The sequence below is a fragment of the Pelophylax lessonae genome, assembly GCF_965119305.1.
Source record: "Pelophylax lessonae genome assembly, chromosome: 10".
NCBI classification, from domain to species: Eukaryota; Metazoa; Chordata; class Amphibia; order Anura; family Ranidae; genus Pelophylax; species Pelophylax lessonae.
This window is the reverse complement of record NC_138777.1, coordinates 236,867,963-236,928,910: the sequence shown is the minus strand read 5'-3', so window position 1 is coordinate 236,928,910 and position 60,948 is coordinate 236,867,963. Positions and strand designations below refer to the sequence as shown.

The following is a 60,948-nucleotide window of genomic DNA, read 5'->3' as shown; positions in this document are numbered from 1 at the left end:
TCACAGACCACCGGCAGCCTATACACTACGGTACATGACCAGTTGCCTGTTTTCACAGACCACCGGCAGCCTATACACTATGGTACACGACCAGTTGCCTGTTTTCACAGACCACCATCCGCCTATACACTATGGTACGCGACCAGTTCAGTTGCCTGTTTTCCCAGACCCCCGGCAGCCTATACACTACAGTACATGACCAGTTGCCTGTTTTCACAGACCACCATCAGCCTATACACTACAGTACATGACCAGTTGCCTGTTTTCACAGACCACCATCAGCCTATACACTACGGTACATGACCAGTTGCCTGTTTTCACAGAGCATAGGCAGCCTATACACTACGGTACACAACCAGTTGCCTGTGTTTACAGACCACCGGCAGGCCATACACTACGGTACACAACCAGTTGCCTGTTTTCACAGACCACCAGCAGCCTATACACTACAGTACACAACCAGTTGCCTGTGTTTACAGACCACCGGCAGGCCATACACTACGGTACAAGACCAGTTGCCTGTTTTCACAGACCACCGGCAGCCTATACACCCCAGTACATGACCAATTGCCTGTGTTTACAGACCACCGGCAGCCTATACACTACGAAACAATACCAGTTGCCTGTTTTCACAGAACACCGGGAAGGAGGAAAAAAAGTTGTCGCCGCCTTGGAGGCGGCCATGTTGTTGGCTATTAGAGGGCGGACTAACATTGTCCACTCATTATAGGGTGAACTGTAGTGTACAGGCTGCCGGTGGCCTGTAAAAACAGCAACTCGTCAAAATCTCCAATTATTGCTGCTGTAGAGTCACCTGAAGTGGGAGATTTGGGCAAGTTGGAGTTTTCGGCAGAACACCGGCGGCACCTGCAGATCATTTCTCAGGCGAACTGGCAGGAACGGTAAGCCTGAGAATCAAGGGGGGGGAGGAGTGGGGGAGCCCTTCCTGCCACTTTTGAAAGCATTCCAGCGGCCATAAGAAAGCCAGCCGCCGGCTGTAAAAAACAATACCGGGGTTATAGTTGATAGCTTCAGCCATAATCCCGGTAAACCACTTGCAAACCACAACGTATTGCGGTCGGCACATGGGTAATGGTTTCAAAATTCAGTTACATTCCTGGCATGCCAGGATGATAACCATCACATTTGATTTTGCTGTCAACCAAACTGTCAACCCATCCAATGATTGGCGCCATAACTGAGCACATGTGCAGTGCCATGGTGGCTGAAGATCAAAGAGAGGCTAAGATGGCGGTTTCCTTGGCTAAAAAAGGATTGGAGGGTTTCGTTACGCTTTAAGATCAACGTACTTTCTCCATACTGAGACAGATTTAGTGAAAGTTTTAGGCAGGCACATGAATGTGACAGGTGCTGCGCCACATTTAGGACGCGTGCACGGCACTTTTATATAATCCCTCTGCGCCGCTCTCTATGAATTCCAGGGACTGAGTGTGACCAGCAGCAGCTGTCAGGTTTCTACTCAAATCAACGGCAGGTGCTGCTGCTGTGTGCATGAAACCGCTCATCCGAGAGATCACATGTGAATACCGACCCTGAACACAGCACCCGATTTATAAGGGGGCAAAAAGGGCAACTGCCCTGGGAAAAACTAATATAAAACAACGTATATAAAATAATAAAAGATAAATAATAATAACTAGGGGTTGCACTGATACCCTTGCGGTGATATCTGCGTCCATACAAAATGAATAGGTGCAAATCGCACTGCAAAGAATTGCATGCAATTTGAACAGGAATCTGGTGCAATTCCTGTCCGAATCGCATGCAGTTTCCCACACCACTCCTTTGTGAACCCAGGCTTGTCATAGTGATTTTGAGCCTGATTTCACACAGGAGCGGTGCGGGAAACCTCCCTGCATGACAGGTACAGGTTCCACCATCTCCGGCTCCCGATCCCACTGTGGACATCTGCAGCTGCGGCCTGGGCTCCTCCTGCTTCTCCAATGGCTTTGTTACCCGCATCTCCACCGGTTCTCTCTCCCCAGCCTCCAGTAGCTCTCTCTCCACAGCCTCCGGTGGCTCGCACCCCCTAGCCTCCAGCAGCTCCCCCTCCCCACAGCCTCCAGTGGCTCCCTCTCCCCAGCCTCCATCAGCTCTCCCCCCCACAGCCTCCAGCAGCTCTCTCCCCAGCCCCAAGTGTCTCTCTCTCCTTAGCCTCCAGCGGCTTTCTCCCCTCAGTCTCCATCGGCTCTTTCCCCATAGCCTCCAGCGGCTCTTTTCCCACAGCCTCCAACAGCTCTGTCTCCCAAACCTCCAGCAGCTCTTTCCCCAGCCTCCAGGTGCTCTCTCTCCCCACAGCCTCAAGCAGCTCTCTCCCCAGTCTCCAGCGGCTCTCTCTCCCTAGCCTCCAGTGGCTCTCCCCCCACACCCTCTAGCAGCTCTCTCTCCAGCCTCCAGCGGCTCTCCCTAGCTTCCAGCTGCTCTCTCCCCACAGCCTCCAGCAGCTCTCTCTCCCTAGCCTCCAGTGACTCTCTCTTCCCATCCCCCAGCGGCTCTCTTTCCACAGCCTCCAGTGGCTCCCTCTCCCCAGCCTCCAGCGGCTCTCTCCCCAGCCTCCAGCGGCTCTCTCCCCACAGCCTCAAGCAGCTCTCTCCCCAGCCTCCAGCAGCTCTCTCTCCCCAGCCTCAAGCAGCTCTTTCCCCAGCCTCCAGCAGCTCTCTCACCAGCCTTCAGCGGCTCCCTCTCCCCAGCCTCAAGTGGCTCTCTCCCCACAGCCTCCAGCCACTCTCCTCCCCACAGTCTCCAGCGGCTCTCTCTCCCCAGCTTCTAGCGGCTCTCTTTCTCCCCAGCCTCCAGTGGCTCTCTCTCCCCACATCTCCGGCTCCCGATCCCACTGTGGACATCTGCAGCTGTGGCCTGGGCTCCTCCGGCTTCTCCAATGGCTTTGTTACCCACATCTCCACTGGCTCTCTCTCCCCAGCCCCCAGTGTCTCTTTTCCCACAGCCTCCAGCGGCTCCCTCTCCCCAGCCTCCAGTGGCTCGCTCTCCCTGGCCTCCAGCGGCTCCCTCTCCCCAGCCTTTAGTGGCTCGCTCTCCCTGGCCTCCAGCAGCTCCCTCTCCCCAGCCTCCAGTGGCTCTCTCTCCCCACAGCCTCCAGCGGCTCCCTCTCCCCAGCCTCCAGCGGCTCCCTCTCCCCGGCCTCCAGCGGCTCCCTCTCCCCAGCCTCCAGCGGCTCCCTCTCCCCGGCCTCCAGCGGCTCCCTCTCCCCAGCCTCCAGTGGCTCTCTCTCCTCACAGTCTCCAGCGGCTCCCTCTCCCCGGCCTCCAGCGGCTCCCTCTCCCCAGCCTCCAGCGGCTCCCTCTCCCCGGCCTCCAGCAGCTCCCTCTCCCCAGCCTCCAGTGGCTCCCTCTCCTCACAGTCTCCAGCGGCTCCCTCTCCCCGGCCTCCAGCGGCTCCCTCTCCCCGGCCTCCAGTGGCTCCCTCTCCCCAGCCTTCAGTGGCTCTCTCCCCCTCCAGCCACCAGTGGCTCTCTTCCCACAGCCTCCATTGGCTCCCTCTCCCCAGCCTCCCTTACCCCAGTTGAAGTCTATGAGGACAAAATGCGTCGGGTTTCATTGAGTACAGAATATATACTATTTTATTATTTTCTATTCAATTCAAATTCTAACTGATTCTATTTTACTTTTGGGAAATGGTTTTATTTCCATTCTATTCAATTGTTTTTTGAATTCTATTCTTTTTCATTTTGTCTATTCTATTCTTTTCTATTCCATTCTAATCTAGTCTTTTCTATTGTATTCAAATTTGAATTGATTCTATTTGAGTTTGGGAAATGGTTATAATATTCTATTCTATTATTTTCTATTCAATTGTTTTTTTTTTAATTCTATTATTTTTCTATTTGTTATAGAAATGTATATATATGTATTCTATTCTATTATTTTCAATTCTATTCTTATGTATTCTTTTCTATTCTATTCTACTCATACTCAAATTTATTCTACTTAAAATTTGAATTTCAGAGGATGGTTATATTCGCTCTATTCTATTCCATTCTAGTCTGTTGTGTTTTTTTTTCTATACTATTCTGTTATTTTCTATTCTATTTGAATCTATTCTATTCAAATTTGAATTGGTTCTATTTGAGTTTTGGGAAATGGTTATATTCTTTCTATTCTATTTTCTATTTGATTATGTTCTATTCTACTGTTTTTTAATCTATTCTTTTTGATCCTATTATAGTCTATTCTATTCTTTTTTTACCTATTCTATTCTTTTCTATACTATTCTTTTCTTATGTATTCAAATTTAACCGCTTGCCGACCGCCGCAAGTAGATTTACTGCGGCGGTCAGCCCCTGCCAGGCAGAGTGACGTTAATTAACGTCACTAGCCTGGGAGGGTCTGGGGAGCGAGCGAGCGCGCACCCGCGGAGGCGCGCTCCCGCTCCCGCGCGGTCACGGACCCCCCCGCGCGTGTGACCAGCGGACCCGATGTCCGCCGGCCACTCGGCGATCGTCGGGGGAGAGGGAGAATGTCAGGCAGCTTGTGTAAACAAGCCACCTGTCATTCTCCTCGCTGTAAAGACACTGATCACACGGATCTACTATGTAGATCCGTTGATCAGTGTCCTTACAGCTCAAGCCACAGCCAATCACAGTAGAAAGCACGCCCCTAGGGATACACACAGCCCCTCCCTCCCAAATAAAGTTAACCCCTTCACTGCCAGTGTATTTTTACAGTAACAGTGCATATGTATAGCACTGATTACTGTAGAAATGTCACTGGTAACCCCAAAAGTATCAAAAATATCAGTCAAGGGTCCGATCTGTCCGCCGCAATGTCGCAGTACTGCAAAAAAAATCGCAGATCGCCGCCATTACGCGTTAAAAAAAAAAACAACAAAAATGACAAAAATCTTTCCCTTTGTTAGTAAACACGATAACTTTTGCGCAAACCAATCAAAATACGCTTTTTGCGATTTTTTTTACCAAACATAGGTAGGATAAAACAAATTGGCCAAAAATTTTAAAAAATTTTGATTTTTACATTTTTTTTGGGGGGAATTTCATATAAAAAAATGTGAAAAATATTGCTATTTTTGCAAAATTGTCGCTCTTTTTTTGTTTATAGCGCGTGATCAAAAAATCGCACAGGTGATCAAATACCACCAAAAGAAAGCTCTGTTTGTGGGAAAAAAAGGACGTCAAATTCGTTTAGGTACAGCGTCGCACGACCGCGCAATTGTCCGTTAAAGTCACGCAGTGCCTAATCGCAAAATACCCCCTGGTCTTTTAGCAGGAAAATCCTCCGGGGCTTAAGTGGTTAAATGTATTCTATTTAAAATTAGAATTCCAGAAGATGGTTATATTCTTTCTATTTTATTCTATTTCTTTTATTATATTCTATTCTATGCTATTCTATTCTATTCCTTTACCTCCTATTCTATTTTATTCTCTTTGGAAATTGGAAAACAAATCGAAAACTATTCTAATTCAATTTGAAAACTATTTGAATCGATTTTTTTTACTTGTTTTGAATCTTATAAAACAAAAAAAAAAACACTTGTGGGTTTACCTAATATTTATTTATTTTTTTTGTATTATTCCTCTTTAACCACTTGTCGACCGCTTACTGTATATGTACGATGGCAAGGTGGCTCGTACAGGCAAAATAATGTATGGGTACGTTGCTCGCCTGGTGGCAGCTAGGGGGCGAGCACGCGCCGCCGCCGGCGCGCTCCCATCCCCGATCGTTAGCGGGGAAGCCGAGGCTCTGATTGCCGCCTGACACCCGCGATCGTTCCCCGCTGAGAGAGAAGAATGGTCGGATGTTGTAAACACAGCTGACCGTTCTTCTCCCTGGAATGATCACAGAGCGCCTGTGATCCTTCTATATAGGATCACAGGTCTCTATGATCATTTCACAAGCCACGCCCCCCACAGATAGAATCACTCCCCTAGGCTCACATTTACCCCTTGATCACCTATACTGTTAACCCCTTCCCTGCCAATGTCATTAGTACAGTGACAGTGCATATTTTGATTACTGTAGTAATGTCACTGGTCCCCCCCCCCCAAAAGTGTAAAAAATGTCAGTTAGGGGTCCAATCTGTCCACCGCAATGTCGCAGTCCCGCAAAATATCGCAGATCGCCACCATTACTAGTAAAAAAAAAAAAACAATAAAAATGACATAAATCTTTCCCGTAGTTTGTAGACGCGTTTGTTTTTGCGCAAACCAATCAAAATACGCTTTTTGCGATTTTTTTTTTACCAAAAATATGTAGCAGAAAACAAATTGGCCTAAAATGTTAGAAAATTTTGATTTTTACATTTTTTTTTGAGAATTTCATATAAAAAAACATGAAAAATATTGTTATTTTTTCAAATTTTTTTTTGTTTATAATGCAAAATAATAAAAATCGCACAGGTGATCGAATACCACCAAAAGAAAGCTCTGTTTGTGGGAAAAAAAGGACATGAATTTCATTTGGGTACAGCGTCGCACGACTGCGCAATTGTCCTTTAAAGTCACGCAGTGCCGAATCGCAAAATAGGCCCTGGTCTTTGAGCAGCAAAATCCTTCAGGGCTTAAGTGGTTAAAATGTTAAAAAATTAAGATTTTTTTTTTTTTTTTTATTTGGGAATGTTATATAGCAGAATGTGAAAAATATTGTTTTTTATTTTTTCAAAATTGTCGCTCTTTTTTTGTTTATAGCGCAAAAAAAAAAAAAATCGCACAGGTGATCAAATACCACCAAAAGAAAGCTCTGTTTGTGGGAAAAAAAGACGTCAACTTTGTTTGGGTACAGCGTCGCACGACCGCGCAATTGTCCATTAAATTTAAGCTGGATACACACTATACAATTTTCTTTAGATTTTTTCCTTTAGATTTACCAAAACCGTATAATATGAGGTCAGACCTGAACACTTTTCATTTGCATGCAATCAGGCCGGCCCTTGCACTACATAGTTGTTGGTAAATCCAAAGGAAATCTACCAACAAAAGTTGTATAGTGTGTATCCAGCTTAACGCAGTGCCAAATCGCAAAAAATGGCCTGGTCATTAAGGGGGGGGGGCAAATCCTTCTGGTCCAGAAGTGGTTAAGGGGGTTGTGGCAGAGGGGGTGTGTCCTATGCCTGCATACTTTTGCTAATAGGCGTCACCTAATTCCCATCTCAAAAATTTAGGAGGTGCGTTTATCAGCTTCTGAATGCAGCAAACTAGTCGCAGATATTCGGCCGTCTAAACGTAGCCTTCAGCTGGATACACACTATACAATCGTCTTTAGATTTTTTCCTTTAGACTTACCAAAACCATATAATATGAGGTCAGACCTAAACACTTTCAATTTGTATGAAATCAGGCCGGCCCTTGCACCACATAGCTGAAGGTAAAGCGCCGTACATACGTACCGATCGTCGGCCGACCGATCAGCCGTCTTTTGTCCCCGGGCTGTCGTGTCCACTGAAAAGTGCAAAAGACTGCACATGAATTTTGTCCGCCGACTGCAGAAGTGATGTCATGTAATGGTTAACTTTCCCTGTGTTTTTTCTTTTCTGAGCATGCCCAGTCTTGCAAATCTGCTGTCTGTCGGCCGAATTCTGTATTGACTGACGAACAATCGGTCGTTCTGGTGTCGGCATTCAAAAATTTTAATGCTTGCACGACAGATTCTGTTCGGCCGAAAGTGCGCTGTCGGCTGTCGGAAGCATCATACTAAGGCTGGCCATACACTATACAATTTTCTTATTCAATTTCCTTTAGATTTACCTTAAACTATTTAGTGCAAGGGCCTGCCTGACTGCATACAAATTGAAAGTGTTTAGGTTTGACCCTATATTACATGGTTTTGGTAAATCTAAAGGAAAGTTGAACAAGAAAATTGTATAGTGTATGGCCAGCCTAACAAGCCGAAAATCAGCCGATCTGTCGTCGGCCAAATCTTTTCGGCTGACAATCTGCACGTGTGTACGGGCCTTACATCTAAGGGAAATCAAACAACAAAAGTTGCATAGTGTGTGTCCAGCCTTACATCTAAAAATAGATTGCAAATCCCATCTATTCCTTTTAAATGGTTGGTTGGTGTGTGTGTTGGTTGGTGTGTTCTGGCTATTGGGAGCAGACGGTGATAAATAGGACCACGCATGACCTTCTCTCCAGGCTGCACCTGGCCTATTAGAAGCTGCTATCTGACAGGTGTGAGCTTCCCATTAACCCCTGTGCTGCTGGATTGTGGCAGGCAGGGGATCCTGTGCTGGGGGTTGGGTACCGGGCCAGGAATGAAGGGGTAAATACAAAAAAGCTGTGCAATAAGAGAGGAGATGAATGAGTATGTCTCCCCTCCAGCATGCAGTCAGAGGATCCTGGGCAGATTTCCTGGTGTGAGTGGCATGATTCAAGCAGGTAACGGTCCAGACCAATGCCCTCGGGGCTTATTATAGCGGGCTCATCAGATATACCGCCATTGGTAGAAAACAAAAGGTAGATCAGCCCTGCTTCTTAGTTAAATGGTTTCTTGTATATGTATATATATATATATATATATGTGTACCGTATTTTCCGGTGTATAAGACGACTGGGCATATTAGACGACCCCCATAATTTTCATCTACCGGTAAAACTTATACATGGGTTACCTTGGAGATATTATACTCGGCGTATAAGACGACCCCCCATTTTTGGGGGATTTTTTTGAGGTTCAAAAGTAGTCTTATACGCCAGAAAATACAGTATATGTAATGTTCGATCATGCTGAGTGCACCTGCAGGTCTTCCCGGGTCCGGTTCCTGTATTTGTGTTGCATAGAAAGTTTGGCGTCGGCGCCAATATTGTACGATATTTGTCAGGATGTCTTGCTGATGAAGTGGGATAGGTGAGCTGCTCTGCCATTGGAGGACCGTGGTGTACCCTAAACTACAGTGCTAGCACTTTGCGACAGGTGACTAGGGGGATGGCGGTAAAAAACAAGGGGCCGAGCTATGGTTTTACCCCCCACCTGGATTGTAGAGCAATACAGCCAGGCAGGGTTGCAGATGTGCCGTGGCTGCGATTCTTAGCGGCTGCTGCATTTGTAACTCAGGGTGCCGCCTGTCAAACTTGCCTATTCAAATCAATAAGGCTGCACCACGAGCCGAATGGTTGGCTGACGGTTGCAGCTCAGTACTACAATGTAAAATTGCTGTTCAGCATTTTAACCAAAAAAAGAAAAAGATTTTTTTTTTTTACATTAGAAAAATACTTAGAACCCCCAAATAAATATATATATATATATATATCTTAGCAGAGACCCTAGAGAATAAAATGGTGGGTGTCGCAATTTTTTTATGTTGCATGATGCGCATATATATATTATTTTTTTTTTTTTTTTTTTTTTTTTTTTCCTCAGAGACCATAGAGAATAAAATGGTGGGTGTTTGCAGTATTTTTTGTGTATGTGTGTGTATGTGTGTGTATGTATGTATGTATGTATGTATGTATGTATATATATATATATATATATATATATATATAATATATAAATTTATTATTAATTTTTTTTTTCTTTTTTTAGCAGAGACCCTATAGAATAAAATGGTGTGTGTTGCAATTTTTTTTTTTTTGTCACACAGTATTTGCGCAGCAGTTTTTCAAATGCAATTTTTTTGTTAAAACACTTTCATGAATTGCATTAAAAAAAAAAACAAAGTTAGCCCAATTTTTTTGTATAATGTTAAAGATGATGTTACATCGAGTAAATAGATACTTAACATGTTACTCTTTGAAATTGCATCTGCCCATGGAATGGCGGCAAATTACAGTGGTTAAAATTCTCCATAGGCGACGCTTTAAATACCTTTTACAGGTTACCAGTTTAGAGTGGCACAGGAGGACTGGTGATAGAATTATTGCTCTTGCTCTGATGTTCGTGAAAATACCTCACATGTGCGGTGCGATCACCCTTTACATACACGTGCGGGAGAAACGTATGCATTCGCATTTGTGCGTAAGCACGGTGGCGCTTTGAATTTTTATTTTATTAAAAATTATTTTTTTTTTCTTGTCATAACTTTATTGCTATCCCAAGGGATGAACGACATCCCTTGTGACAGTATGGGATGTGACAGGTCCTCTTTATGGAGAGATTTGGGGTCTATTAGACTCCAAATCTCTCCTCTGGCCCCCCATGCAGCCAATCGGACTGCAATCGGTCGCATCGGCTGCTTCTCTGTTGGCCAGGTAAACAAAGGGGCGGAACCGGAAGTGATGAATACTCGTCGCTCCCGTTTTCTGGGGTTACGGAGAGAGAGGGGAACAACGTCAGTTCCTCTCTCTGTACCAGGCAGCCATCACCGTTGGCCGCACTGCGTTGGGATCGGAGGGCCGGGAGAGGCGGGAGGGGGATGGGGACCCCCTTCTGCCACCTACAGAAGTGATTGAATGGATAATTAGCCACTCGGGTCACTTCTGCCAAAAAGAGAATCGTCCGCTGAACAAAATGATACCGGAATGATACCTGTAGGTGCCCCCACCGTCCCGGTAAAACCACTGACACCCCAGGGACGTACCGGTGCATCAATTTGGGGAAGTGGTTAAAAATATAAAAGTTTTTAAAGAATCAGTAGGCTGCGGTAATGCCTTCTGAACACCTACTGACCTCTGATATATATTTTGTATTCATGCAAAACGAAAAAAGGAACACAATTGTTACTGTAACTGATTATAAAGTGTGAGCTGGAGTTTGGCTTCCATTTGTTAGCGTATCTAAATCTGCTAGTACATCTAAAGTTCCCCTCCCCCCCCAAGACCAACAATCCTGCTGTCCAGAGGTGCACCCTGTGCTCCCTCATCCAGAGTGGGGGACGCTGTGATACAGGAGATGTGTTACTGGCAAGATCGTCGAGGGAAAATAAAAGCCTAAAAAAAAAAAACAAATGTAGCCACCACTACTGATGATTGGTAAGCTGCAATATGTTACATTTTTGGTTTTGGGTTTATTACGGCTTTAAAGAAGATTTAAAGGGAAGACTAACTTTTTTTTTTTTTTTTTTGGCACCTGTGTCCCATTGGGGAAATTTCTCTTCACTTCCTGTCCCATAGCCCCAACAGGAAGTGTGAGAAGTCACCAAAGCTCAAAATTTGGGGATTTCCTTTCACTTTTGATAACTGTCAACAGGAAAAATAGTGAGGGTGAATCTTCCCAACTGGGTCACAGACATCAAACAAAGAAAAATACTGACGAGGCTTCTAATCCCTTTTTACCCAAAACTTAAAGTAAAAAAAAAAAAAAAATATTTATATATATTTTTTTAACATATAATGTTATATATATGTTGCACTTTATATTTTAACCACTTAAGCCCCAGAAGATTTTACCCCCATTCCGACCAGGGGGTATTTTGCGATTCGGCACTGCGTGACTTTAACGGACAATTGCGCGGTCGTGCGACGCTGTACCTAAACTAATTTGACGTCCTTTTTTTCCCACAAACAGAGCTTTCTTTTGGTGGTATTTGATCACCTGTGCGATTTTTGATCACGCGCTATAAACAAAAAAAGAGCGTCAATTTTGCAAAAATAACAATATTTTTCACATTTTTTTTATATGAAATTCCCCCCCAAAAAAAATGTAAAAATCAAAATTTTTTAACATTTTCGGCCAATTTGTTTTATGCTACCTATGTTTGGTAAAAAAAAAATCACAAAAAGCGTATTTTGATTGGTTTGCGCAAAAGTTATCGCGTTTACTAACAAAGGGAAAGATTTTTGTCATTTTTGGTGTTTTTTTTTTTTAACGCGTAATGGCGGCGATCTGCGATTTTTTTTTTTGCGGTACTGCGACATTGCGGCAGACAGATCGGACCCTTGACTGACATTTTTGACACTTTTGGGGTTACCAGTGACATTTCTACAGTAATCAGTGCTATACATATGCACTGTTACTGTAAAAATACACTGGTAGTGAAGGGGTTAACTTTATTTGGGAGGGAGGGGCTGTGTGTGTCCCTAGGGGCGTGCTTTCTACTGTGATTGGCTGTGGCTTGAGCTGTAAGGACACTGATCAACGGATCTACATAGTAGATCCATGTGATCAGTGTCTTTACAGCGAGGAGAATGACAGGTCGCTTGTTTACACAATCTGCCTGACATTCTCCCTCTCCCCCGCCGATCGCCTAGTGGCCGGCGGACATCGGGTCCGCTGGTCACACGCGCGGGGGGGGGGTCCGTGACTAGACCCTCACAAGCAAGCAACGTATCCCTACGTTAGTTTGCCTGTGAGGGGCTGACCGCCGACGTAGATAGTCGTGTGGCGGTCGGCAAGTGGTTAAAAAATGTTTCCCGGTGCCAAACCTTTCATCGAATTTCTAAATTGCTGCATTTGTACATTTCAAAAGCCAATATAAAGAAACAGTGGTGGTCAAAAAAAAAAAAAAAAATTTGTGGGTTTAACTAATCATATACTGTATATTATTTTTTTATTTTTATATAATTCTCCCTTTACTACTTCGAACCACTGTATAGTAAAATGACGGCAGGCGGGATGCACTCTTTCTGGGACGATGGCACCCCAGAACCGCCACTCTTGCGCGCCCCTTGTTGCTGGGCCGTGTCCTAGGAACAGCACAGATGTTCAGTGCACTGATTACAGTACAGCTCCAGTCAGTGCCCATCAGTGATGCCAGTCAGTCGCGCCTGTCAGTGCCCATCAGTGATGCCAGTCAGTCACGCCTATCAGTGCGGCATATTAGTGCCGCTTCATCAGCGCACATCAGTGAAGGAAAAAATTACTTAGTTACAAAATGTACTGACAGAAACTAATAAGTAAAAAAAAAAAAAAAAAAAAATGTCAGTGTTTCTGAGCAAAAAATAAAAAAACAAGTGGGTATTAATTACCACCAAAAGAAAGTTCTATTTGTGTGAAAAAAATGATATAAAAGGCATATGGGTACAGTGTTGCATGACTGCGCAATTGTCATTCAAAGTTTTTCAGCGTTGAAGGCTGAAATGTTGGACTGGACAGGAAGGGGAGTGCCCAGTAGGCAAGTGGTTAAGGGGCGTGGCAGGGGTTGTGTATGTGTATGTGTGTGTATATATATATATATATATATATATATATATATATATATAATATGTATTATATAATTTTTTTTTTATGGGATATATTTTATAGCAGTAAAATAATATTTTTCCAAATATTATATACTGTACTCTTCCCAAAATAAGTGTTGCATTATATATATATATATATATAATTAGTGGATATAAAAAGTCTACACACACAGGTTTCTGTGATGTAGTAAAAAAAAAATTAGACAAAGATAAATAATTTCAGAACTTTTTCCACCTTTAATGTGACCTATAAACCGTACAGCTCAGTTGAACAACAAACTGAAATCTTTTAGGGGGGGGGGGTAAAAAAAAAAAAATATGGTTGCATAAGTGTGCACACCCTTAAACTAATACTTTGTTGAAGCATCTTTGATGTTATTCCAGCACTCAGTATTTTTGGCGTTGGGATACGACACAAAACGAAAGGCACTGCAGCATGCCCACCCAGCATTCCCGCCACAGACTGACAGGAAAGATAAACGCTCGCTGAAAAGGCGCTATACTCTTTTAAAAACAATTCTTTGAGGGATATTGTGTGAGATTGTTGTGTGTCTTTCAGAGCCGAGCGGTAGTGGAGTGTGGGCTGACCGCGGCCGGTTCTCCCCTCAGTGGCATGTGAGGTTGGAGATGTCTGAAAAGATCCTCAAACAGGAGCTGAGGCCTAGTGAAGGTGACCATGACAACGAGGGGGACCCGGACGATCCTGTAAGTGTTCTTGTTAATGTGTATTATCAATAGGGAGACGTTGGTTGTACCCGTGTGTGAGGCCTTAGCCTGTAGCGGTGTGTGTGTGAGGCCTTAGCCTGTAGCGGTGTGTGTGTGAGGCCTTAGCCTGTAGCGGTGTGTGTGTGAGGCCTTAGCCTGTAGCGGTGTGTGTGAGGCCTTAGCCTGTAGCGGTGTGTGTGAGGCCTTAGCCTGTAGCGGTGTGTGTGAGGCCTTAGCCTGTAGCGGTGTGTGTGAGGCCTTAGCCTGTAGCGGTGTGTGTGAGGCCTTAGCCTGTAGCGGTGTGTGTGAGGCCTTAGCCTGTAGCGGTGTGTGTGAGGCCTTAGCCTGTAGCGGTGTGTGTGAGGCCTTAGCCTGTAGCGGTGTGTGTGAGGCCTTAGCCTGTAGCGGTGTGTGTGAGGCCTTAGTCTGTAGCGGTGTGTGTGTGTGAGGCCTTAGCCTGTAGCGGTGTGTGTGTGTGAGGCCTTAGCCTGTAGCGGTGTGTGTGAGGCCTTAGCCTGTAGCGGTGTGTGTGAGGCCTTAGCCTGTAGCAGTGTGTGTGTGAGGCCTTAGCCTGTAGCGGTGTGTGTGTGAGGCCTTAGCCTGTAGCGGTGTGTGTGTGAGGCCTTTTGCCTGTAGCGGTGTGTGTGTGTGAGGCCTTTTGCCTGTAGCGGTGTGTGTGTGTGAGGCCTTTTGCCTGTAGCGGTGTGTGTGTGAGGCCTTTTGCCTGTAGCGGTGTGTGTGAGGCCTTTTGCCTGTAGCGGTGTGTGTGTGTAAGGCCTTTTGCCTGTAGCGGTGTGTGTGTGTGAGGCCTTTTGCCTGTAGCGGTGTGTGTGAGGCCTTTTGCCTGTAGCGGTGTGTGTGTGTGTGAGGCCTTTTGCCTGTAGCGGTGTGTGTGTGTGTGAGGCCTTTTGCCTGTAGCGGTGTGTGTGTGAGGCCTTTTGCCTGTAGCGGTGTGTGTGAGGCCTTTTGCCTGTAGCGGTGTGTGTGTGAGGCCTTTTGCCTGTAGCGGTGTGTGTGTGTGAGGCCTTTTGCCTGTAGCGGTGTGTGTGTGTGAGGCCTTTTGCCTGTAGCGGTGTGTGTGAGGCCTTTTGCCTGTAGCGGTGTGTGTGAGGCCTTTTGCCTGTAGCGGTGTGTGTGAGGCCTTTTGCCTGTAGCGGTGTGTGTGAGGCCTTTTGCCTGTAGCGGTGTGTGTGAGGCCTTTTGCCTGTAGCGGTGTGTGTGAGGCCTTTTGCCTGTAGCGGTGTGTGTGTGTGTGAGGCCTTTTGCCTGTAGCGGTGTGTGTGTGTGTGTGTGAGGCCTTTTGCCTGTAGCGGTGTGTGTGTGTGTGTGAGGCCTTCAGCCTGTAGCGGTGTGTGTGTGTGTGAGGCCTTTTGCCTGTAGCGGTGTGTGTGTGTGAGGCCTTCAGCCTGTAGCGGTGTGTGTGTGAGGCCTTTTGCCTGTAGCGGTGTGTGTGTGTGTGTGTGAGGCCTTGTCTACACTGAACAAAATTATAAATGCAACATTTTTGTTTTTGCCCCCATTTTTCATGAGCTGACCTCAGATCTAAGACTTTCTCTATGTACACAAAAGACCTTTTTCTCTCAAATATTGTACATAAATCTGTCTAAATCTGTGTAAGGCCCCTTTCACACGGGCTTTCCGATCCGGTCCCTGTCAGTTTTTTCAGGTGAACCTGATCGGATGCTCCATGCACCCCTATGGAGCAGCGGGTGTCAGTGGTGACATGTCCGCTGCTATCCGATCTGATCCTGTCTTGTAATGAAAACTGATGCGGCTGAGAAGCCACTCAGCTGTCATTACAAGGAGCATTCGGCTCTGATTGGGTCTCCATGCAAAATCCCGGAAGTGATATCATGACATCACTTCCAGGTACTCGGCGCCAGATTCCAAAAAAATGACAGCATTCAAAACAGCCAAACTTGGCGTTTTTGAATGCTTTTAAGTGCAGAGGAGGGGTTTGGGGTCTTTTAGCCCCCCAGATCTCTCCACAAGAGTACCTGTCAAGAGAAAAAAACTTTTTTTCAATGTACGAAAATATCGGCCTATACCAATGTGCATTGGCCAAAATATCGGTATCGGCACTGAAAAACCGATATCCCCCCCCCCCCCCTTTTCCACGCAGGAACAGAGCTGAGGCCATCAATCAGCTGGAGGTCCCTCCCCTGTCTTCTCCCTTCTTCCAAAACATGTCAGAAGTGACTCATGCAGATAGCAGAGGAAGGAGGCAGCAGACAGAAATGACACTTAGTGCTCTGGACTGAGACAAGTACACACTATAGAGGGATATGCTTTATTCAGATTTCATGTCTAAGGTTTAAACCCACTTTTTTGGGAGTAAGCCTTCCCTTGTCAGAACAGTAGGTCCATAATGTAACGGACTGAAGAGATGACCTATTGAGGTTACATTGGGCCTCATTCATCGTCTGTGTTTCCTGTACTTTCTCCTTCATTATCATCCCTCTTCCAGGCTATTTGAAGTTGCAGGAATCCAGAGGATCAGATTGACCATTTTTGTGTGTTCCAGGAGCTGACAGCTATCAGGATGCGTGTGCGGGAGATGGAAGAGGAGACGGAGCGTTTAAAGGATCTGGTGACAGACGAGACTCCTACAAACAGTCTCATGACCGGTAAACATTCCTGACCTCCTATAGTCCTCCTAATATCGCATTCCTGTGTTATGGTGACAATGTTGGCATGTAACGTTGTGTGACATCATACTGCTCCGGCTGTGCTGCCTGCAGGACAAAAGAAAACTGAAATTTTATATTGAATGCTTTACATCAGTGGTCCCCAACTCCGGTCCTCGGGCCCACGAACAGGCCAGATTTTAAGTATTACCTTGGGGAGATGCAGACTAGAATACTGCAATCACTGAGCAGCAAATGACATCACCTGTGATGTAATTTAGTTATCTTGCAAACCTGGCCTGTTAGTGGGCCCCGAGGACCGGAGTTGAGGACCAATGCTTTACATGACGTAAAGTGTGCACAGCAACATTGTAGGGCAGGGGTGTCAAACTCAATTTCATCAAGGGCCATATCGGCAATATGGTTGCTCTCAAAGGGCCAGTTGAATTTGGGAAGCACGAAGTATAGATTGTAGAGCTCAGGAGTGCGTTATGTACAAAGTGCAGAATTCAGTAGTGCACTATGTACAGAGTGCAGGGTTCAGGAAAGCACTACATACAACGTGCAGAGTTAAGGAGAGCACTACATACAGAGAACAGTTCCAGGGGTGCCTTATGGACAAAGTGCAGAGTTAAGGGGTGCACTATGTACAGAGTGCAGGGTTTAGGGGTATGCTACATACAGAATGCAGCGTTCCGGGGTGCGCTATGTTCAGAGTGCATGGTTCAGGGTTGTGCTGTGTACAAAGTGCAGGGTTTAGGGGTGCGCTATGCACAGTGTAAAAACTCCAACCCCCTCCAAAGCTTCCAGGCATCTCTCTCTCCTACCTGGACCAGCTTTAGTACCTCTCTGTGTAGGCGGCTCATGCCTCACCTTGCAGGGAGAATGTTCCTTCCCACAGATTCTTGAGATCTGTTCCTTCTGTTTGCTCGTGCAGGGATGTGTTAGTTTCAGGACTCGCAGAGAGCAAAGCTATCCCTTGTAAAAACAGAAGGCTTTTGTTTTTACACACGTTCTGGATGCGAGGGCCACATGACAAGGCCTAGTGGGCCGGATTCGGCCCGCGGGCCTTGTGGTTGACATGTGTGTTGTAGGGGAATGTGCCGGCCTCAGGCTTTAAAGAAACGTTAATATTGGTACAATAAAAACATGCAATAGAAAAAAATTCTACACAGGCCGTGAACTTGTAGTTATATACAGTCATGACCAAAAATCTTGCGCCCCCCCCGGCATTACTGTCAGATAACCACTTCCATAACGGGTCCGTTTCTACAATTAAAAATCACAATTTATTTGCTAGAAAATTACTCAGAACCCCCAAACATTATTTATATATATATATATATATATATATATATATATATATATATATATATATATATATATATATATATATATATAGCATTGACATCGCATTCTGATTTAGTTTTAGTTAGTCTTTTGACTAAAGTGTCGTTTTAGTCGTATTTTAGTTTTAGTCGTGTATTTTAGTCTATTAAAATCTCCAGTACATTTTTAGTCTACTAAAATCGAATAGGTTTAGTTACATTTTAATGTATTATTTTATGCTGCCAAACATTTATATACTCCTAGGATAAAAATCTTAACAACCTGTTTATTATGTATGATATTAAGGTTTGAACATGCACTACAGACACAGACTTACCCGTTGTGATATAAATTCAATTTAGTTTTAGTCATGGTCTTTTGACTAAAATGTAATTTTAGTTTGTCATATTTTAGTCCTCTGAATTGTTTTTAGGCATATTTTAGCTGACTAAAATTAGTATTAATTTGGTAGGCGAAAATATTTTAGTCGACAAAATGAACACTGTTTAGGCGGGGCTACTATTACATGTATGCCGCCATGGAGGCCCCAGGAAAAAGTTTTTTGCCTTTTTAGTTTTACTTTACCTTTCAAGCATCCTATGTGCTTTATTGGCATTTTTACAGAAAAAGACTGTGGGTGGTAATTCTCTGTTTTCCAGAAAGTAGAGAACAGTCTCTTCCTTACACCCGCCGCCGAGCTGGAGGAGGAACTTTGCGGCAAGTCCCTAGGGCGCACAATGCTGGACACAGCTGGCCGATCCCACTTCGCCTGCCATTCTTGGAGAGAAATTTGCCCTTCTATGGGCAGCCTAAAGGTATTCATAGATGTTATAATGTACCATTTATTATCTTTTGTTGCTTTGTACTGGTCTATTCATCACACCTTGCCCTGGTTTTAGTGGCACACCTCATCTAAAGTCCCAACCCTTCTTATGTCTCAAATAGGGATGGAGACACATGTTTTTTCCCCCCATGTGCCTCATCTAAAGACCCAAATCTCCCCTCCTATCCGTTATAATGATCAATGTCATCCTATTCGGAAAGTGATTAAAGGGCTCATTTTACACAGACCTCCCTACCTGCACACCCGTACGGAGGGTCACAGTCACACATGGGATACAAAGGTGTTCTGTGCTGGCAGTCCCATTCATGTCTACTGGGACACAGCTGCTGCTCCCAATTTGACAGTTGTATGGGTGCAAGGCAGTGGTCATCTTGGAGGTGTTTGGGGTCGTTATCATGTTGGAATACTGCCCTGTGGCCCAGTCTCTGAAGGGAGGGGATCATGCTCTGCTTCAGTATGTCACAGTACATGTTGGCATTCATGGTTCCCTCAATGAACTGTAACTCCCCAGTGCCGGCAGCACTCGTGCAGCCCCAGACCATGACACTCCCACCACCATGCTTTACTGTAGGAAGACACACTTGTCTTTGTACTCCTCACCTGGTTGTCACCACACACGCCTGACATCATCTGAACTAAATAAGTTTATCTCATCAGAGCACAGGAGATGGTTCCAGTAATCCATTTCCTTAGTCTGCTTGTCTTCAGCAAACTGTTTGCGGACTTTCCTGTGCATCATCTTTAGAAGAGGCTTCCTTCTGGGATGACAGCCATGCAGACCAATTTGATGCAGTGTGCGGTGTATGGTCTGAGCACTGACAGGCTGAGCCCCCCCCCTTCAAGATATAATAAAATATTTACAAAACATTGAGGGGTGTACTCACTTTTGTGAGATACTGTGTGTGTGTGTGTGTGTGTGTGTGTGTGTATGTATATATATATATATATATATATATATATATATATATATATATATATATATATATATATGTATATGTGTGTGTGTGTGTGTGTGTGTGTGTGTGTATATATATATATATATATATATATATATATATATATATAAATTAGTGTAAATCTGCTATAAGACAGTTGGCAACTGGTTTAAACTGACATGTTGAGATTTTATAAATAGTTATGTACAATTATTAAACAAATAAAAGCACTTTCATGATTCCTATGTCTAGTGCATGCTGGGCTGTCTAATTGGAAAGCCCAACATTGGCTCTGCACTAGTTTGTGGGCGTTGGCTTCCCTTCCATCCCATTGTAATCCAAGTGATAAAGTAACTTCAGACCAGGCATCTTGTTGAAACTCCTAGAACGTTTAGTTGAGAATATTTTGCAATTACAAGTTTAAAACGGCCTTTTACAATTTTCCTCCATTTTCGGTACCCACTGAGGGGGGAGTCCCACGCGCAAGAGTAGAGTTGCGTGCGGCAACAGTCCTTCTTCCAGTTCCCCATCCAAGGACCCATCACAGTTGAATCCCCTTGTATTTATAACCTAACACTGAAGCCTATGGGTGATGTCACCACTCCCAGGCATTCCCAGCCAATGTCAATTCAGCTCCCCTGTGTTAGTTAGCAGTGGCTGCAGGGGAGAGGAAGGAGCGCTGACAACAGCCAGGACACTGAAGCGGATGGGTGATGTAACCACACTCAGGCATTCCCAGCCATTGTCAATTCTGCCCCCCTGTGTCCACCAGCAGTGGCTGCAGGGGAGAGGAAGGAGCGCTGACAGCGGCTGGGACACTGAAGACGATGAGTGATGTCACCACTCCCAGCCGTTGTCAATTCAGCTCCCCTGTGTCCACCAGCAGTGGCTGCAGGGGAGAGGGAGTGCCAACAATGGCTGGGACATTTAAGCTGATGGGTGATGTCACCACTCCCAGCCGCTGTCAATTGCTCTCTGCTCTCCCCTGCAGCCACCCCTGGCTGACACACGGGATCGTGTGACCAGAGCGGAGCGGGCTGGAAATCGGTAAGTATACAGAGATTTTTTATTTTTACACCAGTTAGTCCGATAAGGCGTCGTGGAGGGGGGAAGGGGACATTTTAAGGTTAGTTAGGTATATTCCGGAATTCTACTTGATACAGATGGCTCCTATTCACTTTTCATATGGTATGGGAGTACCAGGCATTCAGGGCGTGGCCTATCCTTTAGTGCACTAAGCACTTTATTGAATGTACTTTAATTTATTTATTTTTTAAATTTAGGAGGTAATGCTGTAAATTTTTGTATAAAGTCCTATATCCTGGGCTGCAATCAGTAAACCAGTTATCTGAAGTTCCAGAGTACCAGACTCTCTTGGTCGCCACCTGCTGGAGGCAAAAAGTAAATCTGAAATATTTGTATGCAATATATCACATAAACATCAACAAAAACCCCACCAAGCCACTCATTCCTGATAAAGGATTAGCCTTGGTGTCTTCTCTGATCTGAATGATTCCATTTCCAAAGATGAGTTACATAGAAGATGTGAGCATGTAAAACAAAGTTACCTGGGGCCAGGCTATGAGTATTTAAGCATTTACAAATTTACCAAGCAGTAAACGAGCGTAGGCCTCTCTCACCTCTGTGGCTGCAGGCACTGTAGAGCAATTCAACTTTACATTTCACAGAAGCACTGAATTTGGCACCCTCTGCTCTGAGTTACATGAGAGCTTGGAAGACTGCTGAGTCACTGCTGGGAGGGGAAGTAGGGGGAGCTGATGAGTCACTGCTGGGAGGGTGGAGCAGAGCTGCTTGGAGAACAAGTTGAAGGAGTTCAGTGCTTCTCTGCTGTGATTATTGAAGATGAGTTATGCCATCAGTAACATAGGTAAGTGAGGACTTGTTTTAAAACTCCTTTCAATGCATGCTGGTATTGGCTTAAAGTGTAGGTCAGGGGGCCTACATTTTTTTTATTTATTTTTTTTGCTTTGAATAAAGTGGGGAGAATTAGAATCCCTGTCAGGTTTTTACAACTTTTCCCAGGCTCTGTTAGAAGGGTTTCTCTACACTTTGCATTTTAACCAGACAAGAAGTGAGGGGAACCTTCCAACAGCAACACATAGATAAAAATGTAGAGAAGGGGAAGGCTAAAATGTAATTTCCTGTTTAGTTAAACCATTAATGGCAGGACAGGAAGTCAGGTCAAATCTCTCTAATGGCGCCCAAGATAGCGGTAAAAACCAAACAGCCGTTCAAATTTTTTCTCTTTCTCTCTCTCTCTCTGGAGGGTTTTGGGGTGGATGTGGGCCCCTACTTGGGATGGTCGGACCCCGGGTTCCCCTCCTTCCCGTCAGGCATCCCCCTTTTATCTGTCCTCCATCTAACCCTCCCCCTTCCATGAATGCTGGGGCTGTTTGGATGGTCTGGACCACCTGCTGGGGTGGGGGCTGGGCGCTATAGTGGCAATCGGGGCTTGGGGGATGCGCTGCCGGCGACCGGACGATCGGCTGTGCGGGGGGGGGTTGTACCTGGTGGGGGCTCCTGCCAGGGGCCCCCTGTCCTGCTTGGGTCTGTCCTTGAGGCTTAGGGATCCCTCCTGGTTCCCTGGAAGCTGCATGGTGCCGCCATTTTGTTGTAGCCTGTGTTTCTATGCACGGCGGCCATGTTTGTGTAGTCCTGAGGCCATTTTGCGGTAGTTTGCCATTAACAGTGGAGCCCTGTGGGTGGTGATTTGGGTGGTGGGAGCCCCTACTCATCCCCTGGTGCTGACTACTGGATTCTTTCACTTCCTGATCACTGCACATGGAGTGCAGATTATCCTGGTGGCTGCAGGTGCCTGTATCTGCTGGGTGGTGAGTCTGATGGGGTTCTCTCCCTCTCTGCTGAGGAGCGCTTGGTGCTTTGTGCCTGGCGACCGGGTGGTGCTGCCAGTACGATGGGGGGGTTGTCCCTTGCAGTGTTTTACACACTTTTTTGGGTTCCCTGGTGACTCATGGAGTCTTTGGAGCACCTCTCCCCACCCGATCCCCCTCTCTGAGGCTGCCGACCCCTCCGGGTCCCAATCATCCATCAATGCACCAACAGCAGTACTGGCGGGCTCGCAAAAAGCGTTACACTTTTGGTCTCGCCTTTGCTCCTCGGGTCTTCACAAAAGTGTTAGCACCAGTGCTAGCTTTGTTACGCCAACGGGGGATCACGGTACTGGGCTACTTGGACGACCTCCTTCTGCGAGCGGAGTCTCCTACTGCTCTGGTGGAAATCCTGGAGATCACCACACAAACTCTACAGGAGTTTGGCTGGATTCTGAATTTTCAGAAGTCTGCTCTGGTTCCGTCCACAAAATTGGTCTCACTCTGGACTCGGCCTTAGCCAGAGTGCTCCTTCCTCTCTACAAACTCCAGAAATTGTAGACTGCAATTTGTCTCCTGCTGGCCAGCAGATGGTCATCCCTCCAGTCTTGCGTGCCGGTGCTGGGCCTGATGGTGTCTACCTTTTGAGGCGGTTCCGTTTGCACAATTTCATACAAGTTCCCTACAAATGGAGATTCTGGCCAAATACTCCGCAGTCTCTGGGCAATCCGATCCGGCTGAGTTGGGAAACGAAGGAGTCCCTGATATGGTGGCTTCTTTCTCAGGTGCTTTGTCTGGGCATATCCTTCCTCCCCTTGTATTGGACAGTGGCACGGCCGGTGCTTCCACTAGGCAAACTAGGCAGCCGCCTAGGGTGCATTGCCACCTAGGGGCGCAGCCAGGTGTTGGCACTCTCTCTCCATCATGAATTCTCCATCATGAATGATTATTGTGAGCTGAGGCGAGGGCCGAGGTGGGGGGGTGGGGGCAAGGGACAGTGGAAGATGCCAAGTGTCTTGGGCATTGGTGGAACTACCAGGCCCTGGCTTTCCACCACTGTTGGAGGGGCCCCAAAAGGCAAGAAGGGAGCCCCCCAGAGTGCTGCCTGCATGATGATCCTCTATAGGTGGAGCTGAGTGGCCTAAACCCTTGGGCAGGAAGTGACTCTCTGCACTGAGCTGGTGGGCAGCCGTTTATTTCCCTGGGTCGGTATTAAGCAGGGAGCTGAGAAAGGCTGATCCTGAGCCGGAGCTCGGCACTGGAGGGTGGAACCTTTACTGGGGCAGAAGCGACGAGGCACCGGAATGATCTGAGGAGGTTGGTGATGGACGTGCGGAGCTCTGACTGCTGCTTTTCCCTCCACCAGGAGCCACCGCGTTTAACAGGGGTTTGGGTCCCTGGGTGTGCCATGGGGGATCAGGGTCCCCAGGTGTGACACGGAGCAACATCAGGGTCCCCAGGTGTGACACGGAGCAACATCAGGGTCCCCAGGTGTGACACAGGAGCAACATCAGGGTCCCCAGGTGTGACACAGGAGCAACATCAGGGTCCCCAGGTGTGACACAGGAGCAACATCAGGGTCCCCAGGTGTGACACAGGAGCAACATCAGGGTCCCCAGGTGTGACACAGGAGCAACATCAGGGTCCCCAGGTGTGACACAGGAGCAACATCAGGGTCCCCAGGTGTGACACAGGAGCAACATCAGGGTCCCCAGGTGTGACACAGGAGCAACATCAGGGTCCCCAGGTGTGACACGGAGGAACATCAGGGTCCCCAAATGTGACATGGAGGAACATCAGGATCTGACATAGAAGTACATCGGGGTCAGTGGGTATGACAGCATGACATGGAGTGATATTGGGGTCCCAGAGTGTGACATGGAAAAACATCAAAGTCCCTGGGTGTGACACGGAGGGACATTAGGGTCCCCGGGTGTGAAATGGAGGAATATGGGGGGTCACTGGGTATGACAGCATAACATGGAGGAACCATCAGATCAAGGTTACATAGAGGAGTTTTTAACACCTTCCCTTTTTTTGGGGGGGAGGGGGCGCAAGTAGCTGGCAGGGCCGGATTAAGAGCATCATGGGCTTGGTGCTGAGGATTTTGAAGGGCCTTAAGGGCCGTGCCTTGGCATGCACCCAGAGGAGGAAGGGTGCAGCCATTCATGCCTAATTCAACATGGGATGCTGTCTCTGAAGCCCATAAACACATCCATGCATCGGCAACTGTCCCTCCTTGTCCGGCCTTCGTGCTGTGTGGGGAGGTTCTGAGGGAGCTGCCTGGGGAAGCGAGCATAGAAGCCAGACTTCTGTTTTTACAAGTGACAGAAGAGCGGTAACAGTGAATATGGCCAACCCGGGGCCTATATTAAGGTAGGGAGCTGCAGCTCCAATAGCCCCTATGTTAATCTGGCCCTGGTAGCTGGTCTTGCCTAGGGCATAAAATAGTCTAGCACCGGCCCTGGACAGTGGTCACCACGGATGCCAGCCTGTCCAGGTGGGGAGGCGTCCTCTGCAAACTTTTTGCTCAGGGGATCTGGACACTGGATCAGTCCAGACTACTGATCAATGTCTTGGAACTCCGAGCGATCATACTTGTCTGAGCCATTGTTGCCGACGTTCCTTGGAAGCTTCCTCTCGGGAGGATCTGCTTCCCAAGGACCAATCTTCCATCCTGCTTTTAGTCGCTGGCTTTGACGGCTTGGCTGTTGAACGCCAGGTGCTGAAAGATAGAGGTTTATCTGAGTCTGTAATTCCCACACTGTTAAAATCTAGGAAATCTACTTTGAAGGTCTTCGATTGTAGGTGGAAGACGTACATTGCGTGGTGTGAGTCTCCTTGAGGTTCATCCTTGCTCCTTCTCGGTGGTTCAGATCTTGACCTTCCTACAACGGGGGGTTGAACTGAAATTGGCCTTAAGTACCATCAAGGGCCAGGTGTCGGCTTTGGCGGTCTTCTTCCAATGACCCTTGGCCACACACTCCCTGGTGCGTACCTTTTTTATTTAGGGTGTCCGTCATTTGGTTCCTCCAGTGTGGTCTCCGTTGCCGTCTTGGGATCTCTATTTGGTGCTTTCGGTCCTCCAGAAGCCTCCCTTTTGCGAATCTTCGGGAGATTCCCCTGCTTATGCTGTTCCAGAAGGTGGCTTTTTTTGGTGGCTATTACCTCTGCACACAGGGTGTCAGAACTGGCTGCATTATCCTGTCATTCACCTTGCCTGGTAATTCAGAGATAAGGTGGTTCTTCGCCCTGTCTGTCGTTCCTCCCATAGGTTGTCTCTGATTTTCATTTGAATGAAGACCTCATGTTGCCTTCCCTGTGTCCCAGGCCTAAACCTCAAAATTGCCTTGCATGCCTTGGATGTGGTCAGAGCAATTTGGGTGTACCTGGCAGCTGCGGAGTCTTTCAGGAAGTCAGACTCTCTATTTGTGCTCACGGATGGGCCTCGGAAAGGGTTGTCCGCTTCTTCTGCGACCATTTCCAGATGGATCAGACAGACGGTGATTAAGGTCTATTCCATCATGGGTCAGGTTCCTTCTCTCCCTGTTAAGGCGCACTCGGGCGCTTGGTGCCTCCTGGGCTTTCCGTCAACAGGCGTCGGTGAAGCAGGTTTGCAAGGTGGCCACCCGGTCATCGATGCACACTTTCAAGTTTTATAAAGTGGATGTGTTGGCATCTGCGGATGCTTCTTTTGGCCGCAATGTTTTGCAGGCTGCTGTTTAGAGGACCTGATCCTCTTTGAGGGTGTATTGTGTGTGTGTGTGTGTGTGTGTTTTTTTTTAGGTGGGCTCCAGTTGTTTTGGTTAAGCTGCTGTTGCCTGGTTGGCTACGGTTTAGCCTCGGAGTTTTTTTTTCTGTTCCCACCCCTCATGTTTAACACTGCTTTGGAACGTCCCAATAGTCTTGAAGATCAGGAGCTGTGTCCATCAATGAACGAAAGAGAAAATGGGATTTTTGACTTACCGTAAAATCCATTTCTCTGATGTTCATTGACGGACACAGCACCCACCCAACGCTGTATCTTGGCCTAGGCCAACAAGGCTCAGGCCTAGGGCAGCATATTGCAGGGGGGCAGCACAGAAAGAGTCCCCTCCGGCTTACACTACACTTTTAGTGAAGCACCAGTCTAATGGAGCGGACTGGGCCAGGAGAGAAATCAGTCTAGCACCCCCAAATGTGGATGGCCGGCGTTCGGGTAACTGTGGGGGGAGGCGTGGCTTCTAGTTTTGATTGCCTTTGGCAGAGGAGCTTCTATATATATTATTAGTGGCTTATCATAGATATCAGCTACTGGTAATCAATCTAGGAGGTAGGTGTTAATGTTTATACAGTACCAGACCAGATTATATAGCATGGAGTACCCAGGGTAAAAGGAAAGCTACACTATTTGGATGAAACTTGCATGGAACTTACCTTGCTGCCAAATGGCGTTTAATCTAGGGATGGTGCAGACACAAGGGATACTGACATGGTCACCTGTACCTGGCAGGTAGGTAGTAGGACTCTCCTGCAATCCTTGGCTTATGTCAGTTGTACATATTAAGAGATCTTAATTTTATTTCTGTTAATTGCTGATAAGTAAAATAGATGGATTTATTTGTTCCTGTCCCCAATCCTTCCTTTGCTCAATGCCTGGACCACCGACCCTTATCACTGTTATATGTTTTCTGCTGCACCACTAGCATGGTTATATCCTATTAGTCCTCTTCATAATTTTAGAAGAATTTGTGAACTAGGATTATGGGTAACACTTTGTTTATTTTGGATAGAGTAAGGGAGGGTTATGGGTCCTGTCAGTTTATTCTTTACCATCCCTGTCCCATTGTGGAAATTTCCCTTTATTTCCTGCCCCATAGCCAAACAGGAAGTGAGAGGAAATCTCTGCAATTTAAGGTAATCTATTGACCCCCCCCCCCCCCACATCCCTCAAAACTAGTGTCCCCACTGGAAAATGTTAGGGTGGGTCGTAAACAGGAAGGGGTGTGGCCTTGACAGGATGGGTCATATTTTTAAATTAGGAGGTGCAAGAGTTTAGTCAGGCCTAGGGCAGCACAAAACCTAAATACACTATTGTACCCACCCCTCTGAGGAGTTGTAATTCTTCTGACACTGCTTGTAACCAAACTTAAGTACCTAATAGAAGGCAGAGGCAGTATACCCCCTGGGACTGCCCATAGGCGTAGCCCGATTCTTTTTCTGCCTAGTGTCCTACTCCTGTAGGGGGGCAGTATAACCCAATGGTTATGAAGATCAGGAGCTTTGTTTGTCAATGAACATTAGAGAATTGGTTTTATGGTGTCAATGAACATTAGAGAATTGGTTTTATGGTAAGTCAAATATCCTTTTTTTTTTTTTTTTTTTTTTATTTCTTTTTTTCTGCACCTAGTGTGCATGGACCCAAAGTGCTCCCCAGCAGCTTTGGCTCTAGCTGAAATCCTCGCCTCTTCTGGTGCTGTCCCTTCAGACTCTTCGGCTCTGTGATCCATTGCCAGTTGTTTTTTTAAGTTGGATGACACCCAGCAGTCGATTTTACTAAAACTAGAGCGTGCAAAATCTGATCTGGTGCATCTGGGGATATAAACCAATCCTCTTCCAGGGTTTTTTTTTTTTAAAAAAAAAGCGTAATTGAAGAAGCTGATTGTATACCATGCACAGCTGCAGGGTAGAACTGGGCCAGGGAGCAGGGGGGAAATTGCCCCCCCCCCCCCCCGGGCCACTCTGATGCCCCATAAAAAGGCTGCATCAGACATGCCTAAAGGATTCCTGGTGAAGAGCAGTAAAAAGTCCCCACCACTGACCTACAGGGTCTGAGTGCAGGCTAAAAACAAGGACAGTGCGCAATGGGGGTCAAGGGGAGGCTGAAAAGAGAGAGAGTGGGAGGGGGGAGAAGTCGCTGCACCATGGGCCCCTGGTTTGTACTTGCCCCCTGGGCTGAAAATTGACAGTCAGCCCCTGCACAGCTGCACCAGATTTTGCACTCTCCAGTTTTAGTAAATCCATTCCTCTGTGTCATTTAACCCAAGTTGTCAAGGACTCAACCCCTGGGATGGGGGTGCCCTGGACTAACTTGAAAATGCTTTAGAGTGGTGCTATGTAATGACGTAAGGCTACTGCTTGCAAATGGAATGGGGTGGATTAGAGAACAAGAGTTGGTCTTTAAGTTTCAAGGTTAGGTTTTTAGGGAGAGGCAAATTTTAGGGGCAAGGGCTTCATTTAGGTTTGACAATCCTGTACACCACAACACTTTCACCATGTACCTTATAAAAACCATTGCAATTTGTGTTCATTTCTCAGGTCTTCCTCACCCTGTGACCGCAGAAGAGAAGCAGGAGGCCGATAAACGTTCTGTATATGTTGGCAATGTAAGTGTTTAAAACCTGGAGAATTTCCAGTATCCCAAATCTGCACAATTGGGGTTATTTCTTCTCGGCCTTTCGGGTTAAGGCCAAGTGTAGTATCTGTTCCTATCAGTGTCCATTTGGGGTGCTCTGCCATCATTTGGGCCTTTTTGGTGGGAATTACTGGCTGTATGGTATCCCTGCTGATATGATGGGGACTGTAAAGACCAGTATCAGCTGGAACAGAAATCGGGGGGCACCCACAGAATGTTGAGCATGAACTGCCAGGAAGACTGGAGTGGCCCAGTGCCTCCTGATTTAAACAAGTCTACCTTTTCTGGCTACGGACTGGGAAGGCAGAGAATCTGCGGTGCTGTGCCCCCTAGAAGTTGGTCTCCCCAGGGGTGCTCTTAGTATCACTTGGGTGTGGGAAATTCACTGTGAGAATTAAGCCCTTTTGGCTAAGTCCAGGGCAATGTTTGTCACCAGGCCTCAGGATGTAGCCGCTGTACCTGCACAGGCACTTATTTGTTTTATTTTTTATTTTTTCACTGTTTGTCTCTTTGCACTTTTGTGTTTCTTCTCGCTAGGATGGAGGGCGTGGGGCCCTCAAGCTTACCCTGAAGCCTAGAGGGAGGATGTGTGTCCATCCGGTTCCTTGAACCGGGGGGGGTCTCTCTTCGAGAGAGCCCTTTACTTAGTACTTGTTGGTCGGCTTTGGCTGACCATGAGGAGAAGGGTCCACCAGGCCTTTTGGCTAGGTGGGCCAATTTGAGCCTTGCCCCTTTCAGGAGCCTTGCAGTTCTATTGTGGTTTTTATGCACCACTGCGGATTAAAGAAAAGAAAAAAACTGCACAATGGCATTAAATCTTGCTTTTTCCCCGTTTATTTAAACGTATACAATAATTCTGGATAGATCACTTGTATTTCTCATTTGCTATAGGTGGATTATGGAGGTACAGCCCAGGATCTAGAATCTCACTTCAGCAAATGCGGTTCCATCAACCGGATAACCATTTTGTGTGACAGATACTCTGGCCACCCTAAAGGGTAAGAGTGGGTTTTCTTGTGGCACTTTTTAAAAGGGGTTTTTTTTGTTTTTTGTTTTTTTTTAATACAAAATTCTTTGTATTGTTCGCCCGTATTTATGTTGTTACAGCTGGACACCAAGTGGGTACTCAGTCAGTAAATGCAGGTGCATTCAATGTATGTTTAAATGCAAATAGTGTAAGTATCTCTATTTCACTTTGAATACATTTTTTTTGTAATCTCCTGTGCAGGGGCACCTAAAAGAAAGGAGCAGCACAGGGAGGCAATTGGGTGTGCTACTCGCAAATGTGACAGGAGGAGAGAGGAAACCTCATCAGCCTGCTGCTGCTTCAGTGTCCAATCACAGACTGAGGATGGGGAGGGGGTGTAGGTAACAAACCTGTGTTGCTTAGCTGCTGTAGGGAACAGTCCGTTCACAAGCCTGGCTCTGCTGTTTGGTAGGGTTGTGTACATCTCATCCTAAATAGACAAAAGTATACATCCGTGTAAGGGCCCTTTCACACATGCAGACCATTTGTCTGTTTTTCATCCAAAAAAACGGACATCAATGCATCTCAATAGAAAAACGGAAGTAAATGGTTGATCATTCATCAACATCTGTCAACCTTATTTTTAGGAACGGATCAAAGCCCTAATTTTCTTCTGTTTAAAAAAAAAAATGGCTCAAACGAAAAACTAATGTAAACGGACAAATGGTCAGTTTTTGCATTTATAAAAAAGGTTCTGGGACTCCAGTGGCTTGTTTGGCTGTACTTCCCCTGTGGATCACAGGAGTGCAGTTCAATTTCCTGGAGTCTGCTCTCTGCTGACGTCAGAGTCAGTCTAGGAGTTGGGACCTGCCCACATGCCTGGACCGTCACCCGGCTCAGCCTCTCAGTGAATCGCTGGGGGCCTGAACCGGCCGCTCCCAACCCCTCAACAGTGAAGCGATCCAGTGAGCGAGGAGGGGGCGGAGCAGAGAGCTGCTGACTGAGGGTCAATCAGCTCTTTGCTCACGGAGCTGTGAGAACCAAACCATCGCCGGTGTTTGATCGCTCAGTTCTCAGGGTAGAGACGCCGGGGGACAGATGCTGCAGCCACCTAGGTATGAATCAAAAATGCTCATACATCCCCCCTTTAAGGAATCTAGCTGGCAGATATAATAAACTGATGTGAAAACAGATTTTAAAAAATGGATGACAAGCTGTGTAAACTTCATACATTTTTTCTTTGGGGGGAAAAAAGTGACTGAACTGATCAAACGAACGGTCTGCAGGTGTGAAAGGGGCCTAAATTAGGTTCTTTCTTAAAAATATGCCTCCTATGTAAAGATTAAATCCAGGCATGAATATTTTATACATCGTTACCATATTGCAGCTTGGACCAATAAATTTATGTATATACCATGCAAAAAGAAAAAACCCTAACCAGACGGGACTTTACTGGTACCAGAAAGGAACGATTCCACAATGTAGATGTATAAAAAGTTATACTTTTATTACAAACATTTTATAAAAGCACAATAGATAAAATCAGAGTTTATAGTATTCTGTGCCATTGGTCATATAACTATGCCAGCCAAAAAAAGCACACCTCTTATATCGCAAGAGGTCGACTGCTGCGCCATTCTGAGAATTATTTGCATTCCCTGAATTAATGCAAAGCGTCTTCTAATCAGACGAGGTGGAGAGTGTGACATCACCATATCGCCCCCCCAACTTGTCTAATAGGGGCAACGCTGTGCATTCATGTAGAAAACGCAAAGCATTCTCTCAATGGCGCCCCTGACGATCTCCGATCTGTGTTCAAAATGCAGCAGAGCAGCAGCTTGCCACGGGACCCGGAAGTAAAGATCCCGTAATAAAAAAAAAAAAATATATAGATAGATAGATAGATAGATAGAGAGAGAGAATCTATCCTTTGAGCACCTTGAATAGAATATCTGCACTCTAGCACTTTTTTGGATTTTAATCACTTTTAAAAGGACTTATTTATTCTATTTCTGATGTTATTTATACCAACTTGTTCACTATATTTTATATAAATTTTTATTGTTTATTTTCTATATGCTAGCGCGGTTTTAAATTTGACTATATACACAATCTCTTCTGATTGTTCTGAAATAGAAGATGCTGGTGACTGATTGCTAGACTTGTGCAATTTGTTTCTCTACGAATGGAAATTTGATTATTATTTCTCCTCATTATTCAGAGATTCAAATGTATCTGAATTTCCGAATCACAATAGTAACTAATTTCAAGGAACCTGAAATTATAATGAAACTAATTAATTATCCAGATTAAAAAGTTGAAACCTATTGCAATAAATACATTAAGGTATAAAAGTGAAATAAGGTAAAGATTCCTATTTAGGCTGCTTTATAGAATATAATAAAATGGAACAGAATACTAAATAAAATAATAAAAATGAAAATAGAATAAAAAATAAAGGAATATACTAGAATTAAAAATGGAAAATAATAAAATAGATAATGGCTGTCTTCTGAATTTTGAAATTTGGATTTTGGGTAGTATAGAATCAAATAGCAAGAATATGGTCGTATTCCAAAATTGGAATTTTGGATAGAATAAAAAAATAAAGCAGAAGAATAGAGAATAAAAAGAATATAGCCATTTTATGAAATTCTAATTAGATATTTTCTATTCAAATTCCAATACTTTTAAATCCATTTGAAAATTTTGAATCCAGTTGATAACAAATTAACAAAACAAGTTTCATTACGAGTGCAACAAAACAAAATTTAGTAACTTAACGAACCCCATTAATCAACCCTATTGTAATTTTATTCATTTTTGTTGGTAATTAATCCGGTGTTTTTTTAATCTCCTATCCAGGTATGCATATATTGAATTTGCAGAAGAACACTCAGTGGAGGCTGCCACAAAACTGGATGAAAGTGTGTTCCGTGGACGAACGATCAAGGTGACTGTATTGAACTTCTGCAACAATTTATCATACAGCAATACCAATTATGCAGCTAAATTTTTATCGCATGATCGATGAATGGAGACCGCATGATCAGTCCTCAATCACAGCATTTAAAAAAAGTGAACTATGTCCTGCATTTCTGACTTTAGGGACAAGAACATATTGTGCAGTTTCCATCAAATGTTAAATACATGTAGATGTAATGCTGTGCAAGGGTATTGCTAGGATGGACCCTGAACTAACTAGAGAATTGGTTCTGCACAATAGTCTTTTGTTATACCATCAGTAATTTCTTCTGAGTTCTTTCTCCGCTATGACATGGTGGTGATCACCTAATCCTTTCCCTGCTATGACATGATTGTGAACACCTAATCATTTCTCTGCTATGACATGGTGGTGACCACCTAATCGTTTCCCTGCTATGACATGGTGGTGACCACCTAATCGTTTCCCTGCTATGACATGGTGGTGACCACCTAATCGGTTCCCTGCTATGACATGGTGGTGACCACCTAATCGTTTCCCTGCTATGACATGGTGGTGACCACCTAATCATTTCTCTGCTATGACATAGTGGTGATCACCTAATCATTTCTCTGCTATGACATGGTGGTGATCACCTAATCATTTCTCTGCTATGACATGATTGTGATCACCTAATCATTTCTCTGCTATGACATGATTGTGATCACCTAATCATTTCTCTGCTATGACATGATTGTGATCACCTAATCATTTCTCTGCTATGACATGATTGTGATCACCTAATCATTTCTCTGCTACGACATGGTGGTGACCACCTAATCATTTCTCTGCTATGACATGGTGGTGACCACCTAATCATTTCTCTGCTATGACATGATAGTGATCACCTAATCCTTTCCCTGCTATGACATGGTGGTGCCCACCTAATAATTTCTCGGCTATGACATAGTGGTGATCACCAAATCGTTTCTCTGCGATGACGTGGTGGTGATTACCTAAACGGTTCTCTGCTATGATGTGGTGGTGATTACCTAAACGTTTCTCTATGACGTGGTCATAGCGGAGCCCCACAATACAGTAAAACTGCACATTTTAGAGTGGCCTTTTATTGTGGCCAGCCTAAGCACACCTGTGCAATAATCATGCTGTCCGATCAGCATCTTGATATGCCACACCTGTGAGGTGGATTGATTATCTCGGCATAGAAGTGCTCACTAACACAGTTTTAGACAGATTTGTGAAGAATATTTGAGAGAAATCGGCCTTTTGTGTACATAGAAAGTCTGAGATCTTTGAGTTCAGCTCATGAAAAATGGGGGGCAAAAACAAAAAAAAAAAAGCGTTGCATTTATAATTTTGCTCAGTGTAGATCCCCTGTAGCCACCAACAATAGTCCCCCCCCCCCCCCCCCCACAACAAAATACCCCTAGTAACAATAGATCCACGGCAGCAACAATGGATTTCCCAGAAACAATAGACCCCCTTCCTCAACATTGGATCCCTTCCGGCAACAATAGACGCCCCCCCCCACCCCCCCCCCACCAGTAACAATGGATCCCCTGGCAGACAGAAAAAAATAGAAAAATAGATCCACACGCCCCACCACCCCATGCCATTACATACATTCAGTGCTGGAGGTGCTGGAATTCCTCTGTGTTCCTGTTGGGGAAAAAAAGACCTGATTGTAAGTGTAAGTGAAATGCATAACAAAGTTTCGTTCTCTTAGGATGATGCAATTCAGAATCTGTAAAGCTCCTCAGGGAGCCCATATGACTGAAGGCATGTCACGCCTGGACCCATAATTTGAGGGTCAAATGGATTATTTTATATGTCCATTAGTGAAGAGTGGTGTTCATTGGGGGTGCTTTTTTTTTTTTTTTTTTTTTTTTTTTTTTATACCAACCTAACAAAAAGTCCTAAATCTGATAACGTTGTGGTAATTTGGTAATTCCTCACCTCCATATAGACAATCTAATAGACATGGAATATGAAAGTCCACACTGTGTTTGGAAACATTCCAGAAGTTGGACATCCCTCTGTCACTGAATGCTGGGTATCGGTGCCCATCTTGCCCATCAGATTACTATAAAGCAACCAGTCCTTTTTATACTACTTTTGCTGCTTGGTTTCAAATTTAATCCATACGTTACAATATTCCATTGCATCTGGTATGCAGCCCAGGGCTATAGAGAAACGGGGATGGAGGTGATCAGCCTATCATGAAGTTTTAGATTTGTATATATGCATTAAGTTAATCTGTTTGCCCATTTCCTCAGGTTCTTCCCAAGAGGACAAATGTTCCAGGAATCAGCACTACAGACAGGGGTAACTTTCGAGCAAGGTCCAGGGGACCCAGAGGAAACTTTCCCAGGGGACAGAGATCCAGAGGACCGATGTCCAGAGGGCAATATTCCAGAGGACAGATGCCCAGAGGGCAGGCATACAGGTCAGTATTGGTATTCCATTGAAAGATTCAATGTAATATACACCACACTCTGCCAGCTGCAGAAGTGATTGAGTTGCTAATTAGTCACTTGGATCACGTTTGCCTTCTACAGAATTTCCGGTTGCAAACAATGGTACCGGGATGATGCCTGTAGATGCACCCACCATCCGGGTAGAACCACTGAAATCCAAGGACCTATGGGTACTTCCTTGGGTGGGAAGTGGTTAAAAATACAGGGCATTCGTTCATCGTGCAACATGGTCCTCAAACTGTCTCTCACTGGAAGGGGACTGTAGATTTCTTCTAGGCCTGGGTGATCGTCCTTTTTAGCTGCTCTAAACAAGTAGAATGCCAATTTTTGGTGATGAGCGAATAAGCCCGGGCTAGGGCAATGCAGCAAAGCAAATTTAGCCCCCTTTCAGATATTTGAATGGAACAGGGAATACAGCAGACCAAACACTCAGGACCAAAAGCCCACCAGTTGTGGGCAGGTCTACCAGGGATGCAAAACATCCCCACGATGGCAACACCCCCTGAAAAGTCAGGTTGGCATGGGCAACACAGGCCCGAGCCTAGTACCACTGCAACAACACTTTATACACCGCCTCTAAGGTGGCAGTGTTGAATTAACATTTCGCAACTAAAGACCAAGCCCTGCTCCGATCTGCCGGATCGATCACAGTACCCAGGGCTGCTGATAGAAATCGCGGGGCCCCGTACAGACTATTTGACAGGGCCCCCAAGAAAATATTAAAACTATATTTAGATAAAAATCTTTATTAGGAGACACAAATACAACATCCTTTACAGAATTCCTGCTAAATCTAAAGGATGAAACTGAGTTGATAAATCTGTGTGTGTGGGGGGAGGTGTTGGAGCTCATGCACATGGGTGCTGTGGTCTGTACAGTGTGAAACGGTGGTTAATTTATGTGGATTCAGCCCCCTGGATCTGTACAAACACAGCGGCAGGTCCTAATCTGACAGGTGTGGGGTGCAGGTGTACATCCCGAACACACAGTGTGCATTTGGGGACTGCACACCTGTCCATTTGGGCCCTGCTCATACAGGCAATGCATTCCCATAGAATGACAGGTGGCTCCAGCCCAACCCCCTCCTTCACACAACCAGAGTACCTGTGTGAATGAGCCCCTAATTATATTTTTCTAACCTAAAAAAAAACAGATCTCTCCAGCGGTGTGCTGTCACTACTGAGAGGGATTCCATCTTCATCTGGTCTTCTCTCTGGGTTCTTGGGCTCCATTCGTTTAGCCAAACTGTGATGATGTAACTCACACACACACACGCATGCGCGCGGGTGTCATGGTCACAGCACAGCTCTCTCAATGGATTGTATGTCATCAATTGAGAATGCAGTGCACATGTGCTGGTTCTATCATCAGCTGCTACATTTAGCAGATATTCACTGTTCCTATATGTAACCCCTATTATAGGCTTACCTGTAGACCCTATTATAGGCTTACCTGTAGATGCAAGATAAAAAATTTAATTTATTCCTGCCAGATCAGTTGGTAAATGGGTAAATAAAAGGAGTTGATACATGGATGCAGAGGGAACTGACAGCGAAGGGGAGAAGAAGAAAAGTTGCATAGGTCAGGAAGCAGTCTGGGGGAGAGGAGGGGGAAGTCCAGCTACATAAAGCACACTAGGGGAGAGGAGGGAGAAGTCAAGCTACATAAAGCACACTAAACTGCACTGGGACAAGAGAACAGGCAGCTATGGAACCGGTGTAACAGCAAATTCTTCACCCGATGGGAATGCAGCTGATCAGCTGTGACTGTGTCAGGAGGACAGAGCAAAGGGGGATAGAGAGATGAAAAAATATACAGGCTGGGACAAGGAGTATAGGGAGAGAAACAAAGTTTTTACAAAGATAACAAACTCGCCTAGCAGAGCTAACATTCGAGCCAGGGCTGGGAGGGGGGCCCACACAGGGAGGGGTATTGGTGAGGGACAACTGTCTTTCTCAGCAGATAAAAGCTGAGAGGGAGAGTGACCAGCTTTAAGCTGCTTGGGGAAGATATCTCTCCCCCCCCCCCCCCCCTCGTCCCCGTCAGCAGCCCTGACCGTACCCAAATCTTATTCCCACTGAGCCACATAGGAAAGTGAAGTGAAAGGTGATCGGCCATTGAAGGACCTGTAGAGAGCGGAGATGAGACCTGGGGAGTGGCTTTCTGGAACGGATAGATAGGAAAAGGCACACCGGAGATGAGGCTGAAGAAAGAGAAATGACTCTCAAAAGCGGACCACGTCCGTAAAGGTCAGGTGGTCAAAAAAAGCCGAACATGAGTGAGACCAGAGGAGGTCCACCAAGGGAACACCTAAGGATGGTCAAGCCCAGGGTGAAACAAGGGGGTTATTAGAAATGGGTATCAAGGGTAGAAAGGGAGACCTGAGGGAATTCAAGGCTCAGGCTTTCATTCAATCATTGGCCTTCCAGTTGTTAGCAGCACTCTCTCCCCCTTTTACTATCATATGATTTCCGGACAATTGCATTATCCCACTATTTCTAACACCAGTGGCCTCCGGGTTCCTGGTGTCATATAGGAGAACACAGCAAAAAAGGACCAGTATATTTATTTAATAACGCACATTAAAACCATCACCGGTGTTCCTCAATGGACTAGTTGACCCATCCACAGGTGCTGTGCCTGCTTCAAGTCCCATCACCAACCAGATACACCATAAATATCAGGCCACACATTGCAGATCTATGCAACTTCAGTAACTATAAAGAAAACCGGTCAACAAAGCACTCCACAGGCTGTCTTTCACGTTTCGCCATCTTGTATGGCTTAGTGTCTCTGTGAATGAGACCCACTAGGAGGTGAAAACTATCGGAGGAAGACGGCCTGTGGTGTGCTTTGTCCACTTCTCTTCATTCACAGGCATTTTATTGGTTTTTCAGGGGTTTTCATACAAAGTAGAGCACGTATTGTACATCATGTAAGATATCAGGTGTGCACCGTAAAAATTCCAAGAAATATTAACCGTAATGTAAGTTTAACAGAACATTATTCTTCAGATCCATCAGCCAGCATCTGGTTATATAAAGTGTTTCTTAAGGTGGGTAGGAATAGGGGAAGGGGGGTATTACAGTATACATGTGTGGAGGCAGTTAGTGTAGCACGCCGATGACTGTCTCTGGATATAACTGATAGTGTCACCAATGTTTTATGTAGCACCCCAACTGGTTTTAAGGAGGCTGTAAAAAAACACACACGGGTGCAAGCTTCTCGTGCATTCTACAGTTTACTGAAGATTTCCCGATCTGTGGAGGACTGCACCTGACATTATGCACCGAAGTGTCCTTGGGAGCATCTTGTATTGAGCGCTGGAGTGTTTTTGTGGATCTTATGGTTTTGAGGAGGGTCAGGAGGATGGGGAAGAGACAGTATGGGTGGGGGTTATGCTGGCTTGGGTAGCAGAAATAGTGGGATTTTAGGTGCGGTAGGAGAAAAACCTCAACACGAGAGTAAAGCATGGTCAAGGTTCAGATTTTGGTTTTACCCGGCATCATTAAATGGCAGATCACCTCCAGGACCAAGTCACTGTCTCATCTGGAACGCTGCGGTCCCAGAAATTAGGAGCTGCTTCTTTACCCCAGCCTCAGCTGCTGTCCTCCTCACATCAGAGATGGCTGTGGGGGGGGGTTGATGTGATAGGGGAGAGATGACACCCCTGTGGGGAGGGGGGGGATGTGAAACGGGGCCAGAGGACATTGCTGCTGGAGGGGGGGGGGGGGTGATGTGAAGAGTGCTCTGGGTAATGATGTGAAGGGGGGCCAGCAGCGCACACCGCTTCGGGCCCCCTCCCTGGGGGTGATATGAAGAATGGGTAGCAGAGGACACCGCTGTGGGGGGATGATGTGAAGGGGGGCCAGTAAAGGATACGGCTGTAGGGGGGGGATGTGAAGGAGGGCCAGCAGAGGATACCGCTGTAGGTGGGGGCTGATGTGCATATGCAGGAGGGCTGGAGAAGATCAGTGTGGGGGGGGGGGGTGATGTGAAGGGAGCCAGAGAACACTGCTGTAGGGAGGGTGATGTGAAGAAGGCCAGAGGACACCGCTGTGTGATGATCAGAAGGGGAGCCAACTGATCAGAGGACACCGCTTTGGGGGGGGGGGGGGTGATGTAAAGGGGAGCGAGCAGAGGACAACGCTGTGGGGGGTGATGTGAAAGGGGGCCAGCAGAGGACACCGCTGTAGGGGGGGTGATGTGAAGGGGGGCCAGCAGAGGACACCGCTGTAGGGGGGGTGATGTGAAGGGGGGCCAGCAGGGGACACCGCGGTGGGGGTGATGTGAAGGGGGGCCAGCAGAGGACACCGCTGAAGGGGGGGTGATGTGAAGGGGGGCCAGCAGAGGATACTGCTGTGGGGGGGGGTGATGTGAAGGGTGGCCAGGGGAGACCACTGTGGGGGGGGGGTGATGTGAAGCTGCCAGGGGACACTGCTTTTGGGGGAGGGGGGCTGATGCAAAGGGCACCGAAGGCTACTGCTGTGAAGGGGAAACTGACGTAAGATGGGGGACTGTGATGTAAAAGGGGGGGGGGGTTGTGATATGTATGTAACCCACCTCTTTGTTCGTTCTTAGAGGACGTGGAAGGTCGGGTTGGTGGAATAACCCACGCTGAACCTTGCGGAGACAAAAATCTAGCAATGGTGGCCGTCCAGCGCCAGGATCAGGCATGCAGAAGTTCGAGTCCTGCCGTTACATGAATGGAGATATTCCTCTATGAACCAGTAAACCTGGATTAGCCATCGTGTCATTTAGGCACAGACTTTTATGTTGAAGAATTTCTTGCACGTATAAACCTAAAGTTTGAAAATAATACTACAGGTTTGTTTAAAAAAAGAAAAGAAAAAAAAAAGTTTCTTATACAATTAAAAAAAATGTTTAAAGAATTTTTTTTATTTATTTTTTTAGGCTTATTATTATTATTATTATTATTATTATTATTATTCTGTTGAAATTTAGGGTCAGGTTAACATTACTGTCCTGATATAAGTGGAGGAGAAGTCGTTGCTGGCTCCTTCTAAGGAAGGAAATCTGGTTCTCCTTTACAGCATGTGTGTCTTAAATCTGTACTGTTTGAAGTCAGGTAACTAGCATTTTCAGGAGATCAACAGCAGCAGTCCCTATACCTCTCTCAGGAAAGACTGTGTTTTTATGGGTGGAAGGAGTCACTCCAGGCTTCCGTCTTTTAAGGACTCCAGTAGCAGATTTCCTGATTTTTGTTCCCGCTCCAAGCCCACGTTTTTGAATTCAGGTGTTTCCACCCATGTAGTAAATTCATTGCTCCCCCTGCTGGAAGGGTGGGTAGAATACAGATGGCCCTCCACTTCCAACAACACAGATGCTGGGTGCCCATGTGCATCTAAACCAGGGGTCTCCAAAACCTATGGCCCTCCAGTTGTTCAGGAACTACAATGCCCATCATCCTTGCTCATGTCTGTGAATGTCAGAGTTTTACAATGCCTCATGGGACGTGTAGTTCCCCAACAGCTGGAGGACTGTAGTTTGGAGATCCCTGATGTAGACTAATCGACTTCAGATTTCCTGTATTGGGAACTTTTCATTCAATGCACAATAAGCCTCAGTTCACACTGCTGCTGTGGCTATATTGTCATGCATCTTGCTTGCGACTTTCACAAGTCTATGGGACTCAAAGTTGCATTGAAGTCCCATCAAAGTAGGACAGGAACCTTTTTTAAAAGTCACTGCGACTTGAGTCTCATTGATTGGAACGGCCGCCATTGAAAACCATGTTTTTACTTGACATGTGACTGTTTTTTATGTTGCAGGTTGCATCAGTGTCAAGCAGGACTCTTTACTATGCACGCTCCTGTGGCTGCACTCTTTATACTATGCACGCTCCTTTGGCTGCACTCTTTACTATGCACGATCCTGTCGCAGCACTCTTTGCTATGCACGCTCCTGTGGCTGCACTCTTTGCTATGCATGCACCTGTGGCTGCACTCTTTGCTATGCACGCTCCTGTGGCTGCACTCTTTGCTATGCACGCTCCTGTGGCTGCACTCTTTGCTATGCACGCTCCTGTGGCTGCACTCTTTGCTATGCACGCTCCTGTGGCTGCACTCTTTGCTATGCACGCTCCTGTGGCTGCACTCTTTGCTATGCACGCTCCTGTGGCTGCACTCTTTGCTATGCACGCTCCTGTGGCTGCACTCTTTGCTATGCACGCTCCTGTGGCTGCACTCTTTGCTATGCACGCTCCTGTGGCTGCACTCTTTGCTATGCACGCTCCTGTGGCTGCACTCTTTGCTATGCACGCTCCTGTGGCAGCACTCTTTGCTATGCACGCTCCTGTGGCAGCACTCTTTACTATGCACGCTCCTGTGGCTGCACTCTTTATACTATGCACGCTCCTGTGGCTGCACTCTTTATACTATGCACGCTCCTGTGGCTGCACTCTTTATGCTGTGCACGCTCCTGTGGCTGCACTCTTTTTTTGCTGTGCACGCTCCTGTGGCTGCACTCTTTTTTTGCTGTGCACGCTCCTGTGGCTGCACTCTTTTTTTGCTGTGCACGCTCCTGTGGCTGCACTCTTTTTTTGCTGTGCACGCTCCTGTGGCTGCACTCTTTTTTTGCTGTGCACGCGCACTCTTTTTGCTGTGCACGCTCCTGTGGCTGCACTCTTTACTGTGTCATTTTCATGCATTGTGCATTATTCCTTTCATATTTGCTTCACAGTAAACTTTTTTTTTTTTTTTTTTTCCATTCATTTCCCATAAACGGGACATCAAACCTTTACTGCACAGTTCATGTTCACTGCATATTAAGGGTTCACAGTGCATGTTACCTTCATTATACACTTCATGTACTGTTCTGTACACCTTGTATCATCTGTATACAATGTACTGCATATAATGTATTGCATTATTACATAATGGCTTTTTACACACTCCAGAGTACTCTATATATACACAGAACAGCAGAAACACCGGAGCTATTACACCCTGTCTGAGATTACATTTCATGTTAAATGGGGTGACCAGACATCCCCAGTTTACGGGGGGCAGTCCCCAGACTGAGGACACTGTCCCTGGAGCCAGTCTGTCCCCGAATTGCAGGGACAGTGCTAGGTGCAGGGCTGATCGTGGGCGGGTGCTGATGCAGAGGGGATGCCAAAGACAGTGGCACACCAACGGGGGGGGGGGGAATGCCACACATTGGGGGGGAGGGGCCTTGCACGCTGTGTCAGCTATAATTTGGTTGACAGTGGGCCCCCAGCGATTCAAAGGCCCCCCTCCTGGTTTGGCTCCTTTCCTAGACAGTACATTTGTCCAATGCTGGGACATGTGCTGTCTATCATAGGTAGGAGCCGATCCTGGAGGTGGGGCTTGTGTGACGGCGGGTGCTTAATTCAAATTAAAGCTGACACTGTGGGTGACGCCAGCCTGTGTGATGATCTGGCCGGCTCTCCTCTCCTCTGATCACCTGCGCTGCATGGGATGGCCACTGGTGAGGCTGCATGGGATGGCCACTGGTGAGGCTGCATGGGATGGCCACTGGTGAGGCTGCATGGGATGGCCACTGGTGAGGCTGCATGGGATGGCCACTGGTGAGCCCAGCATTCTTTATGTAGCGCACTCCTGAGTGCTACTTGGCCCTGCATTCTTTGTGTAGTGCGCTACTTGGCCCTGCATTGTTTTTTCTCTATCTTATCTTAATAACATTTGGTAGTCCTGTGTGAAAAAATATATACAGAGTATATTCCACGCGCCAATGGGAAAGGGTGTGTAATTGTGTGCAAATAAACTATGTGCCTGAAAATAAATAGGTGAAGAAGCAGCTGCTGTAGAATAAAAGGTATATTGAAAGGTCTTGGGGGAAGACCAAATACAGCGCTTGCTACTAAATAACTAATGGATAGCAATATCCATGCCAAACTGTGTTAATCAAATATGTCAAAAAAAATGAAATCAATAAATAAATATACGTATAAAACATCAAAAATTCCCAATAAATAGTTAAATAGGTGCCATATAGTGCATAAGTGACTTGGTGTATGACATATAAAATTATAGATAAAATACAATCAACAGTATTAAAATAAATTTTTGAACAGTCCAGAGTAAACGGTGACTTTGTGCTCAAAAAAAATAAATAATAGTCCTTCGTGAAAGTGAATCTTCAAAATTCAAAGGTTACATAGTAGTTGAGGTTGAATAAAGACAATAGTCCATCCAGTTCCCCCTGTGTAGGTGTGTGTGGCTGTAATCATCTCACATAGCTCTGAATGCTCAAAGGTGCACGTGCTCAGGCTTGATTGGCCATGTCGGTGATTTATTGTCCCGAGTGAATGAATAAATTGGATCACTTACCGGATCTAGTGGGTCCTATATGCCTTATGGCACTAGAACCCTTTGCGCTTAATAGCCCCCTGGGCTAGGTGGGTTCCCCTTTTTTAGTGGTCCTATGGGCTGGTAACAGCTCCTTTAGGCTCCGGGGCAACAACAACCGATTTTGGTTTTCTGAATGTGTTTCTTTAAAGCGCCTTGGATGATGTATGATGTAGTTCAGTTTGAACACTCAATCAGAAATATGAAGGAGGGGAATTTAAAACCCTCTAGATACAGGCCCCTCTGGACTGTGACTCTGGACTGTTCAAAAATTCATTTTAATACTGTTGATTGTATTTTATCTATAATTTTATATGTCATACACCAAGTCACTTATGCACTTTATGGCACCTATTTAACTATTGGGAATTTTTGATGTTTTATACGTATATTTATTTATTGATTTAATTTTTTTTTTTACATATTTGATTAACACGGAGTTTGGCATGGATATTGCTATCCATTAGTTATTTAGGAGCAAGCGCTGTATTTGGTCTTCCCCCCCCCCCAAGACCATTCACCTTTTTTCATTTGGTAGTCATACCTAAAAAAATTCTAAGAAGTATGTTTGTTTTTATTTCCTGGACGAAATGTGAGAAATAACGTAATATAATCATACAATCATTCCAAAAACCCATTCCATATACACTGCATATATCATTTGCGGGAAATCTGCTTAAAAAAAAGTTTACCATTTGCCAATGAAAAAAAAACTAAAAATAAATGTCCCCGGATTTAATTTTAAAAATCTGGTCACCTTAATGTTCCATGTATTGGTCTGCTTTTACAGTCTCCTTTTAGATGTACTATGAGGGGACCAACATTTCGCTGCTTTATATACAAGCAGGTAAGTCCTCAAAGTACATAGTTGTTGGCACATATAAAGCCGGGTTCATAGGTGTGCGCAGCCTATTGCATTAGGGTGTGCACCCCAAAGTTTAAATACACATGCATGTGTTTGCCTACATGTATATGGCCCCGATACATTACTCTCCCTGCTGGCAAAGTGAAATAGAAGTGTGTGACACTTCTCTTATGGCAGAGCAGGTCCGAGGGAGATCTTTCCCATCTCCTCACTGGCAAACTGAGCGATAATGGTAATGTGCCCTAGGTGATTAGGGTGTGCCCAGGCCTATGACCGGGTTGACCAGGGCTTCAGCTTATAGAAGAGCAGTACAAACAGCGAGCTATGAGCAGCTTTCTCCAAGCCTATAAAGTGCCCTTTAGCTTCTTTTGGAAATATACACAGAACCTAATGGGAGTGCTGATTGCCACTTCAACAAGCTAGCAGGCTTTCAACTAGTGCTTGCTAGCAGCTTGTTTAAGGTGGCAATCAGCACTCCCATTAGAATCTGTGTATAATTGCAAAAGAAGCTAAAGGGCACTTTATAGGTTTGGAGAAAGCTGTTCAAAGCTTGCTGTTCTTGTACAAGCTAAACCCCCTATCCAAAAGGCCTTAACGAGTTGGTACAATTAGAATGTAATGTGTAGTCTTTGGGAATCCTGGTCTATTTCTGCATAAATTGTGCCATTAATCAGCATGAGGATGCAGTAAGGGTGGATGTTGGGCCTCTTCATGCCTATGCGTTTAAATGCATGGTAATCATACTCTGCTGTAGCCCCCTCCCCTTTTGTGTTTTGTACTGTGACATCCTGGAATTTAGATAGATGTACACTATATTACCAAAAGTATTGGGACGCCGGCCTTTTCACACACATGAACTTTAATGGCATCCCAGTCTTAAGCTGGACACATACTATACAACTTTTGTGGTCATATTTCCTTTAGATTTACCTTCAACTATGAAGTGCAAGGGCCGGCCTGATTGCATACAAATATTAAAAGTGTTTAGGTTTGACCTCATATTATATGGTTTTGGTAAATCTGAAGGAAAAAATCTAAAGACAATTGTATAGTGTGTATGGCATCCCAGTCTTAGTCCGTAGGGTTCAATATTGAGTTGGCCCAACCTTTGCAGCTATAACAGCTTCAACTCTTCTGGGCAGGCTGTCCACAAGGTTTAGGAGTGTCTATGGGAATGTTTCACCATTCTTCCAGAAGTGCATTTGTGAGGTCAGGCACTGATGTTGGACCAGAAGGCCTCGCTCGCAGTCTCCGCTCCAATTCATCCTAAAGGTGTTCTATCGGGTTGTGTGCAGGCCAGTCAAGTTCCTCCATCCCAAACTCGCTCATCCATGTCTTTATGGACCTCGCTTTGTGCACTGGTGCGCAGTCATGTTGGAACAGGAAGAGGCCATCCCCAAACTCCTCCCACAAAGTTGGGAGCATGAAATTTTCCAAAATGTCTTGGTATGCTGACGCCTTAAGAGTTCCCTTCATTGGAACTAAGGGGCCAAGCCCAACCCCTGAAAAAACACCCCCCACACCATAATCTCTCCTCCACCAAATGATTTGGACCAGTGCACAAAGCAAGGTCCAATGAACGAAAAACTGATTTAATGTCCATGGAATGATTTATCAATCAAAATTCGGTCATTACACGATGGCACGATCGTCTGCTGTCATGGCCAGGTGTTTGTTTTCTAAACCCTGAGTTGGAATGATTTTTCGTATAGTGTATGGCCAGCATGAGACTGAGATAAAAGTTCATGTGTGTGTAAAGGCAGGCGTCCCAATACTTTTGGTACTGGAGTGTACTTGGGGCTTTTTACCATATAACTCGAAACTGTATACTGATAATTTTGTAGGTACAAAATTTTGTGATGCAAGAGCTGGCCTCACACGGCACATACCCCTGCAAGGGACATGTTTATTTACATTCCATGCATCCTCCTTGCAGACAGTCCCATTTGTCAGTTGCAATGCATCTGCTGCATGGACACAGCTGCTACTCACCATCTGACATCCTTACGGTTGCATGGCCCCAAATGCAGGCAGAATGTGTTTGACATCGGTGCGGGTGTATAGATCCAAATTGGCACCAGCACCTGTGTCCCAATCGACATGAATGAGACTGCCTGCTCGGGGGATGCATGGGACAACTTTGCATCCCCATCCAGGTAAATGCAGCCCTCACATGGATGTATGCTGTGTGAACCAGGCCTTAATGGGGAAAAAAAGGTCGGTATTGGTTGCATAAATGTTCACTGTTGGAGAATTTCTCTAACAGCATTGCCATCAGACTCCTATGGATTTTGCTCATTCTTCTTGGTAGTATCATTAGGATGTCCTAATAATGATGGAGCCTGCTGGAGAACCGCAATTTTAAGTCTTTATTCTCAGTTCATTTAAAGTGTAGCTCCACTTTTGTTGAGGGAAAAAAACAAAGCATTCCCCTCTGGGTGATCTCTGTACATTGCAGGGATTGTAACAAACATTGTTGCAGATTCCTTCCTTTTGTTATTCTGAAGAAATCATTTGTTTGTTCCTCTGTGCTGAGTGGGTCTAATGGGAGTGGTTTCATAATTATCTATCTGCTGTGGCAGCTGCAGGGCTCTAATGAGGAAATCTGCTGGGCCTGCATCCCTTTAGACGTGTTCCTATTGGGAGGATCTCACCAAAAATTACATTTTTGTTGCAGGGGATGCCAGAAATCTGACTTGTATCTTAGTGCAGACTTCTGGGAAAATCAGTGAGCCAATCACACAAGCAGGAAATGATGTTTCTGGGGGTGTGGTCAGTATACATTCTGTGTACAGAACACCTCCAGGTGGCCATATTGCATTTTCTTTTTTTTTTTTTTTTTAAGTAATTTTTATTGGAATTTTAAGTTAACAATTTCAACAATAACATTTACAATTATTTGTTACTTCTGACTTATTGCTTGGTACATGTAACAACAGTTAAGAAAATTAAGGAAATTATGAGAATTACAGGAGTACCAGGTAACAGTTAGATGAGAAAAAAAAACTATTATGATTAAATAAAACCCAGCATACCCAAACCGCCTACCCCTAATGGGAACTATCTGTAAGCGGATTGGTTGCCGTGTACTAAGGTTTATTAGGGATGGTACATTGGAACTAATTGATCTGAACTATAATGGAGATTTAGATATCACATTTCTTTAGGTAAGGAGAAGCTCTTGGGTTGTTTAACCTCCTAGGCGGTAATCCCGAGCGTGACTCGGGGTGGATTTTTCATTGCAGGATCGGTAACCCCGAGTCACGCTCGGGGTGGATTGCAGAGAGCGCAGCGGTGTTCTCTTACCTTATCCTGGCGATCCAGCGATGATCTCTCATTGCTGAGATCGCCAGCCGAGAGTCCCGCCGCTCCTCCGTCCCTCCGTCGGTCTCCGTCGGTCTGATCACTTCCTAGTTCCGTTCCCTGCAGCAGCAATGCTGCATGGGAGCGGAACTAGGGAGGGAAATTAAAAAAAAAAAAAAAAAACGTTGCACTATATATATATATATATATATATATATATATATATATATATATATATATATATATTGATTCAATTATAATTAATGCGTTTATATATATATATATATTGATTCAATTATAATTAATGCGTTTATATATATATATATATACACACATATATCTATATATAATGCATGAATTATAATCTAATCAATAATATAATTTTATTATATATACTGTATTATATATTAAATAATAAAATAATATTATTGATTCGATTATAATTCATGCGTTTGTGTTTCAAATTTATCACATCTGGGATGTCTACTAGAGTCTTGTTTTGGTCAGGTTTAAGTCAGTAATTACTAAGAATTGTAGGCCTATAATACATAACGCCAAATTTCCATGAAAAGAATTGTACCGCTTTTGGTACAGAATTCCTGACATAATCATACCGCCAGGGAGGTTAACCAAATTTGCCATTTCTTTTTAAATTTATTAGTAGATGAATTTTTTTATGCTAAAAGCAGTTGGTACTGTGCTTGTATATTCAGTCTGGTTATTACATTGGACTGGTTGGGAGATTCGGTAGATTTCCACATACTAGCAATAGTAAGTCTTGCAGCTATTAGAATGTGTGCTACTATAGTTCTATAACATATTGGGTATAAATCTAGGTCTATTCCCAATAGTGCCATCGCAGGTGTCAGTTCTGTCAGGTTACCGGTTATTTCGGCTATAAGTGAAGAAATAGATTTCCAGAAACTTATTAAATTCTTGCAGGCCCAGAGAGTGTGGTGAAGATTTCCTGTTACTTCATTACATCTCCAGCATATCGGGGAGGCAGAAGGAAATATTTTCGATAATCTATATGGTGTCAGGTACCATCTGTTTAGAATTTTTTGTGAATTATCCCAATGCTCAATGCATGAGGATGCTTTATTATTAATCAATAATGCTTTTTGCCATTGTTCCCACGTAAAATTTTGTGAGAGATCCTTTTCCCATTTAGTCATATTAGGATTTTTATTACTGGAAAAGGAAAGTAGATTAAAGCGTTTTATTCCTTTTCTTTTTTTGTGAGTTTTGGCCTGTAAAAAATTGCCATATTTCCGTGGGAATATCAATATTACCATTGAGTGTCAGATCTTTTAGTCGGGCGCATTTCCCTAGTTTATCCTAAACAACACTCCTGAGATGCAATGGAAGGTTATTATAATAATGGTAACCTTGATTTATCCACTCTTCGGCCGATAATCTTATTTTATAGTAGTCTATTATTCTTGTAGGTAATGCTACTTTCGAGTATATGTTTCCAGTTTTAGTTTTGGATAGGATATGTTTCCTTGCTAATAGTGTTGATTTGATAGAAAGAAGGTTGGGTATGACTTTTTTTGGGTATTATAATTTTGGCCATAGAAAGGGCAAATAGATCGTGTCCTTTAGTGGTCTCTTTTTCAATGTTTGTCCTCATGATAGGAGAACCAGAATTTCATTTGGTCTAATAATGATGCATAGTAGTAATTTTTTATATCTGGCAATCCCATTCCTAAGGCTTTGGGAGTTGTTAATATTGAGAATGCTACTCTGGGTTTTTTCTTATGCCATATTGCATTTTCAAAAAATTACAACAGCTGCAGATTGAAAAGGAAAGAGAATTTTTAATAACATTCAATTACAATATAATTTGGGTCACAATCGTATACGCTATATTGTTTTTTTCTTTCCCCTGCGAAAGTGGAGTTACCCTTTTAAGATCTGACCTTTTTGTTTGGACCATTCCAAGACATCCAAGTAAAGCCACCATTGTTGACCACCTCCTTAAAAAAAAAAAAGCTTGTAGCCTGGCAGTCTCTGGCCTCAATACCTTCTACTTCACTGGCTAAGGAACAAGTGTGCAGCTGGGGGACTTCAAAACTCCTAATCTACAGCTATGGGGAGATGTACTAAAATTAGTGCACTCAATCTGGTGCAGTTGTGCATAAGAGCCAATCAGCTTCTTCAGTTAAGCTTTGACGATAAAACCTGGAAGCGGATTGGTTACTTATGCACAGCTGCACCAGATTTGGTGGTTTACTAAAACTGGAGCACACAAAGGTACTGAAGCCTTTAGATCAGGGGTTCCCAAACTACGGCCTTGCAGCTGTTGTGGAACTACACATCCCATGAGGCATTGTAAAACTCTGACATTCACAGACATGACTAGGCATGATGGGAATTGTAGTTCCTGAACAACTGCAGGGCCGAAGTTTGGGAATCCCTGCTTTAGATCCATTCATCAACCAGGCTCCTAGCCTTTCACAGTTTACCAATGGCAGCTTACGCATTCTCTCAGTTCAGGATTGCAGTAAACCTTTAAAGTGCAGCTTTGGGCTGCTCTGCAAGTAGGTAAACCCTTGCCTCTGTTTGTCCTGCAGTGAGTCCTATCTCCTTCTAGTTTGATCAACAATGATTTATATCCTCAATCGTGATCATCAGTTCCTAGGAACCACCAATGAAAGGCATCCTCAGATCATGCAGCTGCTACTACTACCACCACCATGCTTCACAGTAGGTATGGTGGTGTCAGAAGATGAGTAGTGTTGCATCCCCCCCCCCCTCCCACACCATATACGAAAGGCCAGAAATTCAGTTTTTATCTACTGCAGACCACAGAACCTTTTTTTTTTTTAACCTGTGCTGTGATTTCTATGTGCCTATCAGCAAACTTCTGATGGGATGTAATGTTTCTTCTGCAGCGAAGGCTTTCTGCCGCCTGCCCTTGCAGCCCAGGTTAGTGGATCTAGTGTTATTCCGTAGGCAAACTGCCCATCTCAGCTCTTTTTTTCAATGCAAGCCAAACCCTAGGGAAATGAATGGTTTAAACCTGCCAAGGTGTTTTTTTTTTTTTTGCCATCCGAGTTCCATTGGTGAGCCTTTCCTTCGCTTTCCTGTTCTGCAGCTACAGCAAAAATTAGGAGGTATCCAGAGTAAGGGAAATTCCCTTTTTACAAAGTTATTACTAGAACAAGTGTGCCCCCCCCCCCCCCAAATTACAAGGTTTCCACTCTATTCCAATTTGGGTGACCATTCAAAATTCCCTCCTTCAAATAGCTGTGACAGGGGGGGTCACCAGGGCCTAATGGGGACACAAAGTAAAACCTGATGGAGATCTAACTTATCACTCTATCCAAAACACATTTAAAAAAATTGGCTTTAGATACACTTTTAACTCTTCGCAGCAGAAACTGACATGCCAACGTTAAGAGTATTCTTTATTTTTTACAATTTATGTACAATATACCTGGACCATACATACTACAGTATATACTGCCCCCCCAAACCCCTATATACAGGATCTTGAAACGTAGCTCAGCATGCAGGCACCATCATGGAGGAGACCGTGTTGTCAAAAGCCCTAAAACAAAACAGAATAATGCGTTATTAGACAACTTGTTATATATGTTACCAAAAGTATTGGGACGCCTGCCTTTACACACACACATGAACTTTAATGGCATCCCAGTCTTAAGCTGGACACACACTATACAACTTTTGTGGTCAGATTTCCTTTAGATTTACCTTCAACTATGAAGTGCAAGGGCCGGCCTGATTGCATACAAATTAAAAGTGTTTAGGTTTGACCTCATATTATATGGTTTTGGTAAATCTGAAGGAAGAAAATCTAAAGACAATTGTATAGTGTGTGTGGCATCCCAGGCTTAGTCCGTAAGGTTCAATATTGAGTTGGCCCACCCTTTGCAGCTATAACAGCTTCAACTCTTCTGGGAAGGCCGTCCACAAGGTTTAGGAGTGTGTCTATGGAAATGTTTCACCATTCTTCCAGAAGCGCATTTGTGAGGTACTGACGTTGGAGGAAAAGGCCTGGCTTGCAGTCTCCACTCTAATTAATCCCAAAGATGTTCTATCGGGTTAAGGTTAGGACTCTGTGAAGGCCAGTCAAGTTCCTCCACCCCAAACTCACCCATCCATGTCTTTATGGACCTTGCTTGGTGCCCTGGTACGCAGTCATGTTGGAACAGGAAGGGGCCACCCCCAAACTCCTCCCACAAAGTTGGGAGCATGAAATTGTCCAAAATGTCTTGGTATGCTGATGACTTAAGAGTTCCCTTCACTGGAACGAAGGGCCCAGGCCCAACCCCTGAAAAACAACCCCACACCATAATCCCCCCTCCACCAAATGATTGGACCAGTGCACAAAGCAAGGTTCATAAAGACATGGATGAGAGAGTTTGGGGTGGAGGAACTTGACTGGCCTGCACAGAGTCCTGACCTCAACCCGATAGAACACCTTTGGGATGAATTAAGAGTGGAGACTGTGAGCCAGACCTTCCCTTCCCTCAGCTCTCTCCTCACTGAGCTCTGCAGTGTTTGATTTCAGCTCTCCATCCCCTTTTTTCTGATTTTCTGACACCTCAGCCAAGCTTTATATATTCTAGACTCTGAACGGAGGCACAGAAGAGAAGACTGCAGGTACAACTTATGTAGGAGGACTGGTTTTATCTCCATGTATCACCTGAGGCCGGTCACTTCACTTGTTATATGGAAGGGTTTACAATCAATTTAACATTAAAAGCACAAATCTTTCAAATATATAACCTCCAATCACCATACGATTTTGTACAGAGGGCTGAGGTTATATCTTTGTAATCTTTGTGTTTTTAATTCGAATAAAAATAGTTTGATATTTGTATAGTTCTATATGGTAATGCGCGTTCCTTACAAGTCCGTTCCATTTGAATTGTGGAAACTATGCCTGTAAATAAAAACTCACCGTGACTGAATGGGGTCCCCCGGATTATAGAAGGGGTTGCACATCACATCTGTGTAGGAGTTATGAAGCTTGCGGAACATCTGAAATGAAGACCAAGAAAAGAGTTCAGTACATTGGGTGGGCAGCTGCCTCTGTTACGTATTGGGGGGGGGGGGGGGGGGGTACAGTGCCTTGAAAAAGTATTCATACCCCACATTTTCTCATGTTACAACCAAAAATGTAAATGTATTTTATTGGGATTTTATGTGATAGACCGACATAAAGTGACCATAATTGTGTAGTGGAAGGAAAATGATAAATGATACAAATAAATCTGTGAAAAGTGTGGCTGCATTTGTATTCACCCCCCGGAGTAAATACTTTGTAGAACCGCCTTTCCCTGCAATTACAGCTGCAAGTCTTTTTGGGGATGTCTCTACCAGCTTTGCACATCTAGAGAGGACATTTCTGCCCATTCTTCTCTGCAGAATATCTCATCTCTGTCAGATTGGATGGAGAGCGTCTGTGAACAGCAATTTTCAAGTCTTGCCACAGATTCTCAATGGGATTTAGGTCTGGACTGTGACTGGGCCATTCTAACACATGAAACCATTCCATTGTAGCTCTGGCTGGATGTTTCGGGTCGTTGTCATGCTGGAAGGTGAACCTCCGCCACAGTCTCAAGTCTTTTCTTCTAAGATTGTCCTGTATTTGGCTCCATCCATCAACTCTGACCAGCTTCCCTGTCCCTGCTGAAGAAAACCATCCCCACACCATGATGCTGCCACCACCATGTTTCACAGTGGGGATGGTGTGTTCAGGGTGATGTGCAGTGTTAGTTTTCCCCCCACACATAGCGTTTTGCTTTTAGGCCAAAAAAGTTGAATTTTGGTCTCCTCTGAGCAGAGCTCCTCCCCCCACATGTTTGCTGTGTCCCCCACATGGCTTCTCCCAAACTGCAAACAGGACTTCTTATGGCTTTCTTCCACCAATGGCTTTCTTCTTCTCACTCTTCCATAAAGGGCAGATTTGTGGAGCGCACGACTAATAGTTGTCCTGTGGACAGATTCTCCCACCTGAGCTGTGGATCTCTGCAGCTCCTCCAGAGTTCCCATGGGCCTCTTGGCTGCTCCTCTGATGAATGCTCTCCTTTCCCGGCCGGTCAGTTTAGGTGGACGGCCATGTCTTGGTAGGGTCCGGCCGGTCAGTTTAGGTGGACGGCCATGTCTTGGTAGGGGCCCGGCCGGTCAGTTTAGGTGGACGGCCATGTCTTGGTAGGGTCCCAGCCGGTCAGTTTAGGGGGACGGCCATGTCTTGGTAGGGGCCCGGTCAGTTTAGGGGGATGGCCATGTCTTGGTAGGGGCCCGGCCGGTCAGTTTAGGTGGATGGCCATGTCTTGGTAGGGGTCCGGCCGGTCAGTTTAGGTGGACGGCCATGTCTTGGTAGGGGCCCGGCCGGTCAGTTTAGGTGGACGGCCATGTCTTGGTAGGGTCCCAGCCGGTCAGTTTAGGTGGACGGCCATGTCTTGGTAGGGGCCCGGTCAGTTTAGGGGGATGGCCATGTGTTGGTAGGGGCCCGGCCGGTCAGTTTAGGTGGATGGCCATGTCTTGGTAGGGGCCCGGCCGGTCAGTTTAGGGGGACGGCCATGTCTTGGTAGGGTCCCAGCCGGTCAGTTTAGGTGGACGGCCATGTCTTGGTAGAGTCCCAGCCGGTCAGTTTAGGTGGACGGCCATGTCTTGGTAGGGGCCCGGCCGGTCAGTTTAGGTGGATGGCCATGTCTTGGTAGGGGCCCGGCCAGTCAGTTTAGGTGGACGGCCATGTCTTGGTAGGGGTGCAGTTGTGCCATTCTCTTTCCATTTTCCGATGATGGATGGAACAGCGCTCCATGAGATGGTTAGAGATTTTCTTTTTTTTTTTTTATAACCTAACCCTGCTTTACACTTTTCCACAACTTTATCCCTGACCTGTCTGCTGTGTTCCTTGGCCTTCATGATGCTCTTTGTTCACTGAGGTTCTTTAACAAACCTCTGAGGGCTTCACAGAACAGCTGTATTTATACTGAGATTACATTACACACAGGTGGATTCTATTTATTAATTAGGTGACTTCTGAAGGCAATTGGTTCCACTAGATTTTAGTTAGGGGTATCAGAGTAAAGGGGGGTGAATACAAATGCAGCCACACTTTTCACAGATTTATTTGTATCATTTATCATTTTCCTTCCACTTCACAATTATGGACACTTTGTGTCGGTCTATCACATAAAATCCCAATAAAATACATTTACCTTTCTGGTTGTAACATGAGAAAAGGTGTGAAATTCCAAGGGGTGTGAATACTTTTTCAAGCCTCTGTACCATCCACATATACACTGTATGGAGGGGCCGGCTTACACTGCGGATTTCATTGTCCCGAAGAGCCGTGTTGGAGGAATCTACGACCATGACAAATTTAACTTTAGAGTTGGTGACGTAGCCATATCTGAGGGAAGCTAAGGGGGGGTCGGACAGATTGGAGAGAAGTCACACAGAAATTACACACCACAAAGTTATAAATGGGCCCTAAATCAGGGATATACAAACTGCGAACTACAAGTCCCATGAGGTTATAGCAAGACTGACAGCCACAAGCATGACACCCAGAGGCATGATGGGATTTGTAGTTTTGCAACAGCTGGAGGGCCTCAGTTTACATATCCCTGCCTTTTAAAGCATCAAAGTCCTCCAAAACTGTAATTTTAGGTATGAGTGGACGGTGGCTGCCCCGGCATACTCAAACCGTGAGATATCTCTGCCATAATTCCGTACTCTACTCCTATCCGTCTCTTATGTGTTCCAGCTGCACCCACTTCATTCTCCATACTATAAAATAAAAATAGCCAACAGGAAAGGTGGGAGCAATTGATGCATCAGCTGTGATCGCCCTGGAATTTAAACTTAGCAATCTCACCAATATGGTGCGATAAAGCCGAGCGATCCATCCTCATTTCAACAAAACGATCCAATCGTACATCAAGCATACTAGTGGTGCACCGAAATTTCGGCAACCGAAATTTTCGGACGAAAATGGGTTAAAGATGCTGATATTACTGATGGCCGCCGCGGGCACAGCCCAGATTTCTAAAGACCCGCCTCTGGCCGGCAGCCCGCCTCCCGGTGATGTCACTACTACTACGATGTGCATGAATGAACTAACACACCGGGCGGGCGAGCGGCTGCTAATAGCTATAATTAAGTGAGCCCTTCACTTCCTTATCAGGCGGGTATCTGGGGTGAGGCGAGATTACCAATCGTATTTGTATTATGCAGCATGAGGGGGTTAATGTATTGTCACTGATGCATTAATGACCGACCAATGGCAGTTAATTAACCCCTTTGTGCTGCATTAGTGCAACCAGTATCAGTGCAGCCAGTGTTAATTAACACTGATACTGGTTGCACTAATGCAGCACAAAGGGGTTAATTAACTGCCATTGGTCGGTCACTATTGCAGCAGTGACAATACATTAACCCCCTCATGCTGAATAATACAAATACCATTGGTAATTAAATTAACCTCTTGCCAACCCATCACAGTACATATACTGTGACAGGGTGGCAGCGACAGGTGTACGTCGCTGCCTGTTTCTGGTGTATGCCCCTCTTCTATCTATTTTAAAATTATTTGGGGGGAAAAGTAATTTTCGGTTTCGGTTTTCAGCCAAGGGCATCCTGCATTTTCGGTTTTGGCTCAAAATTTTCATTTCGGGGCATCCCTAATTTTTGCTGGAGGCAGTTTACATCACGCACTCATTTCAGTAGCATAGTTATTAATGAGGAATGGATGTTTCTTGCTAAAGAATATTATTTTTTTATCAAGTTGTTCACAGCCGCCTCCCTACTAGCGAGCTGTGCATTCGGATTGGCTCGGTGGCGGGGGAAGGAGAAACTGGACGGAACTTCCAAGGGACAGTACCGCGGCGCCGTCTCCTGGAAGTGGGGAAGGGTAGCTGTCAAAAACAGGTACCGTTCCCCCCCCCTGAAAGGTGCCAAATGTGGCACCGGAGGGGGGGGGGTGGGAAGCAAACGAGCGGAAGTTCCACTTTAGGGTGGAACTCCGCTTTAAGACCACAGGAAGACTGGGACAGCTGCAGCTCAGGGCCACATGAATAGGACATGGTCTCCGCCATCCATCCATCCATCCCAGTAGGGAGTCACATATGAAGGATACACTTTGTAGTCCTCTGTAGGGTACAACAGCCCCAGGTAAAGTTCCCTTTGATCCACCAAAGCTTTCCCCATAGCGGAGATCTTCTCATCCACCACATCCAGGGAGGTGTGGACGGTGTAATGGAACTTCAGCTGCTCTTCGGTGGGGATGCTGCGAATGTATAACGGATAGTTCTGAAAGAGAAAAACATTTTCCATGTAAAACTCTGCACACCGTAATGACATTCCCAGAATCGGATAATAGGTCACACATACACAGAAAGTCACATCTAGTAAGGGTGGGGGAGGTGTGCCATCATTCTGGAGGCTGAAAGAGGCTCTATATAGTTCATTCCTTTGATCTATAACAGGTGTCAAACACAAGGCCCGCGGGCTGAATCCGGCCCTCCAGGTCAATTCATGTGGCCCTCTCACTTCTCCTGTAGCTTTGGCACTCCCTTCCTGTCAGCAGCTGAGAGGAGGACAGAACTCCTCCCACAGATCCTGTGCCTGTCTATGCAGCCACAGCACCCCCTCATCTCTGCCTCCCCTGGTCTCAGCATTCAGCAGCCTCAGGCAGTTAATTCCAGTCCTCCCTTGGTCCTCCTCCAGATCTTGCACTTTCTGCTTCTGAACTCCTTACAGGAAGCGGGTAAGTGCGGTGCACTGTGATGTCAGGGAGGGTTGGAGACTATTGGCTTCTGTTGGTGACATCTGCGGTGCTCTGGACATCTAGTCTTTCAGATACACCGACCCTTTGCAGACTACCATAACGCTGATAAAATTGTGTTTGACACCCCTGAGCTAAAGGAAGGAAATGATACATTGTAATACTTTGTGTTTATAGTGATCTGCCAATTGTTGATAAACATTTGCTGGAGGTTTTTTTTTTTTGACAGCTGTGAGTGAGCAGAGAACGGCTCTGTAAGGCTGCATTCACATGTCAGCGTATGATCGCGGGCAGAACCGCCGCGGTTCCGCCCGTGATTCGGAGATTAATTGCAAATCGCGGGACGCCTAGCGTTGCCCGTTGATTTGCAATAGCCCCCCAAACGCCGAGCGATGTTGCCGCGATTTACGCCCGCCGAATCGCGGCAACATCGCGTAAACAAAATCGCGGGACGCAATACGCTCCAAAAAAGTACAAGAGCTTCTTTGGAGAGTATTGCGTCCTGCGATTTTGTTTGCGCGATGTTGCCGCGATTCGGCGGGCGTAAATCGCGGCAACATCGCTCGGCGTTTGGGGGGCTATTGCAAATCAACGGGCAACGCTAGGCGTCCCGCGATTTGCAATTAATCTCCGAATCGCGGGCGGAACCGCGGCGGTTCTGCCCGCGATCCAAACGCTGACATGTGAATGCAGCCTAAGAATCGAGGAAATGCTGTGTTTTAGGATCGTGGGGGGGGGGGGGGATTGAGATCGTGATTTTTTAACGATTAATCATGCAGCTCTGGAGGCCGGGTTCACGCTGTGTGCGGAGCTCCGCACAGCAGGGGTCCGGGGCGCCCCTGTTCAGTTTCAGGTCCTAATTTGTACCAAAAGACGCACAGCGACCCTTCTGCAAATCGCTCCGCAGCCGTCCTGGAGACATCCAATTTTCACCAGTGTGAACCCGGCCTGAATAATGGGGTGGGGGGTGTACAACGCTTGTAGGGATCAACCGATATTTTTTCATTGCAGATACGGATATTTTGGTCATCGTGTATCGGTATCAGCTGATATTTTCGTACATTTAAATAAAAACCCGGCTGACCAAAGCCCAGGCGCCAGGATGCAATTTCTAGTTGCCATGGTGACCTGCGGGCCTGGGATTTGTTGAGCCCTGCATTATCCTGTATTTGCTCCTGGAAATTTGCGTTTGATGTATGGGAATTGCCAAGAATAGTAAACACCCCCTCCCCCACCAAAAAATGGTTTGTTCCACCCAGTAAGTGATGGGAATGGAAGATATTAATGTATACGGAGGGGGGGATTCAGACCACCTCACCACCCCCAGGCAGTCTGTAGATGAACTACAAGTCACAGCCAGTCCTGACACCCCCGCCCCTCTCTGGCGCCCCCACAGTGGAGGAGAGCCCCGTCGGTTCTGGTCCCCGGACCCCCCCCCATCCTCCTCACCTCCTTAGCGATGACAGCCACACACACCGCCATCTTGGTCCTCTCAATCATCACGTGATTGCCTCATCCCCGCCCCCGATAGACGAGAGAAGACGGACCAGTCATGTGACCCGTGAGGCAGCATCATAGAAATTCCTGGACGTCTTGCGCGTGCGCGGGTTCCGATCTACCAATCAAGGGATTGGGGTGGGGACCGATAAGTTAACCCCGCCTCTTAAAGCGCCCGCTCCTTGTTTCTACTGATGTCATCCTACGGGGAGGAGGGGAGGATTCATTCCTTCACCTGAGGCTGACGGTGGGAAGAACTTTCACTTTATCATTAGGGGGGCGGGGAGACGCCTGTCATACAGAGAGAGTAAAAAACAGCTGCACTGTTACCCATAGCAACCTGTGCCATCCCTCATAACAACCTGTGCCGTTACCCATAGCAACCCATGTCACTAGCCATAGCAACCTGTGCCGTTACCCATAGCAACCCATGTCACTAGCCATAGCAACCTGTGCTGTGCCGTTACCCATAACAACCCATGTCACTAGCCATAGCAACCTGTGCCGTTACCCATAGCAACCCATGTCACTAGCCAAAGCAACCTGCACCATTAACCATAGCAACCCATGTCACTAGCCATAGTAACCTGTGCCGTTACCCATAGCAACCCATGTCACTAGCCATAGTAACCTGTGCTGTTACCCATAGCAACCCATGTCACTAGCCATAGCAACCTGTGCCATTACCCATAGCAACCCATGTCACTAGCCATAGCAACCTGTGCCGTTACCCATAGCAACCCATGTCACTAGCCATAGCAACCTGTGCCGTTACCCATAGCAACCCATGTCACTAGCCAAAGCAACCTGCACCATTAACCATAGCAACCCATGTCACTAGCCATAGTAACCTGTGCCGTTACCCATAGCAACCCATGTCACTAGCCATAGTAACCTGTGCTGTTACCCATAGCAACCCATGTCACTAGCCATAGCAACCTGTGCCATTACCCATAGCAACCCATGTCACTAGCCATAGCAACCTGTGCCGTTACCCATAGCAACCCATGTCACTAGCCATAGCAACCTGTGCCGTTACCCATAACAACCCATGTCACTAACCATAGCAACCTGTGCCGTTACCATAACAACCCATGTCACTAACCATAGCAACCTGTGCCGTTACCAATAACAACCCATGTCACTAACCATAGCAACCTGTGCCTTTACCCATAACAACCCATGTCACTAACCATAGCAACCTGTGCCTTTACCCATAACAACCCATGTCACTAACCATAGCAACCTGCACCATTAACCATAGCAACCCATGTCACTAACCATAGCAACCTGTGCCTTTACCCATAACAACCCATGTCACTAACCATAGCAACCTGCACCATTAACCATAGCAACCCATGTCACTAACCATAGCAACCTGTGCCGTTACCAATAACAACCCATGTCACTAACCATAGCAACCTGTGCCTTTACCCATAGCAACCCATGTCACTAGCCAAAGCAACCTGCACCATTAACCATAGCAACCCATGTCACTAGCCATAGTAACCTGTGCCGTTACCCATAGCAACCCATGTCACTAGCCATAGCAACCTGTGCTGTTACCCATAGCAAGTGATGAAAATAGTGAAATACTATCACTGCTCAGACCTGAGCTCTACACCTTGTGCATTATAGATGGCTGCCTTAATGATTACACCACAGGAACCGCCAGCAAAGTGCGCTCAAATCCCCTCACCCTGCTGCTGGATGAAATGTTGGGAGTCCTGAAGATCATTCATATTCCCCCTACAGCGCCGCCCTGCAGGGTACCCAAATATGTGCAGCTTTCCTGCATAAATGGTAACTCGATTTCATCCTTGGCCACATCAGCATTATGGTGGCCCTCAAAGGGCCAGTTCTATCTGTAAGACTAGATGTCCAGAGCACCCCCCCCTCCATCAGATGCCAAGAGCCCCCCCCACCATCAGAAGTCAAGGGTCCCTCACCCTCCCTTACATCACAGTGGGGGCAGAGCTGGGAGGCAGAACATGCAGGAGCTGGAGGAGGACCAGAGGAAGGCTGTAGTCTTCTAAAT

The 60,948-nt window shown here is 45.7% G+C and overlaps 2 protein-coding genes across 2 annotated transcripts; one reads left to right on the top strand and one right to left on the bottom strand.

Moving 5' to 3' along the window:
• The first annotated feature begins 1,461 nt into the window (after window positions 1-1,461).
• On the top strand, window positions 1,462-39,809 carry PABPN1L (PABPN1 like, cytoplasmic). Its single transcript, XM_082270909.1, has 9 exons — window positions 1,462-1,472; window positions 13,611-13,756; window positions 16,281-16,383; window positions 18,372-18,527; window positions 28,638-28,705; window positions 29,626-29,732; window positions 32,567-32,654; window positions 34,922-35,091; window positions 39,704-39,809. The coding sequence occupies exons 2-9, from the start codon at window positions 13,679-13,681 to the stop codon at window positions 39,741-39,743; spliced, it is 810 nt and encodes a 269-aa protein (XP_082127035.1). The 5' UTR covers window positions 1,462-1,472; window positions 13,611-13,678; the 3' UTR covers window positions 39,744-39,809.
• An 11,277-nt stretch (window positions 39,810-51,086) lies between these two features.
• TRAPPC2L (trafficking protein particle complex subunit 2L) lies at window positions 51,087-58,954 on the bottom strand. Its single transcript, XM_082269617.1, has 5 exons — window positions 58,863-58,954; window positions 56,766-56,938; window positions 54,950-55,037; window positions 52,578-52,657; window positions 51,087-51,200 (listed from the first exon to the last, which is right to left on the bottom strand). The coding sequence occupies exons 1-5, from the start codon at window positions 58,911-58,913 to the stop codon at window positions 51,155-51,157; spliced, it is 438 nt and encodes a 145-aa protein (XP_082125743.1). The 5' UTR covers window positions 58,914-58,954; the 3' UTR covers window positions 51,087-51,154.
• Window positions 58,955-60,948: the final 1,994 nt, after the last annotated feature.

Bases quoted from the DNA above. Each gene is read 5' to 3' on its own strand.
- PABPN1L (XM_082270909.1), top strand. From the start codon at position 13,679: ATGTCTGAAAAGATCCTCAAACAGGAGCTGAGGCCTAGTGAAGGTGAC. The intron at 16,384-18,371 runs GTAAACATTCCT...TCTGTTTTCCAG, and splicing joins TACAAACAGTCTCATGACCG to AAAGTAGAGAACAGTCTCTT. The intron at 28,706-29,625 runs GTAAGTGTTTAA...CATTTGCTATAG, and splicing joins GTTCTGTATATGTTGGCAAT to GTGGATTATGGAGGTACAGC.
- TRAPPC2L (XM_082269617.1), bottom strand. From the start codon at position 58,913: ATGATTGAGAGGACCAAGATGGCGGTGTGTGTGGCTGTCATCGCTAAG. The intron at 56,939-58,862 runs GTGAGGAGGATG...TTTCTCTTTCAG, and splicing joins TGGCTGTCATCGCTAAGGAG to AACTATCCGTTATACATTCG. The intron at 55,038-56,765 runs GTATCCTTCATA...AGCTTCCCTCAG, and splicing joins CCTACAGAGGACTACAAAGT to ATATGGCTACGTCACCAACT.